Here is a 72,089-nt window from a genome sequence, read left to right as displayed (position 1 = left end):
TCTGCACGTGCAACTATGACTAGGATCTKACTTAGCAAAGCCTGTAATCAGATACTTTATTTTGAGCAAAGGAGTAGTCTGGCCAGTGCGCTAATTGACAGTTAAATAGTCTCTGCTGGTGTGAGGAACCCTCACTGACCAACATCTCTTAAAGAGCTGTGAGGTTTCAGCTTTCCAGGTTTTAAGTAATTCCTAAGAAGTGCCAAACATCAGACCTTCACAGCACTCCCAGTTCTGCTTTCAGTGGTGTTCATAGGCCTTGGTTTATCATAGGGAATCAGATATTAATTTTACTAAAAGCCCAATGGATTGTAAGCAGCCTTCCCTGCCCCTTCCATTGCTTCTCCTTTGGCCTCCAGCTGTTTGTTCCAGTCTGCTGCTGGCCCGCAGTACTGCTGATGCCACTGTCATATGGCATGGCAAATGAGGTCATGGACCTGCTCTGACTTAAAATAGCCCTTTTTATTTTTATTTGTGTAAGATTATTTTTGTAAATATTTTTGCATAGCTGTATTTGTGTAAGATTAATTCCTTCAGATGAATTTACACATGGTCCTACAGACCACTTCAGATGCAAGGAGGCACAGGAAGAGGAGAGTGAGAGGAGAGAGTTGCCTAAATTGACTCAGCTGCTAACGAAAGAAAGGCCTTGCAATTGGAGCGTTGCTGTATAGGTCTCCAGCACATTGGCTTTGGTGGCAAAGCCGATTTCTTTTTCTGCTTTGTCCCACCGACTTTCAGTGACTTCCTCTATCTCATTTGCAATCTGGGGTTGTTTCCTAGTGTTAATAATGACATTTACTACTGTGCTTGGAGACTCTCAAAGCAGAGCATGTGAAGCACATAAAATTGGTCTTCAGCCTTATTACTCTTTCTATATATGTGAATTTTCTGTCTTAAATCAAGCTCTCATAAATACTGGAGTTCAAGGGGGAAGACCATGGAGCTTCCTGAATATTATGTGTCTAGCAGTCATCTTTATAGTTCTATTTATTTTACATATCARTAATTTTACTGAAGAAGTTAGAAAACAAAAGTGTGCTTTGTTTGCACTAAAGAGAGCAGCAGATCATACCTGAGCTACAGGAAGTGGTCTAACCATTGCATCATGGAGTCCTTCATGAGCTGATTTACCTTGGACTGGCCCAGGAAATTTGCACTCTCCTGCCTACTCCCCATGCTTAGTTTGTAGCAAAGCACTAACGGTTGACCTTATCCATTTCCGCTCTTTGTCAGGCTTTGTTTATGGCTCAGAAGCAGCATATGGAGGGTGGAGGAGCTTGCATTTCTTCATGCTTGTATTAACCATTGGCTTCAGATCAAGAAATATGTGAGCAACATTTATTAAATATGATCAATTGCAGACCTGTAAATTCATGTCACTTCCACTAACATTTTTCCATTTAAACTCTTAATTCTCTCTTTTGTGACCTCAAAATAGTAATTTATCACAGTCTGCTGGAATGTGTACGTTTCTGATGTTACAGGCAGAGATTTGCGAATGTTCAAGGCCTAGATGATCTCAAGCCAGGGCAGCAAATCCCAGTCTCCCAGATCTTTATACATGAACTTAGGGACTATTTTTGTAAAAGGGATCATTCAGTTCAACAAAAGGAAACTCTGTTTTCAGGATTACAGACTGGAATTTGYTTCTTTATTGAATTGCATTGCAAGCAGAACATGTGGAAACTCCTGCTGAATGAGCCAGAGCAAAGGGGGAGAGAGGCTTTGGTTCTCTTCCACAGGATGCCAATCTGGCAAAGTCCTTTCTCTCTCCTATGCCTGCTTTATAATAAACTGGACCATATTATGTCTGGTGATTTGTTAAAATTGTATTTGAATTTGARTCCAAAGCTGAAATTGTGGCCATGCTAAAGTCATCTGGAGTGTTGCCTTGCACTTCAAAAGGTTACTCTTTTTATCCAGATCTACAATTGYATAACAGGCTTGAAGGAACATTTTCTTCAGCTCATCTGCAGACAGTTGCATTTGATGTAGAGCTTCTGCCATGGCAAGAGAATCTTCTCTCTCTAATACTTCTGTGTTCCTCCTGCTTATTCCTTCTCCTGAAGGTATAAATCTCTGTTTAGGGCAAGAAAATTCTCTTCCACAACAGCTGCTGTTGATTTCAAAGATGCTCCAGGTAAAGAAAAAGGTCAGTGGAAGAAATATAATTCCTGTTGGCAGGCATTTTTATCTAGATATTAAAAAAAAAAAATGAAATATATCTAAAAAAGGAAAATGTGTCTTTTCTCTGTCGTACTTGTTTTTAAGTGAAAAATACATGCAAGAAATCTCTCCTCCAYGTCCAGAGCAGTGACCAGAGATAATTGCCATCACTATTGCACCTTGCAGTGCAAAAGACCGCTCTGGGGAACCTAGCAGGGGTAGGATAATTGCAGAATAAGGTAGTGGGAGGGAGGTGCTGACCTACCTTAGGAAATGGTAGAGGAGGATCTCTTTCTTTGTAAATAAATAAATTAAAAAATCACAGTAGCTTTAGAACAATGTGATTCCCCTGAAGTCTTTGTGGCTAAAATACCTAACTCTGCAAATAGGCAGGATACTAAACTATGTTCCCTCTTCCTCCTTCAACTCCCAAAATTGTCCTAGAGGCCCTGGCTGTTCTCCTAGCTCAAATAATGTTTGACAGTTCAGTAATAAGACAAAAGACAATCTTCTTTTTTTTTGTCTTCTAATCCAGATAATTTAATGCAGTAAAAAAGCAGAGATATCAAAGCAAAGAAACTATATACATTGTACAAAGCATCAAGAATCTGTTCTCTTTTCAGAATTTTGACATGTGCTATGTAGTGTGGTTACAGCTATCAAGAAAATACAGACATCTTTCYATACAGACCTCTTACTATTTAAAACAATGGTGTGAAATCTGTTTTGAAGCTGCACAGAGATGCGTACAGCTTTATTGCTGGCTTTCAGTGAAGGTAGGTAGAATGTACTCTGTGCTTTGACAGAGTAAGAGTAGGGCAGCTAGTTCTGTRTGTGAGTATAGATGAGATTTATGACAGAGTGCAGTTTTTGTGTATGTAGACTGCTTTCTTGTTCTGTCTTCAGAACTCTGCTTAACCTTTCTTGGAACACGTTTGATTATCCTTTTTCGCCTGGAAGGGTGTTTTCAGAGGCATTTGTGTCTTGCACCATAAGACTTTGGTAAGGTGGTTATGATGTCCTAATATAGAGACACGCAGCACATATTTTTATGATCTCTCAGAAGGCAGTGAGTGAGCTTGTGCCAGTGTCATCACTAAACCTCTAAGCAGCAAAACAAATTCTGGAAGAGCTAGAGGATGAGGGCAAAGGTTCTAACATTGCTCTTAATTTTTAATCTTTACAGGARGATGTATCTATTATTATGAACCAGGTGATTTGAAACTAAACCCCTATCTGCCTTCAGGCAGTTAAAATACATATAAAGGCTAAATCAAATGCAGAGGGCAATATAATATAATCATTGCAGAATGAGAAGATAAACTTTAAGTTCTTTCTTCTCACTGTGACTCCAAATGTAACCCTAACTCAGGTTTACCTTTATGCCGATGATGCCAAGCTGGGAGGAGTGGCTGACACACCAGAGGGCTGTGCTGCCATGCAGAGAGACCTGGACAGGCTGGRGAGYTGGGCRGAGAGGAACCTCMTGAGGTTCAACAAGRGCAAGTGCAGAGTCCTGCATCTAGGGAGAGATAACCCTAGGTACCAGTACAAGCTGGGGGCTGACCTGCTGGAGAGCAGCTCTGCAGAGAAGGACCTGGGAGTGCTGGTGAATGACAGATTGACCATGAGCCACCAATGTGCCCTTGTGGCCAAGAAAGCCAATGGTCTCCTGGGGTGCATTAGGAAGAGTGTTGCCAGCAGGTTGAGGGAGGTGATCGTGCCCCTCTACTCAGCCCTGGGGAGGCCTCATCTTGAGTACTGCGTCCAGTTCTGGGTTCCCCAGGACAAGAGAAACCTGGAGCTACTGGAGAGAGTCCAGCGTAGGGCTATGAGGATGATCAGAGGGCTGGAGCACCTGCCCTATGAGGAACGGCTGTGAGAGCTGGGCCTCTTCAGCCTGGGGAAGAGAAGACTGAGGGGGGATCTTATCAATGTSTACAAGTACCTGAAGGGAGGGTGTCAAGGGGACAGGGMCAAACTCTTTTCAGTTGTCCCRTGTGACAGGACAAGAGGCAATGGGCAGAAATTGAAGTGTGCTTCAGAGGAAGTTCTGCCTGAATGTGAGGGGGAATTTCTTCCCTGTGAGAGTGACRGAGCACTGGMACAGGTTGCCCAGAGAGGTTGTGGAGTCTCCTCTGGAGATCTTCAAGGTCCGCCTGGATGCAACCCTGTCTAACATGCTCTAGGTGACCCTGCTTGATCAGGGAGGTTGGACTAGATGGTCTCCAGAGGTCCCTTCCAGCCTTACTGATTCTATGATTGCTCTCCTCAAATGTGTTGATTATCAGAGCAATGGAACGACACTCTATAAGGTAGAGTGAATTGCAGAGATGCTTTAAACTAGGCACAGAGAAACAAAAAGAACAAACAAAAACCATGGTCATTCAGAGAAAAGTGTCTAACTTGTTTTTTGGAAGTTGAGATTGAGTTAATTTAGTTATCAAGATGATAATGCTTGCCTGGCTCAGGGTATTCTGACACCTCGTTATTGCTATCTCTAAAAGTGTTTTAAAGCAGCAGGTAAAAGGTGCCAGCAGGTTACCAGGAATCATTAAAGCAGTGATTTTCTCTCACTAAAAGTGTAAWTTTTTTTTCTTTTAATGGAAGAATTTTAATGATACATTAATGAGAAGTGATGGAGTACAAGGTTTTATATGGCAGAGAGGTGAACAGTAGCTGCTGTGCCTTTTTATTTAATGATTTATAAAAGAATTATTCTGATGTATTATGTTACTTGATTACATGTTTAGGTGAGATTATAATCATGAGTAAAGCCTCAAGAGCATGGAAAGAACAGTTTCACAGTGGGAGGCTGATCAGACAATAAGGAATTTCAGAGCTCTGCTTCTTGCTGAAGGTAAGGGAAGATAAGACATTAGGTCTCATTTTAAAAATAAATACATATTTGTAAAAGTCATGTGTGCACATACCAGCTGTTAGGGCTACATTGGCAAGATTTCCAAAAGTAGGGTGATAAGCTTTTTGATTTGACAAGAATACCTGTCAAAAATTCTGTAGACCATTGTCAATAGATAAGAGATGGTGTTCTTTCCCCATAAGTTATACTACTTCTTTCAAGTATAAGCATAGTTGTACCTCCCCACACATGTCCTGATCTCTACTTCTGATTAAAGTTCTGGAAATAAAAATCTGCCTGTTATTACAACTTCTAATATGAATAGTAAAACTTCATGGGATTTTTCCTTTGGGTATGACAGACTATGCATAGGAAGGGGACCATATTTGCTAAGARTAGGACTTTATTGCTACCATATGCATTTTATTGATATAAATAATGTATTTGGTTGATATAAGGTATTGGCTAAAGAGACAGGCATCAACCAAAGACAAAGCTGTGAACCACAGCGAGAGGATATAAACAAGAGGATGGGGTTGTTTTCCTCTTGAGTCTTCAGATGGATTCCTGAGATTATTTAGTGCTCTTTTAGCCACTAAAGTTTCCACTAGAGTCTGATTTGTCTTGATCTGCTCCAGTCCAGACATTATTACTTAATCTTTTGCATATTCTGAAATGTCACTTGGATTACTAACCAGACTGTGTCATGCTGTCAGTTGTAATTTCCTCTGGAATAGCTACCTTGCTGAGTCCAGATAACTGTCTCTGTGTGAAGACTGTTAGTTGTTGCCCAACAGGGAGAAATTCCAACTCCTACTCCGGTTTGGATGGCGAGTTTTTCACACAGCAGTTGTAGCTCCTACGTGAGCTCCTACGCAGAGGAGGTCGATTTACATTAAAMCCATATTTACAATCCAGCAGCTATTCCCTATGGAAAAGGGGATCTGGGGACTGATGCATCTCTTAATTAGGTGAGCCCGTATAAGCAGACTGAAATGTGTTTAAGCTACCAGCTAAGCTTGTAGCTGAGGCTTGCATAGCTGAAGAAGGACTTTGTGTAAGTGTGTGGGTTAAGGCTTACTGTCTGGAAGTTGTGCCAAAGTCTAGAGATTGGAAAATACATTTGATCTGCTGTTTTTGGTTTTAAATTTGGTAGTATSGCAAAGTAATGAATGACAATCACTTGTTCTGCGTAGCTTGGATACAACCATTCCTTATTTGTCACAAAAAATTCAATTAACATTTCAAGAGGCATTTTACACTCTTCAGATGAGACTGACATTCCAAATGTAATATTTAATCTGTATGTCAGCAGCTAATTTGTCTGATATATTATGTCATTTTCTGTGCATATCTACAGAAACAGGATTAATACTTCTTTGCATCTTTTTTGTTGTTGCTTTCACTGTAATTATAGTGCAATTTTTATTAATTATGGAGAATGATAATCATTATGATAAAATCAGAATCACATGTTCTGTGCATCTGTGACTTACGCAAAGTGAATAGGACCCATTATTGTATACCATTCATAATAACAACAGTAATTATTTTTCTTTTTGTACGAATCAGGCTTTATTAGTATCATGTAATACATTATGTATTATAACAAAGTAAGTCACTTCAAGGATGTGGGTAATGATGCATTAGAGAGGCACAAATGAGCAAAAAGGAACTGTGGGAAACTCTGAATAATCCGGCATTTGAATATGATCCTGTAAAGCTTCAGGTGTSTGCTGAACTTTACTCATATGAACAGTGGAGCTGCTGACTGAAACCTGAGTTACCTAGCCAGAATAAGAGCATCATTTAAAAGYGGGAGCTGCCAGCCTGTAGCACATAAGCTACATGTGACTCTTGAAATATCTTGATATATTTTATGGGAGCCCACTGAAGATGAAGGTTAAATATCCATCAGCCAAGYATTAGCATGGTATAAGCCTGCAGTGAGCACTGTTTCCTCAGCAGATGTGGTATTTGTTCACCCTGCAGGGCTCAGATGATCCAGTCTTGAAAGGCATGATAGAGAAGATCCTTGCCCAGATTCTCATCGCAGGAAACATCCACAGATGTGCAGATATCCTTCACAAGGAATGTACCTGAGTGTGCTTCAGTAAGTGGCACATGGGTACTGTGAATGTATTTCCAAAAAACAGAAAAGSAAATCCAAAAGTCATAGCAAGACTGTGCATATTAATATAATTATTACAGCTTCTGAATCAATAACATGTGCATTTATTTCTCAAGTGAAGAAATTTTTTTCCAAGTCACATGAGAACTCTTATAAAAATTCTTGAAACTGTGAGCTGTGCCTTTGATATTTAGCTGGAGCAACAGKATTCATGTAGTTCCAAAGTTTATCTTTGCTTTAAATGTTGCTCACTGGACTAGATACTTGTTTTCCCCGATTCAGGACATTAGATTATTTCATTTCCTGTCCTCAAAATAGAGATCCACTGGGAATTACATGACTTAGAAGGCTTGAGCTCAAAACACATCAAGTACTTTTGAGAGAGGAAAAAAATAGTGCATGGGAGTGTAAAGAAGCATATCTTGGACTTAAAATGAGATCATGACTCTCCAAGCAGCAAGATGCAGTTGCTAGGTGGCTCACTAGAGGGCAYGTGGCTGTATTGTATATATTTGAAGATAGGGAAATTAAAACTTAAGAGAATGTAATGGATTAAACCAGGTAGTGCTGCACTGCAGATAGGAAATGTTATAATTGCAGCCAGTTTATTTCAATTACTGATTCAAGTACCTTGTTTGGAAAGGAAGTTTAGATTAGTCTTGTAGTCTGTGTATTGTTCCTTTCCTTTACTCAGGAACTCAGGCAGAGGTRTGGTTTGCAATTTACTCCGAATTCATTTTATCCAATTCTTTGTTCTTACTGCGTTTCCTTAAAGTTTCTCCTGAAAGAAAAACAGATGCCATATTGATCCCCTTTCTTATGGAAGCTGCCAGAATAAGCAACTCAAGTATTCCTTATAAATATTTCAGAATACCTATCATTTCTATTTGTAACAACTTAATCTTGTACACATGTTAAAGGAAATCAATTTTTAAAAGCAATTATTTTGGATTTCAATTTTTTGAAGGCAAAAGGACCCTAGAGGACCTGTTTATTTTTAATWCAGAAAACATTCTTCTACCTTGGAGTTTTAAAATGTAGAGGCATTTTGATCAGTTGTTTTCATCTGCTGTATAAACAATCCCATACATCTCCTGAATTTTCTAAATATTTTCAGTTGCTTTAATTGGACAGAGGGGTGTGTTAGAAAAAGGCATTATCCAAATAAGTATAAGCAAAGCTGTTTTCCCCCCTCTGTTTTTCTGTTGCATCTCTTATTATGTTTGAATATAGAAACATACCTCATTTTTAATTGTAACAGTTTGATGTTGTCTCCAACAAGAGGACTTGAGTATTGTACCAACTGGTTGGGAACAACATAAGTCAAATATYTCAGAAGCCATTTGTTTAGAAGCCCTGAGCTACCTCACTTAGCCTTTTTATTTTTGGTCAAACCCTCACTGGTGCAAGTGGAGCTTGGCCGGGCAGTAGCCCGTACCTTTCCAAAGYATCGTTCTTCGTTATCTTCCATCACCAAGCGATGCTGGTACCAGCATCCAGCCCTAGCTGACCTTGCAGAGCCCTTCGCCTTGCTCCTCTTACGTCTCTGCTCTTGCTTCTCTGGGCTTGCTCCTCTGCTTGGCCACTGTGCTTGGCATGGCTGTTGTGCTTGTGCAGCTCATGCTGCTCTGCTTTTCCTGCAGTGAAATGATAACCAGTGGTATGCCTGACTGGGGAAAAACTGCAGTGCATCTCTGCAGATGATGTTAAGAACAGAAAGGAGAGAAATAGCTGCACTTTGGACATGCAATAGTAAGAATTAGAAAAAATTATCCCTTAAATTATTCCTCAAGGTTCCCTTTGCCACAGTGCCTGTGAAAAGCTTCTGAAAGATGATACAACTTAGGGACAAAATAGACTAGATAACACTATGGTTTTAATTTTAGTGCAGAAGTCGTAAAACATTAAGTATATGAAAAGAAAAAAAAACAGACTATTCTCCTTTCTTACCCTTTGTACGTAGTTTTAAGCTGTATTCTGTTTGGAGCAGAAGCTCCGTGATTTTGTCTGTGCTGCAGACTGCAGGATGGCGTACAGGGCTGGCTTTGAAATGGGGAGAAGGGGAGAGCTGGCTTGGTTCTGGTAGCAATCTGGGGGGAGCAGCTGTCAGCCCAGGGTAAACCACAAAACCACTTAGCCGGGCAGACTAACYTGCTGTCTGCAGCAGCTAGCTCCCCGGCTATCTGGCTTAAAAATAGCTTTCAGGTCTTGATATGACACTATTGTGCATTCACTTAGTTATATATCCGCTGTCTAGGGAGGGATCTAATCCTGGCTGGCGCTGCTAGGTGACACAGCAATAGTAACATTAAATAAAACGTGCTCATGGAGATGGACATTTCAGGGGCTTCATGAAGCTCATTCGTCATGCGACAAAATTTCCTGRGTACGTTCTCCCTCTTGTCCGTATTCAGACGGGATACGGCCGGGTTTAAGCTGACGCATTTCAAAATCATATTACAAGGCCAATAGTTACATTAATGAGGACCTTCTTCCTAAATTACTTTACGTTCTACTTCAGTAAACACAACAAGCTTAACTCTGTTCAGTTTTAATAATAATAAAAAAAAGCAGCTGGCTCTTTGCTGAAGAAAAACATGATGTATCAAACTAGCAAGAAACATTTTTTCCAATATTGTTTCCTTTATTAAAAAAAAAAAAACACGACACTAATCTGCATCTGCCATTAAGATTTGGATGGTGGATTGAGATCACAATGAGAGTCAGGGTGGCCTACATCAGAAAAGTTGCATTTCACAGAACATTTGCTATTGATATGTTGGGAAAGTGTCAGACTTGCGGGAGGACTGGAGAGTATTTGCATGATACATTAATAAGAAACAGTTTAGTATACTAGATTACTAAAGCATGGCTAATTTTCAAGCCAAAACCCACACATTCTTAACTTTGTTTCCCAGCTTAAGAGCCAGTATATTCATTATTCTTTGAAAGCAAACCCAGTGTTTGGAAAATCCAAAATTGAGCTAACAGCACAGTATATAGGCATCGCACAGGATGTTATTTTAAGCTGTAATGCCGAAATGTCAGTACACTTGATATCTTTATTTGTAGCATGTGTGTTTTGAGAAAACAGGTTACATACATTCTTGCTTTACAAGTACTGTGCAACTGAGATGGTTTCATTTGTCCAGGGAAGCTCCGTGTCTGTCAAACTRGCAGGAGGTCTTTCAAACACTTTGGAGAGTTTTTAAAAGATGCAGGGGCATTCCCTGTTCTCTTTCAGTTTTGAGAAAGAACTGTTTRTTGAGAATGCTCTTCTTATCTCAGGAGCATTTGGGGAAAAAAAAGGAAGAAATTAATTTCAGAACTACATGCAGTTAAACTGAAATTGCTGTACAACATACCCAGCTATCATACTTGTCTTCTGGAAACATTAATCATCATCCATCACCTTAAAAAGAACAATGGGGCTATACAAAAGCAGGTGTGAATGCTGTCTACAACTAATTACAAACTTCTTATTGACAAATTATTCCTATTTCCTGTGATCGTCTGAAGAATTACAACTAGAGTAGATTTATTCTCTGAGTTATTTAAGTCAGTGGACTCAAAAAATAATGCAACCTTCAATGCAAAACCAGGCATGGCATCTGTGTTACTGAAGGAAAAAAGAAAAAAAAAAGACAACTATCAGATGATGCTGTAATTGATAGGTTTGATTTTCCTAATGACGTTCTCTAAATCAAATGTATAGGAACTGAGCAGTAGTTTTTATGATATTAAAGTCAATTTGGGGAAGGAGGTGGTGAGGAGGAGAGCTTTCAATCATCTTGATCTTTTTTCTGGGGGGAAGTTTTCCCCTTTGGTAACGGGTGTGTGGTAACACGCAGCCGCTCTCAGTGATGCAGTGGAGCTCAACCACCACTTTGCACCGGGCAGTTGCCTTAGAATTAGTTTCACTATTGCTGCAGTGAGAAACTTTGAATTGGGGATGGTTTCTTCTGATAAACACCTAGCTCTGATAGGAGCCATCTGGACTGCTTTGATGGTTTGTTACTGACAGTGTGGGTTGTCYATGGCAGCAAAGAAAATGAGCAGTCTCTTAGCCTTCAGTTGGGTCACAGAATAGCACCCCACAAATTGGGGCTGGGGGGAGGGGGGGAAAGGTCTTCTCTACTTCCACAGAGCTGCTCCCCACCCCTCCCCCAGTGATGCTTAGTTGATGATCATCTGTAAACCACTGGGGGTGGGGGTAATGAGAGAGAAGTGTAGCTAAAAAATATTTCAAGTTTAAAAAATAATTAAAAAGCAGGTATTGTAGCAGTAAATTCATGTTAACTTACTTTTGGTTGCATACAGAACCCCTACACAGAAACCTCTCTCACTTATAATTTCAGGTAAAATAATATGTTTTTTTCAGAATAGTATGTTTGTGATGCTTAGAGACATGGATATGAATGATTCCWTATTACATTTATGTAGAACTAGAAAATTATCATGAGAAATTATGCTTAGCTTTAGTAAGAAACCATATGCGGAAGCTAGTGTTTTATTTTTCTTTCTTTCCTTTCCCCTCTGCCCCATTTCAGTACTGCAAACAATTGCTGACCAAGAAAGGTTAAGAACTTTCTAATACAATTTCAGTAACAACTTATTTTAATACCGTATATAGAAATAGGAAGATTGTGTAGTGCAGACATAAAATATGGGGTAAAAGAAGTGAGGTGTTCCTCAGGTACTGGYAATCAGAGTCAAATCTGAGCAGACATTTAAAAGTCAAAAATTTGAGATTTTAAAATAAAAATGAAATTATCAGACTGAGGATGAAAWGAGATGATATATAATAAGTTGTAGGTTTGAAACCTTGGGTTAAAACCTATGAAAGAACTAACCATAAAAAAAAAATTCCCAGGTTACTCTAATTTACTTTTTTCTTCTGACTCTGTCTTGGCACCTTTTTCCTTTTTCTTTTCCTTTTATTTTCCTCCTTTGTCTTCCTCGTTATCTGAATTCTCCTGTTTTTTACATTCATTCATTCACTCTCTAATTATTAGGATTTTTGTAAAATTTTGAGGTGGATAGTTGTACATTTGGTTGCAGTCAAATACTTCTGGGGAGAGTCAAAATCCGTTGCTGTTGAATTGATGAGTGATTACAGTACCTACCATGTCAGGATGCAAGTTAATATTCTGGAGTATGAACTAATGCTTCAAGCCCCTAGGGAAGCCGAAAGATCTAGCCTGGGTAGAAAGAATCAGAAACATGAAATGAGAGTCATCTGAAAACCTAACATTTTCAATGTTTCCATTAATTCATTATGTTTTTCTTTGAAAAAACGGGAAATCAAATTCAAAGATCAAAGTCCTCATAGCTTTCTACGCACAAACTAGCATTTCATCTAGATTATACATGTAAATAAAGTTGCAGCTTGCTCCTAAGACATAAAAAGCAAAGGTCAGATGATGGAAATAAAGGGAAAAACATGTAAGTCTGTTTGTTCTGCGTTTCTTGGCAGCCAATACGTTCAGCATTCTGGTACTTGTTATGCAGAAAAATAGAATTGCCTTTTGTGGATAACAGCAGGAGAGGCAAAGGACCAGGCCGATTCCTCTTGCAGCTCCACTGGTGCCAACAGAATTACCCCAGGATCTGGCCTGGCAGCGCCCTTCTGCCGAGGCTCCGCTCGAGCCTCAGGTGCGATGTTCTCTTCATACGATTCATACGAATTTTGCTGCTGCTTCGTTTGCCAGCCTTACGGAGTGTCTTTGAAACGACATGGGTTGAAGCTCGCTTTCAGTCCCTCTCAACCGCAGCCTGAACAAACAGGCTGAGGAGCTTTGGACCTAGCCTGAGGTTCGCCGTCTCCGCTCTGGGTGAGCGGGATACTTGCTTGTTCTCGCACTTTTGTAGACGTTGCATATAGGATGTTATTTCTCTTCAGTCACTTCAAGCAGCATGTCCCCTTCAAAGTTATGAACAGATCTTTGTAGGTGACTGGAAGGCAGCCATCRAAATGGCATATCAGTGGAAAAACACTGTTTCAGTTAAGAAAAATGAATGGAGAAAAACATTTCCAGATTTGAAATCCGTTTACAAAACGAAAGGTTCTGATTCTTTTTATTGAAAAATGAATTCTTATTTATACATTTATTTTATTTATATATTGTCAATTATAGCAAGCATTACAGGATATAAGAACTTAAATTGATCAGAAAAGACCTTTAAAACATTATTTAATTTAAAAAACAATAATAGAGATATTGTCTCTTATTTTGGGCAGTTATTTCTAAAGTTTTATTTCATTTTATTTTGATTTATATTATTTATTTTATTTTGGAAAATGGCCCTACTTGAGCTCATAAATAATTTTAATTAATAATTTTAGGAAATAGTCATACTATCTTGTCAGTTGGACAGATTTTGAATCTATTTAATGAACGGATCACTTAGCCTAAATTCTTCTGTCACTGATAAGGAATTCCTCACTGTGTCATACTAGCTCTTGATTACATAGCAATATATGCTAAAAACTGTGTGTGTGTCGGGGGGAGGTTAAGTTCTAGAAGACTTTTAAAACTCTATAGTTTACATTTCAGTCATTTTCTTAAATAGGGTGAGAAATAAATGTGAGCAATCACAGAGAGAAGGAAGCAAAAAAGACCCCACTCTAACTCCCATTTTTGCTAAACAGAGACACTGCTCTTGCCCTAAAATTGAGATTTTTGCAGTCTGATGGACTCTCTGGGTGCAATGTCCTAGCTCTAGAAACATTTATTTAAGACAGGTTTGCAAACCGAAGCAAATGATTGAAAGTATTTTTACATTTACTGTTTTCAGCTTTTCCGTGATTGCTGCAGAGTAGTCAGATGTGACTGCGTTTATCAGCAAACGCGAAAGGAATGCAATAAATACAATAAGCTTTTTCACTGCTGATTATAGTGGAGGTTGCGTAATGGTTTCCATTCTAGCTCCCTTTTCAGCCTCCTGATTTTTTGTTACTTTCATTCTTGGGAAGAGAATTTTCCCTTAAAGTTATTTTTCTTCGGAAAGTTTGAGTAATTTGGCTCCGATATTGCCAAGAATACTGTACAGAAAATGGGTGTATGTAGACTTGTTGCTTACAAGTATTTTTATTGTTTTAACAACTCTTYGACAGATGCGGCTGGGGGAGGGAAGCTGAAGTTTCAGCCATTTCCGTATGGGCTCGGTCGGCTTCGCGCGCCGCTGCGGATTCGCGAGCTGTCGAAGGCGGCGTGCTGCGCGCGCCCAGCGCAGCGGGCGCCCGCCTTCCCCGCGCGGTTTCGGAGGGCTSCCGGGGTTTCGCCGCGTGGCCGATCCCGCCCCCCTCGCTCCGCGCCGCTGGCTCGCGCACGTCTCTTCGTGTCGGGGAGGTGAGAGAGTTTGGCCTGCGGTGTCCCAAGCCCGAGGTGCACCTCTTCCCTGAGCTTTGCTGAAATCTTCCTGGTTGGGTCGTCTTTCTCTCTGGCTGATGCTCAGACGCTGTTTTGCAAGCGTGGTCAGACTTGGTTCTGTTCTGCTCTTATTTCAGTGACGCRGTGAAGATGTGGTTGACAAAATAATGGAGTAACTTGATTTAAATTAACTGGATATTATATTTTGCCTTTGAAGTGAAGTTTTCAATCACTATCATCTTGTGTGGGATAGGAGTGCTTCCCTTCGCTTCACCTTTCTTCTAAGAAACCTGTGATTTCCCACTCTGAAGGGTTAATAGTTGTCAGGCGGACCGATCCAAATCTTGAACTGTGAACAACCAAGCCAATTGCCCACTGGGTCATTTATTGTGACACTATTCTGAATTATTTTAATCAAGAAAAAGAGTKTGTTTATGCAAAATAACAATAACAGTGCTCATCTTTTTGGAAAAAACAGCAGGAGAAAAATCATAAATATGGACTCCAAAGCCATTGCGTCGCATCACTTGCCATCTTGCTCACGAACAGTGTGGTATTAGGAGCTGGACCCCAGAAATCAAAGGATGTGATCTATGCTCTTCCCCTGTGCCCGGGGTTGCCGCTGTGCGTCTGCCTCTCTCGAGGCTGCGGTTACGCTTCCTGCTCCGGCTGCAGCCGGGGCCGCGCTGAGCCGTGCAGCGACGGCACCGGCGGCCGTGCCGACRGCTTTGGGGAGAGGAGTTTGCCACGGGTTGTGGTGGTGACCCACACAAGGCGCAGAGTGGGCTGGTTTGCCCTAATCGCCAGGCACGCCGGCGGCCCTGAGGAGCGACGGCGCGGCTAAGTGCTGCAGCCGGGAGAGCGCTGTCCCTCTACGCCGAGCTTGCGGCATTCGCTGCGGCAGAGGTGATGCAGTGCAAGCAGAGTGATTGGGGATGAGGGTAAGAAGATGGTAGCTCTACACCACTTTCCGAGTCTTTGCAGAAGGTGATCCCTAGGATTTTCAAATTCACAAGTTTTCTTGCCCACCTTTCTGTGTGATTTTGTGGTAGTGCAAAGGAGGAAAAGGGGAGTGGGCCAGCTCTTGTGGCTGCAAATCGTGCGTGGGGACACAAAATGCTCYGGCAGCACGGCCCGGACGCTAACAAGCAGTTCCCCTGATGTTCATGTAGGAATATTACGTGTGGAGAAGAGGCAGCCGAGAGAAAGACAGCAGAGACTTCTGAGGGGGCCGCGCATCTGTTGTGCTTTCAGCTGTCGTCTGCCTCCCGCCTTCCCCCAGGCTCAGCGCTGGGGCACGGTCCCAGCGTAGAGAATATTTGGGGGCAATTCCAGGGCGAGGGGCTCTCCTCGTCGCACCCGGGGGCGGCTCGCGCCTGCCCTCGTGCTGCTGTGCAACGCCTCTTCCGGCTGATGGTCCTGACTGCGTTCTTCAATAAGAAATTAAATAAAGCACAGAGTAGGTCCCAAAGGCAGTGCTAGGGGAGATCTGGCCGTATCCAGGTTGCGAGAGTTGCTCTAAGGGGTGATGGAAATTCAGTGCAGCTGGTGAATTGAAAAAATAATAACAAAAACCAATACACCTCTATGTTATAGAATATCTTTTGTACAAGTATCCCAAAATGCTTTATATACGATTAAAAACAGATCTAATTTGAAGAACAGGTAATTTTGTTTAAGGGAAACAAAAACATAGGACTGACTTTAGACTGAACTAAAGCTGGTATAAATCAAGGACAGTTCAATTGAAGTCAAGTGGCTTGCAATATAAATGCTGTAAAATACACAGGGTTATAATCTGACTTAATATTTTTCATTTATGGCTTGTCACTTTGGCCCTTTGGAGGAGGTCAGGTAAAGGATCTCCCCGTTTTTATTGCGTTTCCTTTTTTGTTCTTAAACTTACTATAATAATTTCTTGCATTCCTTTTATTGCAAGGTGGAACTATGATTTTTTTTTTTTAATCTTGATTTCTTCTAGATGGTGACTTTCCCAAATGTTTTATCTTTTTAAAAATTTCAGAGACAAAAGAAAAAAGCAATGAGAGGGAAAAAAAGAAAAACAAAAGTTAATCTTGTTTTCGATGCTTTCCCTCTCGCCTCTAGCCCTCCCCTCCTCAGAAAAGAAATGAGAAAGTGGTTATAATGAATGTATTTGAACTCCCTGGCAAAAAAAATGAGAGATGGGGAATTTTATACAAAAAAAAAAAAAAAGAGAGAGAGAGAGAGAGAGAGAGAAAGCAGAAAAGTAAATAAAATATTGATACTTTTCAATTAAAAACATCAACACTTTTTTGCCTTTTTTAGTTTTGGCAAAAATAAGTAGTGAAATTAGAAAAATTTTACAAAAAGTTCTGTTTGCTTTATGGATACTCAAGTTTTTCATTAAATTTAGAAGGAAATGTAATTAAAAGAAACGCCAAAGCATTTCTAAAACCAAAATATGTGCATGGAACATAACCTCCAATATAAAATCGGGTATGAATACCTGATCTAGAAATAAGTGCAAGTTTTACTCTGAATTTTTCCTCTTTACATACAAGTAAGGATACAAGCAAGACAGAACGGATAACCCACTTTTCTGGTACAAAGCAAACTGGTTTAGCCTCAGAGAGAKATAAATGCACATGTTCGTACTGAAATACATTTTAGTCGTTAATTGAGGATCCAGTGGTTGTGGCTCAGTGATGCAGTTGTCGATACAGCGCACGTGTGTCCTCCTGCCTCGTGGGGTGACTGCACGTGGGTTGTACCGGGCTGCTTGCTTTGAAACCTGGATTTGTTTGTGTTTGACAGACTTGATGGAGCTGACTGTTCACTGAAGAGCTAAAAGGCAATTCATACCAGCCCTGTTAGCCCTACAACTTCCAAAGGATTTCTGGAGAGAGGAGCAAACCCACCCTAGCTCAGCGGGGCAGGACGGGGTTCAAGCCTCACTCCCAAGGTAGCTCCGACACAATGAGATCGAGCGTCGTCAGGCAAAGCTAGTTTTGGGRCTGCCTTGAAACCTGCAGGAGGAATTAGCCGTTTCAGCGTGGGAACCTCCAAATAACCTGCCTCCAGGGTCAGGGTGACCGTSTGTCCCCTCGAGCGCGCTGCCTCGTCACCTCCTGGCACGCTGCGAGCTCCCTTAGGAAGGGCTGGAAGTGACGGTTTCTCGCTGGCTGCAGATCAGAGGAAGATTTGTGGTAACGTATGCTGCGGTCAGGAACAGGTTCGGTCTCAGTGATGCACTACTTTATGAGAGATTTGCAGTGATCATCTCCTGTGTTTCATGGCATTTGCTGCTTACTGTGGTTTGCAGGGAAATGCTTTTTCTGTTATTCTGTACCACTAGTTGCAAAACGTGGTTTGGAGCAGAAGACTATATTGCTCAAAGTTGTTTATCTGATCCCTAACAAAATACGTGAGCTTTAGTCCATCCAAACTGGGGACACAAACTCCGTGGTTACTTTTTAACCTTTCTCTTTCTCTCTGCCTGATCCTCAGTAGTATAGTGGCCTTTGGGTAAAATAGTGAGTTGACCTTTAAAAAGCATTTAATGCACACTGTGCACTTAGTGCCCATGGCGTTTGGTAGCTGGTTTCTTTGGTAGCTTCCACTTGGCACTTAGACGTTTTTAAAATTCACATCACTGAAAATCTAGATTGTAGTAGCATGATCACAAATCTGAAAAACAGGGGTGCCTCTTGATATTTTTGCCTCAGTACTGTTTTGTTCAAGTATGTTTTGTGAAATAACTTTGTCTTTAAAGCACGTAGGAATTTTTACAATGAGTAGCACAGAAAATCCATGACGAAATTTGCCCAGTTTGGAGTATTCAAGGGATGGGCTGAATGCTGGTTAAAAGTGGAAAGAACAGAATACCAAATAGTTTGTTTCTCAGCAGTATTGTCTATCCTCTACACAACGTTTTTTGTAGTAGCACAAGATCTCGTGGTTACCTTCGTGCTCTGGTTAGAAAAAAGGAAGAGCTTCCCCCTCGGTCCCCCCAACATCAAAGCATGACTTCAGTGTCTTCTCCATCCACTTCTGACCTGTCCTCTAGCCTGGAGCAGGACGCTGCTCTCGCGGCCGTTACCTTGCAGTGAAGTGGGTTGTTATTTCCACAGGAAGGATCTGGTCCGTCAGGGGTAGCGAAGCGAAACCTACCTGCATTTCCTCAGAGGTGCTGCAAGCTATCTGCGGTGCACAGAAGTGAGTTATCAAAGAGGTCTTGCCCTTTTGGGTGGACACCTAGCTCCATTCCCAGCAAATTTTAGATTAATATCTTGAAACTTAGGTGAATCCAACCAACTGATTAACTTCGTTTTTAGCTGAATCTGATTACAAGAATGMGTTTGGACATCTGTCCTTAAGTATCTGAAAATCTTTGAGCGCTACTCCTTAGGTTTTTTTCAGATTTATAGAGGGGATGACTTTATGGGGACTCTTGTTTACATCAAGGAATTTGGCTTGCTGTTTACAGTTATTAATTTAATTATATTTAGTTATTTTAAAAAAGTAATTTAAACATAGTTGACTTACAGCCCAGTCCTTTTAGAGGTGGTATGTGCCTTCTCTGTAACACCACACATCTATTTATTTCAAGTAGACCTGAATGATACTTGCATGAGATCATCGTATTGTATTTTTTTATTGTTGTGGATTCTGTCTGTGTGTCTCGTCTGTTTATTTTCTTCTCTTTATAATCCTCCCTTATTCAAACTGAGTTTAGTGGAGGCATCACTGCCTCATATATTTCTATTGCTTCCTGTGTAAAAGAAAAACAAGGTGTTGTTCTTGGTGTGGTTTTTCTCTTTGCTTCTTCTTTGAGATTATCTGTAGTAGTGAAATACTAACACAATATATGGTCTTATAGTCCTCAGTGAAGAGAAGACAAGTGAGTGGAGACATTTGTTGAGTGCGCACAAGAGGATAACATCCAAAAAAGTTATAATTTGCGAGGTTTGCTATTGCTGTCACCAAAGTTAACAAACAGTCAGCAGATTCAGAGCGCAGCTGGACGTGGACCACAGTGTTCTGCCCCGCATAAAGCATTTTGGAGACGGTSACAGTTTTAAATGTGAATTAACGCGACCTCCCGTATATTTTAATCAATAGTCCAGATCCACTCAGAGTTCAAACACTGGTCTTAGCRGAGGGAAGATGGCATTTTGCTTGTCCGATTTTGTGATAAGCTAGCAAAAATTTGCCACTTTATATTTTTAAAAATTTGATTAAGCTAAGGCAGCTTGTGGTTTGTGATTGTGGTTTGCATGGAGAATATCAGTATCAGATATGAATTATAGCATAAGTGTTCTCCACAGTATCTTTATCCTCGGGAAGAAAAYGGAGTTTGTTTTCGTTTCGTACTCCCTGTGAAGCTGAGTAAGGGGAAAAGTGAAATTTTAATTCTGCATCTAATTTTCTGAACTCAAGTAAAATTGTTTTCAATTTTAAAACCATGACGTGAGCTCATCTGAAGCTTGAGTCACAGCAGATGCCATGCTAGATCAGTTTAAAATCCAGTCTTGGAGTCTGATTTGTCTTTTTAGTTGTTACTTTAAATAAATAAATAAATAAAGATCTCCTAAGAAAAGAGATCATTAGATAAAAAAAGATCCTAAAAAAAAAAAAAAAATTCTCCCTTGTGAGATGGGGTTAAGTGCCTACAGGCAGACCTCAGGTTTGAGCTGTGGAAAAAGATAAAAATTAATCTCTTTAGAAGATGCTTTTTTGTTGTTGTTGYTTCATAGGAATGCTGAAATAGGGCACGCTGCTAGCAAACATGTGATAGACAATATTTTAAAAATCTCACYGAAGCCGCGCTGCAGAGAGCTGCTGCCCCCGCTCGCAGAGAGCCGGAGCGCTGGCGGCCGGCGACGCCGCAGCGCGGGTGCTCCGCACCTCCCCTCCGGTGTCTCTGCCGTAGCAATGTCCCGACGYAGCTACCAACTGAAAAGTAGGAAGGGAAATGACATTTAAATTGCTATTAATATTGTTRTTATTATTTTACCTACTCTGCCATTTACAGAGATGCAAGTGAGAAGGATTGATAGSTTTCAGGAGCAGCAGTCCATCAGGAGAGGGAAAAACAAGAAAACTCTCATTCCTGTCCCCAGGTACGTTCCTGCCCGTATATGAATGTTTGAGATAGCAGGAGAGCTGCTCCTCTCCCTGTTTTTTCCCTCCTTTCACTTACCCAGGGGAAGGAGAAGGGTTGTAGCTGCTCCGCCACGGTRCGCAGCTGCCCCAGGGTGCTCTCTTTCGCAGAGCAGAAAGCGGAGAGGTGGCTGCAGCCGAGTCCTGCCGGTTGCGCGCCCCGTCCCCGCTCCTCGACGCAGGGCGGTTCGGTGCGGTGGCCGCGACGCGGGTGCCCGCGGCGTGCGGGCGCAGCCGGTGGCGCCCGGGTGTACCGCCGCCGTGGGATGCGGTCTCGTGCCAAAGCCGTGGAGGAGACGGGTGCAAAATAARCCGCTGGGGCTGTTAGTGGCACCGAGACAAGCCACGTTTAGGAGCGCTGCGGCGCACCGTCAGCGGCTGCACCTCTTTACGCGTTTTGGAGTTCACAGGTTCGGGCATCAGACGCGGCAGGAGGTAGCGTGCCAGCCCCGTGCTTTCGCAGCATTGCGGGACCGGCGCGTTTTGTACGTCCCCGTGTTTCGGGGAGCTGGCGCGCTTTGATGCGCGCTTTGCTCAGGCAGCGGCRTCCGTGCCTGGGGAGGACGGCAGAGGGGCTGTGCGGGCCGGGAGCACGGCGCGCTGCGCCCCGCGGCCCGGCCTGCTCCCGCGCGCCCGGCGCCGTGCCGGGAGCACCGGGACAGGGGCGCCGGCGTCCGCCTCCCCGCCGAGGCGGGATGGGAGCAGCGCGGAGGGGCTGGAGGAGCGTGGCGCGCAGCGTGTCACTCCTCCGAGCTGGGGGCGGAGGGAGGGAAGGGAGACCCTCGGCCGGAGGCTATAAAATAGAGGGGGCAGCGAGAGAGGGGAGCAGCGAGAGACCGCYGGAGCCCCCCGTGCGAGCGCGCGGGGCAGCGYGGGAAGCCGCCCGGGGCTCTGCCGTCGCCCCCGAGCCTGGCCGGGGCGCCCGGCCCCAGGACGTGGCCTGCCCCGCCGCTGGATGCCCCCCGTGGCCCCTCGCCCAGCACCGGCCAYGCCGCAGGAGGAGGCGACGAGGGACGGGGCGCGCTGGCTCCCGCCGGCTGCAGAGGCTGAGGCAAAAGAAAGAAAAAGGAGGAGGAGAATAAAAAGTAAAGAGAGAGGCGGGGGGGGGGGGGGAGAGGGAGAGAGAGAGAGAGAAAGAAAGCTAAGCCCAGCTTTTGCCGGTGCTGCTTGGATTGGATCTGGTTTGAGTTTCCTCTCTGCTGGCTTGTGCAGCGAGAGAGGAGGAGTGGGGGGCAGTAACTAACTCGCTCTTCCTCCGAAGCTTAAGCAAACGTGCTGGGTGACTGCGCTGGTGGGGAGCTGCCCTGGGTGCAGTTGCCTCATAGTTTATTGCTCTCAGTTACTAAAGAATTTCCTGGACTTCTCAAGAACCTGGAGGAAAAAGCCATCATTGCACAGACCTGATAGTTGCTCAGTGCCTATAGACTTGACACATTTTTTTTTCCTAGGGGATTCTTTTTTTCTTTTTTTCTTTTTTTTTCCTCCCCTCCCCTCTGTCTCTCAGAACAGCAGTTCCTTGAGTGTGTGGCATTGAAACCTATTGCTTTATTAACAGCTCTGGGAGATCTTTTTAAAATCTTTTTTTTTTGGCCTCTTTTTCTCATTACCTTAAAAAGAAAAAAAAAAGAGAGAAAAGAAAAGAAAAAAAAGATAGAATCCTTTTGGGGGGAGGGGAGATGATCGTGCTGATGTGGAATAAGTGCTCCTGCTGTCTCCTCTTACTAGCCGCGGTCCTGATCGTGGAGAGCTCCCAGCTAGACAGCTCCAGCTCCAAGGTGAACTCCATCAAGTCCACCCTGATGGGGGAGGCTCCAACTCAGGCAACCAACAGATCTGCAGCCATCCACCAGGGACTAACGCTTGTTAGCAGTAAGAAGGGCAAAATGCTAGAACAGATGGGAAAACCTCCAAAGCACTATCACCGGCAAGGAGAGGTAGGACATCACTTAATTGCATGAGTCTCTGTCTGTTGCTAAACACAATTAATTGCTAGTCCTCTTCTCCTGTTCTTTTTTGAGTCTTATTAATTAAATTAATTTACTTCATCAGAGTTGTCTAGAACAATATCATTTTAAAACAGGTACTAAGAGCTGTGCAAGTGGAAGTAAGGAGGTTTTAAACCTTCTGTTTTTCTCTGTAGGATTAATAATTGATAAAAGAAATAGTAATCTAAAAGAAATGATCTTTAGCATTTCTCCTTGGAATCCTTCAAAGGACTGCTGGAAATAGAGGAAGAAATTGCTTGTTAACTCTTTCAGCACTAAGTCAATTAAATTTGAATAGGCAAGAAAAATTTGAGCCTAAAATGAAAACTGTGTTTCCAGTGGTAAAACAAGTTTGCTTTTAAAAATCACACCTAGAAAGCTGATCTCTGATACCTTCTTCTGTGAAAGACTAATGGTGAGAATGAAAAGACATGCTGTCCCAGAGGTATGGYTTAGGACATTTTTATCTGATTAATATGACAGAAAACAAATTCCAGGCTTCTTGTCCAGTGTACGCTCTTGTGGTTCTGGAAGTTTTGCTTSGTTATGTCCAGTTGAGATAAGCAGAGAATGATAGTCTTTAATATGTGGGAAGAAAGTWGGAATGGAAGTAAAAAAGATAAGGTTATAGAAACCTTATGAGAAAAAGACCGTAACTTACTTGTGAATTATGCTGCCTTCTTTCCCTTTTACCCTGCTTGGATTCTTGGGGGTCTGAAGAAAACGTTCTTCTTTCAACTATCTTTGTAGTAAAATATAAACCAGTATTTGAAGCCATCAGTCTTCTACTTCCCTATCAAGTCTCAACTTGGATGAGGTGAATGCTGTGCGTTATGGTGTTGAAGAGGTGTATTCTGATATCTTCAGAAAATACTGATTTTATACTATGGGGCACCTCCAAATACAGCTGCTTTTCATAAACAACAGACAGTGTGGCAGCAAGGGAGCTGCTAACATTCAGCACTAAAATGGCAAAAAAATTCTGAATGCCTGAAGGCATTGCCTAGATTTTCCTTAAAACAGCGAAGAAGCTGCAGATTTGAGCAATGCACTGAATTCACTAAAGGATTTCACATTAGCCTTCTGGTAATTGGATATTACCATTTGGTTTTGTGTGCATGCATAACAATAATGGTGGTAGTTTTGGTTTTTATGTGTGAAAACATTTGGTTTTAAACTCCTCTAAGCTTTCTTTCCCTAGCCACTCAATTGTTTTATAATTCATAGAAAATTTGGTCTCCCCTCCTTACCTCTGAGCAAAGTTTAGTAACAGATGCTGTGGCAAAGTTTCATATTTCTAAAGTATTGTGCTTCTTCCTAGTACACATTGTAGTGATTACTAGGCTAAATCACCGTGAGGAAATACAGGAGCATGGTAGGCTTTCTCAAACATTCTTCTTGGGTTTTCTTTTGTTTTCTGTATGTTCCCAAAAAGCCRGAGTGTAGTACCCGTTTTCCCATTTGTGTTATCTCAGTCTCATGAGTTTCAGCACAGGTCCTYGTGGGGTAGTGCGTTGCCCAGCCCCAGTCATGCTGTATAACATTTGTTCTGCGGGGAACTGTTGCCACCTTACCCTACGTCAACATCCGTGTCGCTTCAGCGTGTATTAAGTACATCGAGAATGAGCGATCATAATTCACCTAGTTCCTGGAAAGGAAGTTGTGCTGCCCRTGAGTTGCATGTGGAAGATTTGCCCCTTTCTTGCCGATCCGCGCTATGTGCAGTGAAGTTCTCAGTTACTGGTACAAAGGCGCAAGGTGTCTTCTGGTCAGAGATAACACTRCTAGCATCCGTATGGTGGAAGAGCTGTCGCAGGCTTTGAGATGCCCTACTTGTAGCGTGTTGTACAATTCTCCCCGTGGGAGCCTCTTTTTGCCTCACCCCTCCTTCCTCAAGCAAAGACTCCCCAGGACAATCAGTGACTTTTGCACCCGAGGAGCAAACCTCTCCTCCTGTCAGWGGCTCTCGGGGCTGATTTTGCCCTCCCTCGCTGCGACTCCATCCCTGCTTGTTGCTCAGCCTCATGCCAGTGTAGCCTGTGAAAATGTCTCGCATTTGCAACCAAGAATTGTGGCTGTAGATGTGACTGTCCCCTTGAACCAAGACAATTAACACAGAACTGCAGTAAAATGAAGAAAAAAATTTTACTCTTCTGATGATGCTTTATCTTTGGTAACAAGGTAACATCCTAGTTGAAGGGTTGGTAAGCTTCTCCATTTTTTATCAGTGAGGGTCACACCTCAACTAGTTAAGATGTGGCATTTTAAATTTTTTTTWWAAAAAWTATGCTCTTATTAGATTAGCACTTGCTTGTTTAGGCTGTAGGACTTTGATCTGAAATCTTGTATGTCATTTGTTATAAGAATAGAGCTACCTACGTTTTTCTTTCTAAAACAATCTTCTGCCTTAGTGTGATTTGTGTGTGAAAAATGGGAATACCTTTTGTTTTTTTTGTAATATTTAGTTTTTTAATTTTGTAATACTAAGTTTAGTGTCTTCTTTACAGATAGGAAATATTTTTATTAAGATCTGAGGACGTATAGCTTAAAGGGAAATTAATAGAATTTTGCTGCTATGACAGCTCTAAGGTGTGCRTTCAATGCTCTGCTCATGTACGTAGTGTAAATCAGAGCACTCTCACCAAAACTGATGAAATGGCCATTAGCCGGCAATTTATTTACTTACTTTGTCTAATAGACTAACATGCTTTCAGAATGTTTCATCGATACATTAATATAACATTTTCAATTGTGMAAATTATCAGGACTAGAAGCAAGTTGGAAATCTTCAATCAGCAATAAATCAACAGATAAAGTGGTTCATGGTTTATCTGAAGTGTTGATGTATTTCAGCTGGTAGTTATAGCGCTTCTGCCCAGAAATGATAGATCCTGTGCTCCTTTGTCAGGCAAAGTTCCAGTTCAGATTCATGAAAATATTCATACGAGCAAAGCAAGCTGATCCAGCTTGCTAGAGGGACAGYCAGGGTAAATGTGAGTTTGAGTAAGACTTATATTTTTATGTCTTTCAGAGGAATATTCTTTATTTTCTGTTCTTACTCCCTTTACTGCCTTGGATCAACGGAGAATGAGCAGCACTGATGTGCTAAATCAGTGAGATTCTAGCTGTGCTTTCATGGTCACTCCTGTTTTCCACTTCCCACAAACACTTAATGTTTTGCCATTTTCACAAAGAATCATAAAGTGTCTGCAGCGTTTTCATAAGGGAAAATAATGTAGATCTACGGAGAGAYGTGTTCCTCCCTTCATCTTTAAGGGGCTCTAGCTGCTTTAGGATCTTGCTATGGGTTTATCAGCTCTCCAGATAAATGAAATATGGYGAATAGAATCATAAATGAAAATAAATGAAAAATGCCAGATGAGCAACAACAGTGAATTTTCTGTGTGTTGGATACTTCTTCCACTGTGCGGGGACAAGCTCTCCTGTACGCTCTCTCACCTATAGGGATTCAATGGGAAAGGGAAAATCCCCCACACTGTAACTGCGATTGGCAGTCGTGGCCATCTGACAGCGTGTAGCACTGCTGACTCGCTGCACCACCTTTTTCATTTTGTTGCCTCTGGATTTTAGTCTTCTCTATCGCTGCAAATATGCCCCCTTCCTCAGTGCCAAGGTCACCTCTCCCTCAATTGCCTTTAATGACCTAGTAGGTTGAGACCTACCAAAATTTATTTCCAACCATCTCCCTTCTTTAATCCATGGGCCCTCTCCTCTTCTAGCCTTCCCAAATCCTGGATAAGCACCATTCTTTTGACTCTCTTCTCCCAGTGAGTCCTATTTCTCTTTCCTTTCACTGCTGAGTAGCTGACTGGGTCTGTGCTTCGCACTGGGACTGTCCCTCCCACCTCTCCYACAAGTGCCACGAGGAGATAGCCACGGCAAAGGGAAGAACTGGGGTGGCCAGGAGAGGGGGATCGGCAGGACTGCGTGCCTGAATAGCAGATAACGAGCTATGGGAAAGGAGGAGAGGAGTGAAGAGCTGGGAAAAATTACAGCACTGGAAAGTCATGCCAGGCAGATATCAGCTAAGCCTTAGTGTTTCAAATGCATTTGGTTTACTTTTAAAAATGCGTTTTTTATTTCTATTGCACCTTGAGTGAGAAGGCTTAAGCCCATCGGAACCAAACTGAAAAAGCAGTTGGCACAGGTCTCCTACCTATCAGTGCATGGACATGCATGTGTTTCTTGAACAGGACATAGCTATCCACAAGGACTTGCTAGAAAATGCTTGGATGATACTTTGCAGCAAATAAAACAGCATGATATGTAGTAATTGACTGCAGTGGCCTGAGAATGTTACAATAAAATGTTCCAAAGATACCAAAAATTTAACCACAATATCTCAAATAGCTAGCGACCAAGATGGTATAAATTATTTCTTCAYGAGATTAAAAATAATTTAATTATAATACCTAGAAACTATATCCAGCAACAGCATTTTAAAAAGAAAAACAGAATTGCTAAATCTGCAGAGGTCACCAGAGAATGCGTTCTTTGCTCCTGTTGTTTGCTGTTAGGAATGTGGGAGACATGCTGGTTTACTGGCAGCAGTCTTGCTAAAAAGCTGAGTGGCCTGTCTCTGGTTGCAAAAATGGGGTGGAGAGTGTTATCACCTTCCTTGTGTTTTGCTTGGTGTCCCCTTCATAACTGTTGTTACTATTTGACTTGTGTTATAGAGCAAAAGCTCCTCCTATAAAATGGCTTTACCACAATTATTTCCTATTAACATTGCAATAATACCTAGAAAATAACAAGGACTCTAGRGTGCTACTGGGAGTGCAAATGCTCAGGGACAGTTGTTTTCTGCCTGGGAAGTCTGACAGCGGCGTCTATGGAAAGCACAAAAGATGGCGAAGCATGTTACTATTTTGCCCTCAAAAAAGGAGGTCTGATTAACACATTAAGTTTGGTTAATTAATGCTTTGCAGATGCAAGTATAGCACAGGTTTAATTTTGATTTTAATTAATCTCCAGATGTATCTTGCAAGCATTTAATATCTCACTGTTTTGTCAGTCAAGCCTCGGTCCTTTTAGAGTTGTACTTACAAATGCTCCACCCTGGAAATGTAGGACGAATTTAATCTTGTGAAGGAAGAGTCCCATAAAGCTTCTTGGGTTTTTTTTTTTTTTTTTTTTTTTTTCCATGAGTTCCTTTGCTCTTTGGGTTTGGTGTATCTGGGCTTTTGTACAATATATCCAGACAAGTTTTTGTATGTACATAAAAATGATGATTTGGATAATACCATAGGAGGAGAGACTTCCTCCTCCTGCTCGGGCTTGCTGCCGAAGCCCCTGCTGAGCTTGTGCTTCCCCTACACGTTTGCAGTGGTGGTGGCCATCCAGGAGCCATGGTGCGGTGGGCAAGACCTGGCATAGTCACSTCTGCTCGGCTGCTGCCCAGAGCTTCATCGCGGTAGCTGTGCTCTGGCCATAAGACACCTGTGGCATGAGGATGTGTAGGTGTGCGTGATGCTACGGGGAAAGGAGAAGAGCAACTGACTTTCTACTTTTGCTCCACCAGTAAAGGACCATGTGCATTTAGGTTTTTGTTTTGTTTTGTTTAAGAACCCAGGACAATTCTTTGAAAATTCTTCTTTTTCAGTACTATGTACTGGTGCCATTAGGTTGAAACTAGCTTCTAAGAGCTTCACATCCATGGATGTGAAAGGCCTGCATAAAAGACAAGCTCAAAAAGTTTTGYTTGCTTGTTTTTACATGAATTTTGGCTGCAAAAGTCTTATTTTCATTGGAGGACATGAATATTCATCTCTTCATTGCACAGCCTGTACTTGACCAAAAAAGATCTTGTGTGTCCCCCAACTGCCACTTTTCTTCAGTGTAACTTTTCTCTTTTTGACTGAAGTGTGCAGGTTTATTATTATGTAAAATCTCATGAAATCAAATCAATTTTCAAATTATAATGAAATATGGAAATAAGTGAATTTGCGGGGGTTTCAAATTTATTGCAAAAATCTCTGCTCCAGAATGAGCTATATAATGTTGTATTGCAGATGGAAGAAATATCTGTACATCATGCCTTAGAGGAAAAAAAAAAAAGAGTATGAATGACTACATGCAGTCATACCAAATGACCAAARAGCAGCAGTTTTCAGATAAAATAATTGATTTGTTCATCTTAGTTACAGTTTTCTTGGGWTTGACCTTATCTCCAATTTATAAACTTGAGTCCACATAGAAACAGAACTATTGATACAGAAATGAGTGGATATAAACATGTAGTAGGAACACAGAGTTTACTCATTTAGCAACTATTTTATTCTTACTGCAAGTAAAGTCCAGAGTGATGCTACAAAAAAAAAAAAAAAAAAAAAAAAAAAGAAAAAAGAAAGAAAGAAAAAGAAAGAAAAAAAAGTTGTTCATTCTTCCCCCTCAAAGTGCATAAGCACAAGGTTCAACTCCTTGGGACCTTCTTAAAGCTTAAGCTTTGATATGATTGAATTTTCATATGCACAGTAATGAATCTTGGAGACTTGCGTGCTGCACATATGTAGCCCAAACGGCCCTCTYGCAGCGTTTCCAGCAGCCAGCGAAGGTGGACTGCTCTGCACACGCTCGAGAATGAGGTGTTGCTTCGCTCTGCAAGCCCTCTGCTTCATTCCCTGTGCATCATGTAAGTGTGAACCACGCTTTTAAAAGTATACTCACCAGTCCAATGAATGAGAGGGCAGGGTTCACTTCTGTGCATTTTGGCAGCTTGCAATGAATGAAGTAGAGACTTGCCGTCAGTGTGATCTCTTCCCTGCAGGTCTTAAATGTCTAAAGCGGAGATCATTTAACTGGAATTGCAAACCAAATATGTTTACGTTGCAGCAGGAAACTTTTATGCACGGAATCTCATCTCTGAAAATAACGTATCTTATGGGGAAAAAACTCACTCATTTATCTTCTTTTCAAGAGCAGGACAGTCTCCAGAATCATTTCTTTTACTAAGTACTCCTTCACAAAATGGGGTACCTGTCAGGACAGCCTGCAAAGATCCTAAAGCTAGGTAATTTGCTGTAAAGCAAGCTCTCTGTAAGGAGGCAGATGGGAAATCATATGTAAATAACACTAACAGAAATGCAAAATGCAAAACCTAATCCAATTTTACTTAACTTAGGTCAATATGTTTTCAAAAGCATCAGAACAAATTAGGCTGTATCAAAAAAAAAGGGGGGGGGGGAGGCAATGACAGATGTAGTATTTTCCAGAATACAGGTATGGTGCTTTGGGTGGCCAGTGGCAAGTATTCCGGTCAACTTAGAGGGAGTCATAGAAATCTAGGTCCTGTCCTCATTTAAAGCAGAAGTCCTATCTCAGATAACTTAGACTGTTTCTGAAGTTGCTACTACAAATAGGATTTGGGCTTCCAAATGCTGCAAGCTCTAATGAGAACCGTTTCTACCACCCTCTCTTGACTCCAGATGTACTGGCATGTCTCAAGGCTTTCTGTGAGCTGCTTACCAGGTCTGCATTGATGTGGAGTATAATGCAAAGGGTGCTTTTTGCTTATATGGTCTGTATTGAAGGTGGGTTTTTACAGAGCATAGGTTTAAAAGGAGAAGAATTGTCCACTGCAATGTGCAGTGGCAAGCAAGGGATGGTGTTAGGAAGGTTGGGCTCAGGAGCCCTCTGGTCTCTCCACTGAGTCTTCAGCAGCAGCTGACTCAGAAATGGCTACGCGAAGTTTCTGTTGGCCTGACCTGGCAGKGTATCACAGACTGGGCAGGACTTGCCATTTTCGTTGTTTCACCTCTTTTGTCTTGAGAGCTAGAGAGGAAAGCCTGCTCCCGTCCTGTTCGTCGTCAGCTTGCGTGGGAGGTTCTCCTGTTTCCTGTCTTAAGAAAGGAAAGGTTTGACATGGAAGTSTCTCTCTATTAGGGCCTTAGGTTACCCAAGACGCAGAGGCTGAGCTGTGAGCTTCCTACTTCTGCTCTTCGATACGATGAGGAGCAGATGGAAAGTCTTTCTTCCCTTTTGTGTGTTGTCTCCCCTGTCATTCTTCAGGGGCASGTGGAAGAGGAGACCACAAATGGAAGGTGCCTGGGACAACTCCAGTGTTTTCCAAGGGGGTAAGAAAGACTGCAGAAGTGTGAGAATTCGTTCTTTTCCAAAGTTTTCTGCATGAGAGTGTAAACGGTTAAATAAAGGCTTTTGGTTTGTTCCTAATACTGAATGAAAACTTGTGTTTGAAGGTTTTCTTCTTCTTCACTAGAAGAAGTCAAACGAGAGAGAGAGAGTTCACATACCTATCTAATGGGTAGCCAAATGAGCAGACAAGCAAGTGAATTGCCATTTGGAGAGAAATCTCCAAAAATGGCTATTTCCTCTCTCAGAAGTAGACAGGACAGTGGTATTCCTTACTGAAGAAAGTGCTGCAAATTGTGATTAGGTAGCTGACATACTGCACTCACAAGGGGAGCAGGGAGCCTATGGTGAATAACATGAGGGGATAACAACAATAATGGCAGGAGGGAAGCTGGCCTCTCTCCTGTGTTTAGCTCAGAGGAAAAGGGGACCGTCTGGCAGGCTGGAGGTGGTGGTGCAGCTGTTGTGTTACCTAGTGATAAATTCATGAATGTTTAGAGGTAGACAGCCTGGCATCATTATTCTTCTCCTTGGGGGGGGGGGGGTGGTCATTTTATTAATTCCCTGGGATGATGGAAGCCATCAAACAAATGTGAAGACATCCTGGACCCCTGATGTTTCATGTATTTAGCAGTCTGAAAGTTTTACCAGACTTGTCATTCTTAAATGTCAGTTCATCATCCACTCAGGTAGTAATAGCGATACCATATGACATATAAGCAATTGCATGCCGTAACTGGTGAGGTGAACATTATGSGATCAGCCAGCGAGAATGCAAATTGTTCTTCTAGACCCTTGGTTGCTGTACGTTAACAGCACCCAGCAAAGCTTAATTTGCAATTGCATGTTACTCGTAAGAAAACAGTTCAACTAACTCCTATGGCAGGGAAAGACAGTGAGTGTCAGGCACTRCTGAGCAATGGGAAGTCACTACTGGAAGCAGCGGAAGGGCCAGGAAAACCAGGAGGTTGCCAGCCTTTCTCTGTACTCCCCATGGGGCACCTAGTGCTGATGCTCCCTCAGGTGTCGTCTTAGGGGCAGTGTGCTCTGAGGAGAAACATCTATCAAAAGCTTGGTTTAAACTTTGGTGGAAGAGCTAAACTGCTGAGCTAGATTGAATGTGTTTSTAATTGTTTGAATAAATACAGGGCTTTTAAAATGCTCTTCAGGAAATGCTTGCAAACTTCTGTGCTTGGTTTTGGTCCCTGTTGCTATCTTCAGGTACCCCTCACCTCCACCCTGTGCCAAGGAAATGGCTTTTTAACAAAAATCCTCTAAAAATTACTTTCCAAGGGGGTCCTTTGAAACAGCAGCTGCAACAGATCGCAAGTGAACTTCCGTCTCAATTGTTTTCTACTGCTAAAAGGATAAGTGACTGAGTAAAGACTTGTACTACGGTGTTATGACAATTCATTATTGTCATATAACTACAATAAATTGTAGTTTGTGGCATTRTCTAGCTGGATGGTAGAGCTTTCTGTGCAGAAGGAAATCTCTCTTAAGATTTTGTACCAGTGCTGAAAGACCAGGCAAACCTTACTGCCCCCAAACTACTCTGTGATATTGACTGAGGGCTTCTTTGGGGACCTGTTGATTTTGGTGGGACTGCCAGARGAGCACAGTATAACCCAACAGCAGGAAGAAACAGTGCAATCTTTCCAGACAGGAAATCACTCCGGGGAAGTTTAATGTATGTCACTCCACTCCTTGCAGTAGAAACAAGTCTCCTGGGGGGCATTTTCTGAACAAGGGGAGGCACAAGGAAGGATGGAACAAAAGCCTGGGGTGATCCAGGATGCTGCCATGCACCTCTGAGCAAGATTTGCCATTTGGTAAGGAATCCCAGGTCGACTTTCCCTCCCYACAGCCTCTCAGCTCCCACTGTGGGGCCAGCACGAGGGATAAGGAAGGTATTGTCCCATCACTGTCCCTACAGAAGTGGCAATAATTGTAGAGGGAGCAGAAGGAGGAATGGGAAAGAGTATCTTTTGCTACATGGGGGAATATGAGCTTTGGTTGTTGGCACTGCMTGAATGTATAACACATGCTAGGTCGTGCAAAATTTTGTAAGGATGTCAGATATAGGAGCCTGGGCTTTCTCAGCCTTTATGTTTATTTGTCTATAAGCATATGAAAATCTTGGTCAAAGTATTACCTCGGCATAAGTAGTAGAGATAGGAATAGATCATAAATGAAAAGAAAATATTACCATTTTTGTTAGTGCAAAAAAGCACAAGAGTGTTCTTTATCTTTGGATTTCATTCAGTGTAGGAGAAAAATCTGGTTAGAGTGGTGAAGGGGGAACAGTTCTCTGGCAGTTGGAAGAATGAATTTGAAAGTCAAAACTTTAGGTGTCTTTATTATTTTTTTTTTTCGTTTGCCAAACTGGGAAGCATATATTTGCCCCTCTGCTTGCCAAGGATTTTGGATGGCTTCATTAATAAATAACTGCAAAATGTTTAAGAACATGGGGAGAGATGTCCAATCAGTAGATATTAATTTGAAATGCAAGCAGGGATTTCTCTTCTTGGTGCATTTTGATGTATTTAGGTTATGGAGAGTTCAAATATCAGAGTGCAAAATTAAGAGACACCCCACAATTTCTGGGCAGGTCGATGAGCATAGTGGCTTGGGTTTCCCCCTTCCCCAAATACGCTGATCCTCCTATCACAARTATCGATCTTGGGCTTGGGTTTTTTGTTTATTCCAGTGGCAAGGATGGTGCCTTTTCATAAACAGTGTCCTCCTAAGTTACCAGCGAAGGACAGCTGAGAGAGGCGATTACAGGCACACATGTGCATCGCAGGTGTGAAGGGAACTCAAACTGTTTATGAGCGCACAAAGCCCCACGAACAAAGAGGGCAGAAAAGAATGTTGTCATTTTAAGGAAAAATATGTTTTAAGGCCCTGTTAAAAATAAAGCCAGAAAGGAATAGCAAATGGGCTGCAGATTGTCTTGCGTAACGGGGATTAGCACTGTGCAAATCCTTCATCCTTCAGAAAGGACAGGTACCAGAGACAGTCAGGACTAGCGAAGATACCGYTGGACACTGGGGAATCCACTTTTGGGCTGATGTCTCATGAGTTACCTGTGAAATCCCCCTTCAATCGCAGCAAACAGAGGGAAGAGTAAAATAACACCATCTTGACTGATTTAAAGGTTTTAGATAAACAGAAATCAGTATTGCCTTGTACAAAGAAGTATGCGGTGCACTGTAGCCTAGTTCATGGTTAAAGAGTCAGAACTGATGGGTCAAGGATGGGGAAAGTAWGACAGAACAGGTTATGTTCCATAACAGCTACATGATGATTTTTTCATTTGTTCAGGAATAGCTTTTGGGTCCACTGAGGGGAATGTCCTTAATGGTGACAATTCAGCACCAGCTGAAGTGATGTAACTCGCTTCCCTCCAGCACTGTTTCCCAGCAGATGCACCAAAAAAATGTAGCCACAGATGCAAGYTCACACAGCCCAGAAACGCCTCACTTGGCTTTCTTGCTCTGCAAAAGGTGCTGTCTCATTGCCTGCCTTATCCAAGAAGGGAAATGCACTTCTGTGCAGAAAGCCATCTCAAAGGTTATGCCCCAATTACTTGTACAGATAGACATAAAAAACCTTTGAAAAGTTTCTCCCAACTCTGCTGAGTGATTTCCATGGGAATTCAGTTCTACAGGCCTTTAGGGATCTGGGACATTGCCTTTTCCAARCAGGAGGGAATTTCAGCTAAAAGGAAATGACTAGGCTGAGGCTCCGCTACTGTTGTCTTTCATTGCCTATGTAAAATAATCAGAAGTTGGTCATTGGAATAATTTGTTACTATTAYATGAAAACTTAAATCGGAGTAATTTACGTTATTCCTCAATAACGATTTAATGATGTGAAAAATCTGTAACATATCTGCATTTATTGTACCATATACAGCTCATCTGGGCCTTTTGTACTGATTTCAATCTCCATCCAAAAAAACCCTTTTCTTAAAACAATGTAATTTTCTTCAGTATAAAACTAGACAAGGATGCGGAGCTGTTGCAAGCTGAGCTGTAACGTTTCTCTTTAATGAGCCTCTTCCTGACCCACCCTATGTAAAGCAGTTGACACATCATGTGTTGTGCAGCTGGGGCGGCTACACTGGCACATGCATCCGACACATGAACGCAYTGACTTCGGCTTTTTGGAAGCACTGGACCCATGCTGTTCTCCAGAGATGCGTCCAAGYCATTTCCCAGATACCATGGCTAGAGCAGTGGTCGGAGCAAAAGCCGAACTGGAATTCTCTAATTCAGGTTTAGCTGATTCTGTGAAAACAGATTGTGCAACAGAGACTGACACTCGGTTTCTGGATTTGATTTCCTCTCTTTCCCTGTTCAACCTCCAGTGCTCCTTCGGGCTGTTGGTCAGTATTCAGCTCCGAAGCTGCAGCGTTTCTGTTCGTTTAGCGCACAGGGCTTCTAAGGTGCTCGAGTTTCACCCCGAGCTGAAGGGCAGAAGKGTTGCGTGAGGTACCAGCCGGAGGGGCTCGAAGGGCTCCCGGGGTGGCGCAGGGCTGCCCCTCCGTCGGCCTGACTCGTGCGGCCCACGGGATGTCGGTGGGACGCCCCATGGCTGTGGTAGCRCGGCACGGGGAGCTCTGCTGCTCCGGGTGCTGTCCCCTTTGCTGGAAGTCTTTGTGCTTGGATGCTGGGAAAACTTGGACTGTTAGTGAAATTTCATGCTGCTTTTACTTTTTATCTTCTTCTGTCCTAAATGACCCCACTGTCAGGAAACTAATTTAAATCATAGCTACTAGAAGACATTTTGTGAACATTTGCTTCTTCTAAAGTTTATTTTCACAGCATGTTTCACCTGAATATTTTCCAGAACAAAAAACCTCAAACATTCAGCTGTCCTGATAACATGTGGTAGGCTGAAGTTTCCTCCTTCCTTCCAGTCCACCTCACACACACACACACACACAAATTCTTTAATATTCAGCTCTGATCATATTTATAAAGATAACATTCATGTGTCAAATTATTTATCTAACTACAGATCAAGATCAAACAACATTTGCCAGAGTTTCTGGCAAGCAATTAGCCACTGCCCTTCAAATACTTGGGTGAGTGGAGCAATAGCTCACGTAAAAAAAAGCTTTAAAGAAACTAAATTTCATGGAGATGATGCATTTCAGGTCAATAGTTAGAAGACAGCAAAAAATAAGCAGGAATAGATGGCCAGCTCCCCGACACTGGTGCTGCTCAATGTATTGGTAAGTTGTCTGGAAAATGGGGGATTAGTGAGGCACGTAAGTTTTTAATGAAACAGAGATACTCAGAACAGCAAGAACTAAATTGGTCCTCCTCAGCTTTCGTGCTGGCACGGTTGGTTCTAGCTCGTCTGTCTTTTCATGACACTGTATCATTCACTTTAGCAAATCTTAAGTGTAGAGAAATCCAAGTTCCCTGAAGTCTGAATTAGACTGGAATTCAACTCATCTGAGACCTCTGAAACTGGGGCAGCGATTCCCACTTCATTTAGATACTTAAGATCACTTTTACCTGGTGTTTGTATTTGCGAGACGGGCATGCTTGCTGACCGGGGGCTTCTCCTGCAGCAGGAATCAGTCACTTCAGAAGCACGTGGAGCCCCTGTAGCAGACAAACATTTTCCACCAACATTTTGAAATGAAATAGAAATATAAATAAATAACCTGAGGTTGAAAAAAGCCTATCCGCCGAACTTTGGTAAAGTAATTCCACAGTAAAAAATAAATGTTCAGCAAATGATCTTTCATTTGAAAACTGGATCCAGATTTTACAAACGGAGAAGGGTGTGCTGCGGTGCCCAACGTAGGGCAGCGCAGTCTGTTTACAAACTGTGCTGCCGCAAGGTGATACCCAGTGTTCTGCGCGTGGAGAAACGCAATTCAGCCAAAAAGTAAACTGCTTCTTTATCAGCAGGTTTTTCAAATCAGAGCACCGCACACTCTCTGCTTCGTGTAATACGTAGGTATTAATGTAGGGTCTCGGAGCCAGTTCAGAGCAATGCAGTTCAGGCCGGGTTCGCGTGGCAATGCACGGTTTCGAAACTGAAGGTTTCTTTGAAGGAAGATGGGGAAATCATTATGCACTGACTGCAACAAAAAATCAAGCACAAAATGAGATTTTCACTAAAAGCAAGTGTTCTGTTCCCTGCGTATCTTTTGTCCTAGTGTAGCTGTTACTTTAAGTGCACCATTGCGGCCGAATGGTCTCCCTCCGTGAGGAAAAGCATTTGCGTCTGCCATGCAGCTGAACACGTTATTTATTATGCTTGATATTTTATTCTAGTCTAAGAGGAAAGAAAGAAGCGTACAGCATTCCCTTCCATTTCTAAAAACAAGTGTAATGGATATTTGTCCCATTAAAAAGCAATGGTATATCTCTGCTATCTCTTCAGGCGGCCACATATATTTGAAAGCTAAGGTTTTTTTTTGTTTGTTTGTTTGCTTGTTTTTACTAAAAATAAACATCAATATAAACTATTTTAACTCAGAAAAACTCATTSTCCCTGAATTGCATTTATTTTATTTTGTTCCACCCGTGTAAGTTTCTGAATTCAAAGGAATAGCTAATTTATAGCATGTTTATTTAAAAAGCTAAACCTAGGTAAGACAATATTTGTAAATTTGTAGAATTTATTAAGAGCTAAATCCAATATCTTTGTGCTCTGGTCTAAGGTGAATTTATGTTGCAGTAGACTCTGTTGCTAACAGACTTAGCAAATGATMAGTCAGACTGTGGAAAATGATTTACAAAAAGTGACTGAAGTATTTTTAGCTGTAAAATTATTTAAGTATTATAACCAGGGAACAAATAATTCTAGTGATGGTACTATAGGGAGAATATCTATGGCTTTTCCACTGTAATAACTTGCCTTATTTTGCAACAGTATGACTTTTGGGTTTTGTTTTGTTTTTTTAAATATTTTATCTGACTTAAAATTACGATCATAGGTATGTGCACGTATACATATACTAATGCTATTGTGGTATGTGGATTAAACAGGATAGTTATAATTTAGTTTCTGGTTGTTACCAATAGTCTCTGGTACTCTTTGGAACTTTGCTTTTGCAATTTCTATTGCCAGGAAAAAGGAGAAGTGTTCTAAAAGAATATATACCCAAGAAGTTTGATAAAGACATTAAATATTCAATTCTATCTGGAAAAAAAGACTTCTAGAAATTAGGTTCCTTCCTACCYAAATTGTTCTATGATTCTAAATTTCATTATTAAATCTTATTCACTGATAAAAGCACAATAATTTTCTAAATATCTTTGGAAGATAAGTTTGAAATTTGGAATTAAAGTAAAATTATTCTGAATCAGGTTTCTTTTCAAATGGCATAATGTGCTTTTATGTGTATTGTTTCTCAATGATTAAAGTTGGTCAGTTCACACGTAGGACGATGATGAGGATTCTGTGTGCTGGAGAGGAATCCTGTCCTGGGACCAAGCTGTGTGCTTTCTCTGGATCGCTCCTCGTCACCAGAAAAAAAAAAATCAGGGTTTGTCGTTTGGTCAACGATTTTGCTGGTGAGGTGCAAGTAGGAAGATATTTCAGTTACTTTAGATGTACTGAGGTAACAGGAGGCTTAAGCGGGGAAATAGTTACRCTATGAAGAAAATTCTGAATGCGGCCGATTGTAAGTATAGTTAGGAGCTGACTAAGTCTGGATGGGACATTTTAACATAAGCACTTACTTCAGCAGCCTGATTGCAGGTAGACAGACTACTTAGCACTAAGACTTTTTTGTAGCAGATAGCTAGTGCTTATTAGGTTAAAAAGAACTGTGACAACAGTTGCATTTTTCATCCCCGGGGCGGTGGGGGAAAGTTCAGAGATAAAAACGTTGTAGTTATATCATGATGCCTTTCAAAACCAAGAGGAAAAAAATTTTTGACTTCTTTTTTTCCCCTAATACTTTTGTCTTTTGCTATCTGTTCCAGTTTTGTTGGCTGGGTTTTTCTTGCTTCTGTTCCTTCTGCAGTATCTTGAAAACTACGGGCACCTTTTAACTGTCTTCTGTTGCAGCCGCAGGGCTTCGAGTGCAGAGCCCCTTACAGGGAGAACTGGGCGTTCCCTCTGCAAGCAGACTTTGAGAAAAAAACAGAAGCAGTAAAAGGATTTCATGAGCACTACTGAATCACAATATGATTTCTACAGAACTGGAGCTCATCACGCTGGCTCCTACAGAGGCTATTTTAGAATAAAGCTAACGCAGATAGGAGCTGGCAATGGCTAAAGTACCTATATCCCAGTCCAAAGCCTGTTGAAGTCAGCCTAGCTTCAGCTGATTCCAACTTTTAGTGACCACTTTGATCAAGATTTCTCAAAAGAAATAACGATGGTAAAAAAATCGCTATACATATGTATTGCATAGCTATACAAAGAGTCTGGAATGCAAAGTACAGGCTAACTGCTTGGGTAACTTGACATATTCCTGTTGAAATCAATGGAACATTGCCAATTTCCACCAGCAGAAAATCTGGCCCTGCAAATAGCTTTATCTTAATTCCTATCATTCCTGAACTACAATGCCACATAACAAACCTGTGTTAACTGTTTCTTGTGTTAAGTATTTATCAYGGCAAATCCAGTGTAGAATAATAATTAGAGATCTCAGCCAGATTTTAATGACCATTCCTGTAAAATTCTACATTAGTTGAAATTGCCCTGCAAAGGTGTGTTGTTTTCCTCTTAATCCTCAGCTTTGGAGCCAAATTTTAAAACRTGGCTGTAATGCTTGCTTGCTTGTCTACAGCACATGAGACCACACTGGAAAATGCAGTCATTGCTTAAGTAGAACTCTTCCTAAGCATCTTCCTGCTTGGGAAGATAAAGAAGGGGATTGATAAAATAAAGACATGTTCAGTTATCATGCAGTGTTGTGACCCGCAGGGTAAATCTATTTGTGCRATGTGACAAAAACTAAAACTAAATCAAGGAGATACTAATCTACATAGTTGTTTTCGTGGCACTGAGAAAAGGATAAATAAGTTTAAAGGAACTTTTTTTTAATATCCTTCTAGGAGAATCTAAATCACATATTTTCCAACAATGTGAATGCAGCAGCATTTGAACACTAAACCAGAGAGGTTTATCGTGCATATGGTACCTATTTGAATTTTTTAAATGTCTAATTTCTGCTGTGGAAATGGAGGCCAGCTTGAGTTATTTATTGTGGGATGCAGAAGGAAATCGTGACCCTTTACAGGGACACGTTAGAATCCCTGCGCCGCTCAGCCAGTTTTCTCCTGTCACACCTACTTAAATTTTCAAAAAGAAGCTTTAATGTATTGAGTGTGCTCTGGATCATACTAGTTCCTGAGCGCTTATGACAGCTTTCAGAGATTGCTGGTGGCTCCCAGTAGATTGTAATTCTAGAAACAGGAGCCTGATGCTAAGCATCACCACCTGTTCTCTATTATTTTCCTTCAGAAGAAAACAATGCAGGGATAAGATTACATACTAATGGAACCCATTTTCACTAAATAGGTACATTTGGTCACATGTAATTTGGTGGACCATAAAAGAAAAAAAGAAAATGGTAAGCTGTTTTCAGAAGAGAGAAATAAATAAAATTTAAATGAAGAGTTTCCTAACTATGTTAACTAAACCCAATTCTGATGTGGCAGGTATACAAATATGCACTATATAAGTACATAGAGATCCCTCGTTGGAATAGCAGTGTTTTAAATTTGATTTGTTGACATACACTAAAAGACTTTGGGCCTCATTCAGCTCTTTGTAAATCCACTACAGAGCTAGATTTGAACCTTTCTGGTATTTTTGCTGGAAGTCCTATTTCTGCTTTGCTTAGAGAAGTGCAGGTCTCGTCTGTAACTGGTTTTGCTGCTTCCTCTCAGTAGAAATTGTAAGTATAACAATATTTGCAAATTATGTAGTTGTTTATTTTGCTGTTATTTGTCATACACCAGTTCTGTCCTGTGTTATATCCTTGCTCTATATTCATGTGCATATATCTAGATATGTGAAGAAATTTTAAAAATTTTATCATCAATAAATACATGCATAGGTTTCAAAGTATACATGTGGAATAGAYGGTACACCTTTTAAGCATGAAAGCACACATGCATCATCTTCCGTTGAAATACCAGGYATGGTAACATTCATATAGAATCTGTGCATGGTAGTTTGATTCATACTAAGCAGTATTTTTTGGAACAAACTGTCCCTAGAAGCCAGCAGTCCTTTTTATGGATTTAGACCAGTCGCCAGTGAGGTACCAGAATGTGGTTTTTACCTTTTCTTGTTGTYGTCGTCATTGTTGTTCCTTTTGCTGATATGTTATTCCCAGAGCTGTTAGAAAAAAGCAAATTTTTGAATATTTTTTTCTTTCTGCTTATGCTGCTTGTTGACTCTGCTTTGAGAGCCTTTATAGACTACTTTCAGTAGTACAGTTTCTTGCAAACTCTGGGATAAGGTTTTAACTTCCTTAACAAAGTTTTGGGGGGTTTTTTGTTTGTTTTTTTAATAATGCACTTTAGAATATGAATTCCTTGAGTCTTGAAGACGTTTCCTACATAACCTTGTTAAACTGCTCCTTTCCTCACCTCCTCGCCTCGAATTCAGCAGCTCTCTGAAAGAGAGCAAGTGAAGCTCTCGCCACGGCTTTGCATTCCGAGGGCGCTGCTCCCGGCGGCCTTGCTTCGGGGCGYGCGCGCTGGCAGGCTGCGAGCCCTGCCGCTGCGGCCTGCAGCGAGCTCAACTTCAGTTCCTCCCAGTAACGCCCACAGTCGCAGCGGTCGCTTTGGGCCTCTGTTCTGGCCTAAGCTCGGGCAGAGCGCGGGGAGCCGAGGGGCGCGCGGTTGCTGCGCCAGCCGTGCACGGCGCCCAGCAGCAACCTGCGGAGGCGTCGCGCGGCGCCCTGGCTGCGCGGGCGAAAACCTGAGGGGCTTCGCTGCTCTGCAGCTAGCAGCCCGATGTTCACAGCACAGAGCTCCTGTGGTCCCTCCTTTAGGGCAAACCTACAACCGATAAACCCATCAGGATCCGTGCACTGAACTTAAATGTACTTAGGTCATTTACTAGAACRGGTTTGGTGGCTGCACGGAGCAGCTGAAACGTAAGCGCTGGCGTAGCTGTAATTACAGAGCGAAGGCGGCTCAGGAGCRGTAAGTGATCTCAGTTATTCTCTCGGCGGTTTCGTTCTGTTGTGTCCTCTTCTGCAGTTGCTTCTGCACTGCAGACCTAACTCTGAAATGGAAACTGGTTTTGCTCCTCACACACAGAAAAYGCAGATTTATGGAGTTTTGTACCGCTGCCTTTCCTGCAGGCAGTAATGGTTTTTACAATCTTTTTACGCTTGCAAATATGCCTAATGACTTTAAATGCTTATGAACTTGGTTAAACTACAGAAGCAGATTATTTGAGCTTTGGAAGCGTTTCATTTTGGATGCATAAGATGGACTTTTTCACACCATCACTTTTGTCTATGCAGAGATGAGTAGATGTGATGTCTCAAAAAACTGACATACACTCTAGATTTTCCCTGCACAAAAGTTTCTAAGAATTTTTCAACAATTTCTGAGTTGCTGTGAAGTAACTTAAAAGTCAGTGCTTCAAACTAATTTGTAAGTTTACATTTCATAATATTTTTACGCTGAAATATATGAGCTGCTCTGCAAATACTTGTGTGATAAATCTCTAATGGGTAAATCCATTGTGAATCCGGTGAAATCATGGTTTGCATGATACAGTAAGGCCTACTTGCAATAGGGAGAGATGGAAAGATCAGGTCTTTTCAGCCTTTTGATTTCCTAAGTAAATTAAAACCGTTGTTCTGATTTTGGCTGGGAAAGCCCCTTTGGTGGCCAGCCACGAAATTTCCATTAATTTGCATCAGGTTTTCTTTTCTTTAGAGAAGAGATAACAGCAGTGCTGGACTGAACATCTAACAGAAAGCACTCTTGCAGAGCGGAACACGTACCCAACCAAGGAGCACTGCACAGATAACTCTGCTGTTACCCCTGCAGCCTGCTAATGAAAACAGTGACCTGGGAGGGTTACGAACAGAGCTCTGCTTAATGGATTCTCATTAAAACAACAGTTTGCAGCTTTTCTTTTGAACTTTTCAAAAGCCTTTCTTGAGTTACATCCGATAAGAACGATAAGGGTACTACTGCACGTCTCGCACAGTTATTTTCTATTCAGACATGTGTACACGTGTGTGTGTGTGTGTGTGTTTAAATGAAAGACAGGCCTAAGACCATATGTACATTGGGGACTTCAAGATAATTAACTGGATATTTTTGGTATATGGTAAACAACTGTGGTTTAGCCATAAGTAAAAAGAAGATGACACTGAAAAAAAAAACACACAGGAAGATAGAAAGAAAACAGAATTTGGGTAACATAGATAGCAACACCCTTTGAAAAGAAACAGGAGAGAAGGGTGAAACACTAATTGTATTGAAGTCAGTGGTACATTTCCCTTTCGTCTGCCTCAGCGAGATCAGGATGGGTTTGTATACGAGGCACTAAGGTGCATCTGGTTGTTCTTACTTTGCTCCTAGCACTTGGTCTCTATTGTGCCATCACCCTGCAAACAAACAGCTGGTTATTCTGGGTGTTGCACATTGTAGCACTGCTAATAGTGACGATTACCAGTGCTTTCACTCACTCTTTGCCAGGTTTTATAACCAGGACTTAAAAATACAGGAGAAAAACATAGAGGTGAATGACTATGAATGGAGGTGTGTGGGAAGACTTTGTTTTATTTATTTATTTWTTTTTAGAAAAAGGTCACTGCAAATCACTGCATTACTATGTGTTTCTTCCTGTATTTTTCCAGATCTTATGGTCAAGCATGCTAAATCTCATTAACACAAAATGAGGAAAAATGAGAAAAATATTTGGAGAGGGATATTCTGAGGCAGGATATTTATGCTCTCTGATATCCTAGAAAAATGCTGAAATAGCAGTGTAGCTGTATATGTGTTTAGTTTATATATGATATGATTTGTGTTTAGTTTTATGTGGTGTTTAAGGAAACTATGGCTATGTGATTATGATGAAGGAACATAYGCATAGTATAAGAAATGTTTGTGAATCGTTAAATAGGCTGAGTTCACATATAAAAATACTATAAGCTCTATTTCCATGTGTAAGATTAGAAAGTAGGTCTACATTTTTTTCATACTTGGCTAATAAATGTGGTCACCTTGATTCATATTTGTATCCCTCTGTAAAGGGTGTAATTGTCAAAGGTACAGAGTCACATCTATTTAGCACATCTGAAAAGAAGGGTACAAGTTTTGAAGAGGAAAAGAATCATACAGTTAACTGGGCAGGGGCTGGAGAAAATTACTTGTGCTGTGGACTTTATGCCTTGGTATAGTCAAGCTATTTAATCTCTTCTTGGTGCTATCTGTGTTTAAAAGGGGGGGGAGGGGGGGAAGGGAAAGAAAAAACCTTACCCCCAAAACATACAAAATTTTTTCTGCCCATGTTCGTCTTGCTTATGTAGGCTACATAGTATCTGAAGTAGTGATAAAACAGCATTGCAGGTAAATACAGCACCTAGACACTGCCTCTGGGCATGGTTATAATGCAAATAATACCAACAAGAGGAGTTCAGATATGGGTTGAACGTTCTGCTTGCCTACTGAGGCATCTAAATGTGAAAAATACTTGTTAATGAAGCCTGCGGTACCCTGGAGAATCCAACAAATGCAGAATAAGAGTTGTCAAGAAGGTGGTGCAATATTACCATGGTTCCTGTTTCTTTGGCTTTCCTAATGAGTATCAGATATACATGGAAGTTTTGTTAAAATAAAGTTGTGTGAACTAAAAACTAGTATCAGGTTGCTGCATCTGGCTTAGCTTCAGAGGTGGAAATATAGCAATGGGACAGACAAAAGGGCCACCCACTATAAAATGTGGGTGACCAGTATAAGGAGAAAACAAATCTTTAATGGATATTTATTCCAAAGGCTGTTACAAAGAAACTGTGCTCAGACTGATGTTGTGCCAAGCAGAAAGGATTAAACTTTTTAACGACTTATGTTGATTAACGTCCAAGACATCCAGGAACAAAGACTAGACTCCGTTACTCCACATAAAGAATATTATTTTTCAAACAAGAAAAGAGCGCTTGCAAGCACAAGTCCAGAATAGATCTTGAAATGTAGCAGGGAAGAGGATAAACACAAGTCTCAGCTGCAGAATCAGCTTATTGTAAGGATGGAGAACAGAGTTACAGCTAATTCCGTGTTAACTGCCAGAATCCTAGGTAATTGTATGCTGACAGCTACTAGAATAGGACAATGTTCTTTTTGGCTTCATCTGGAAACTGCATAGGGTTAGTCCTGTCTCTCTGGACATTTTTCTGTTTTTGTACTTTCATCAAGAGGTGACCATCATGTGTTTTCTCTAGRTAGAGAACCTGGCTCTGGTTTAGTATTTATATATTTTTTCCTCTTTCTACTACTTCTATGGCATGAAGGGAATTAAAAATTTTTGAGATCTACTGTCCTGTCCCCCCTGTCAGTCTGGCCTGAGCATGGAAAAGGGCCTGTAAGAGCGAGAAGAGGGTGTAGCCGGAGCAGGAGGTCTGCTCTGGAATGAAAGGCGGTCCCTCGGTGGCTATTGCGGACTGAAGCTAAGAGCAGTCCCTACTAACTCTGGGGCTGCAGGCTGAAATGTTGTCTGAAGCCACCCTCCTCTTGCCTCCTGGACTGCATGTGCTCAGCGCGCTCTTCTGAGAACTGGGGCCTGGGTTTGTTTGAATTAGTAGTGAAGTCATTACACTRCGTAAATATGTTAGTGTTCATCTGGTTTTACTCATAAGTTATTCTTGCCTTGCTGTGTTGCTCATGTTTTCTTGTTTGTGCAAAATTAGCTAGGAACATTTTAAAAGAAAAAAGGGTAAACAGTGTTGCAACCTTGATTGCTAGGCTGTTTACCACAGGGTGAAGTTGGGTAGGCAGCTCCACTTAATCGTATAATAAGAGCATGATGTTTTTTTAATGACACAGTTAGGGTCCCTTCCCCAAAGGAAGCCTTCAAGTAAAGTGTGATAATTTTCCTTAATAGCCTAGTATTATAATTTTGCTTTTACTGTCACCGAGGAATCAGCTGAGCAGGAAGCSGTATGACTCTAACCACTCTGCAGAGGCTGCCTGTGCCCTCCAGGGGCTGTTTCCTGTGCCCTGCCCCCAGGACGGCGTCTTTTGCAGGAGGTCCCTGCAAAAGATGAGCAGATCGCTCCGACAGTGAGTCAGGGTTACGTGCAGTGATTCTGTATCGCAGCTCTTCCCGTCGTTATGCAGATGAAAGCTCCACGCTGCGTTATCGAGCATTATTGATTTGTCTTGTTTTTCAGGCTCACTCATGCAGACCTAAATGTAAGAAGTGAAGAAACTTCACCCTATTATTTTTCTTCTTCTTTTTTCTTTAAAACTGAGCATCTGTGGCTAGGTCTCTGAATTCTGGGGTTCACGTGACTGGAGAGTGAGCGAGCCTGTGCAAGTGCGAGCAGTGTTTGCGTGCCCAGATACTAAAGCTAGACAGACTGATTACTGCCGTGTGATTCCAATTCTCCAAGGTGCTTTGGAGCTTGAGACCCAGGACTTGTCCCTCTTAATTGGACAGCAACGTAACAACTGCGCACGTTAGGTCGCAGAGAGTGTCRTGTAGAGCAGGAGGTGACGGAGGGCAAGGTGTTTTGAATCAGAGATGACAGTGGTGGTTTCTTATGCCTGGAAAAGAACTGGGGAGCGAGAGATGCCTATTGACCAGGTGTTCTCACATAAATGACCATCAGGGAGATAAACCATGATGCTGACATTCAGTAACAACGTAAGACTGCAGTCAGCAGTCTGCTGAGGTAGAGAGCAGTTCATACCTCTCAGACATACTGTATCTGGCTGTCTGCAACTAACATTAATTCATGTTTTCAGGGCTATCCTTTAAAAAACAAGGGCCAGATAAACTGCATTTTGAAAAATGATTTCTTGTAGGCTGTGTATTCTGTAATGCAAAGTATATTCTGTGAGGAATAGCAAGGAGTCGTTTCCAGGGTGAGGACTGCAAACGCTGCACAAATTCTTATAACCTGATAGCGTTCTYGGTGTGTGAAATCCAGGCGCCGTAGTACACAAAGGGAGTCTCTGCACTGACTTCAAGAGGGCAGGGTTTCACCCAGCTGGTTTGCTTTCCCTAGGTTTTGTGAAAGTTTGAGAGCAAAGGAGGATTGTTTCTTTGGTAGCTGTATTACAGAAGGTGAGGCTGTCATCTCATCTTTCTTTCTGAATGGATGCTTGCAGAGATCATTCCAAATAAAAGCTACGTATTGAAAAGGCATCGTGATTTGGGGATGTGCACACCCAGGTGCTAGGGCAGTGAGTTATTGCCAGTTCCCAGCAATGTTACTGAACGTCTAACCACAACGCGTGAGTATCTACCTGTGGTTTAATGTCTGGTGCTTTGTGTGCCGTAGGATCTGTTAGTTTTTTCCATCTGGATAATATTCTTAGATGAATTAAAAAAAAGACATACTTCTAGAATTAATAGATCCAGAGGGAAAACTGTTTTTGGCAATCCACTGTTCATCCATAGCAGTAAACATGCTAATCAAAAAGCCAGAAGGCTCTTACTCTTGAACAGATGACAAATAGCCAATYAGAGGCAAAACTAAAAAGCAAAACCTGATGGTTTTGCAAAGGGATGAGGAAAATACAGAGATAAAAGGACAAGAGCAGTCTGCTGAAAAGGCTGGACATAGAACAAAGTATGTGTTAACAAACCTTTATCCTTCAATTAGTCTTCAGTGACGCATTCGAAAATGACATAAAATCAAGACCTGAAGGCTTCCTGTCACATTGCTTTAGTACTACATTGCTGACTTCAAAGATAACCTAGCATTGTTTTGACACACTCTCTTGTAACGCTGCTGCTGATAGATCAGCAGACAATGTGAATCATACATTATGGACAAAGCCTTGTAAAATCTGGGGTCAAAATGACTGTTCCCCAAACTTTTGAACCTTCTTTAATAATAACGTCTTTTTTAAGGTGTTCAGTTTTAYGGAGAAGGAAGTAGTCTCCTTCAAAATCAAGGTTGGTGTTTGGAGTGCAGGAGGCTCAYGGTCTCTCCAAGCATTGGATAGGAAGCACTGCTACGTAATCCCGCGGTCGTGACGCAAAGGGGCACCGATGTAAGCAGAACATGCGCAGTGCAGGGAGTGCTATGTTGGAAACGGCAGGATTCAGCAGAGTGATGCCAGTATGAATCTAAGGTTGATAATTTGCCATAAAGGTGTGATGTAAAAAAGGAAGACCTGTAGCTGTGCTGCCTGGAAGCTATGATACACATGCTATCACATCCTGGTGATGGTTTTATGCTCTTCCATGGTATAAGCAATACATGACCGCCTGTATTTTGGGTATAGTGTCCTGGCCTTTGAGTCATTTCGAAATATAACTCATTCTGGGCTTTATGTGGATGGGGAGGTAGAGAGAATTAATCTGAGTTAACTTCTAAAGTGCATTAATTTAGGTGTCTTATACTTGTGAGTGAACACTTCGTAACTGATGTAAAATGCATTAAGGCTAAATTAATTAATATGTAATTGCATGGGAATGTAATTGATCCACTTTAAATGAATATTTCTGTAAATTTAGAGTAATTTAAGTTAGACTTGCAATCTTTCAGATTACCTTCTGCAAAGTGTCCTCTAGAAGCCAGGCTCTGTTCAAAAAACACTATTTACCTCCTTCCAATAGGACACAAAGTGGAGGTAGTTCTGTAAAAAAAAGAAGAAGAAAAAAAAAGTATTGAATTACAAGCTACTGAGTAAGAGAAGATACAGTTGTGCTAGAAACCTAAAGTACTAGTCAAAATCCACAGTGTGGCCAGGAGATCACACTGGGTCAGAGTATGAGTGAGTATTTGTAAGGGTAAAAAGCATTTGGAGGTCATCCCTTCACACTGGATGGGGCACTGACCACGCTGGCTAGCTCTGTGCGTAACCAATGCTGCTCTTGGGTTTGCTCTATGGCATTTGAGTCTTCTTCCTCCCTTGGACCCTGTGGAGGCTCTATGCATCCAGCAGCTCCTCCAGGCACGGCAGCCACGTGCTCCCTTCGAGTTGAAGGCACCCAGAGCCAAGGCCCCGTCATCTGGAGGATGGGAAGTTGTTTTTCGTGACATTTTTGTTAGGACAAGGAAAGCCTGAGTCAGTACCCGTGTGGTTCCTGCAGGCTGTCGGCTCAGAGAGACCTCAGTAAGATTTGTTTTTTGGTTGTTAAGATCTGAGTTTTCTTTGGCTCTAGCAAACCATGAAAGCGGGACTACTGCATGTTTTAAAAATGTTCTTCCCCTGGTGGTCTAGGAGTGGATTGAGTATTTCTTTCAAACATGAGTATTTATTGTCTTAATAATGCAGGCATCTGGGGCTGTTAGCCACACAGTTTGGAGGAATATTCTKTGGAGGTTACAATATACATATCCACAATGTAGCGCTATGTGAATCTGTGGATCTGACCTCATGAACAGCAGTATTGTTTTAAGCTGAAGAGCTAAAAATAAGTTACTGCTAGAAGAAAGTACCTGTGCCTAATCTAGTGGCAGAAAATGATGCTTTTTTCATTGAGTCTTGCAGTGAAGTTGGTCAGAGATGTTGTATTATCTTTATAACGAGGAGGCTCAATAAGAAAAACTAAATTGTTAGGTTTGATATGGCAACTGAGTGGAGTAAATCTGCTTTGTTGTAACTACTGTGAGTTATGCTTTCAGGAACGGTCTGTGCCGCAGCAGTCGCTGAGAGTCGAGAGTTTCTGGTGAGATCAGGCTGAGACAGAATCCGTGTCTGGAGCTGTCTGGGAGCACAGCATGACTTCCTCAGTGGGATAAATTAACTAGGGCTTTCTGCTTGCGCACTGTGAGCGCCTTCGCGATCATCTATGCTTGTGTTGAGCTAAGAATAGAAAAAAGCAACATCAGCAGTGCTGTGGGAAAATTGCATTGCTCCAGATGGCTTCTGATAAGCTCTTTTCTCATTTGGGATTAAAAACAAAATAGTAGTAAATGAGAGTCATTTCCCATTCACATCTTATTTTACGTGCTTACTTAACAGCTGAAATAAAGCTAGGCAAAGTTTGTCAGTTAGATATAGGTTTGTCTGAAAACATTTGGGAAACTTAAGAGAAATTGGCCTAAGCTTTAACTACCTTGCAGGAAAAAARCAGTATCTTTTACAGAAACAGTTGGGGGGGTTGCCCTTTTTTTCCTTTTTGTTTGCCTTTTTTTTTTTTTGTCTAATTCCTGTGGTACTGAATGAAGGGCTCTTATTTCCACTGTTGCAACAATCTGTGTCCTGCGAGGTCACATTAGGGCTTCTCACTGAGCTTCACAGACAGCATCTTCATTCTGTCTGTCTCCGAAGGAGGTAAGCAGGACAAATCCCATGTGTGATATAGTCATCTAGCTCTACAGGCCACACGTTGCATGCAACTGTCCCATCAATGCTGCTCTGCTAAAGACCAAAACAATTTTGAGGTCCCAGCTCAGAATCAGGCCCCACTGAGGAGTCAAACAACGACTTCCATTCTTTGTAACTATTCTTGACATCAGGCTATTTGGTTAAAGCATATGTTTGCATTTCCTAATTTGTTGGTRTGCTTTTACTTTGGCTTAACTGATTCTTCAGAGAGAGAGAGAAAAGCAAAAACAGAGCTGGCACCCCTGTGGCTATTTCATATGTTTGCCCTACAGGAACTAAGTCCTTGCTCAGAACGACAGCTCTCTCCTGTCCACGGCAGGACGGGAAGTAGAAGCTCTCACCATGGTCAAGGCAGTTGGTTGCTTCATTTGGCCTGGCAGCTGTGAACTATTAAGCATCCTGCACAGTCCTAAGACTAAAGGCTAGTAAGTTCTGCTATTCACCTCGTCCGTGGAGGGTGGCAACTCTGTCCTCTTGCCTACGGTTAGGTTGGAGTACTGGCTGTAAAGGGGTCAGTTTCCACCTCCTTTACAGCCATTATTTTTAAATACATAAATGTAGAATTAATTGAAATAGGGAAAGTAACTTTTTTCCTTAAGTAACAAACAAGTAATTGCAGTATCAACTCATTTGTTATAAGTTGTCTCGCAGGTATAATCTGGATATAGGTGACATAAAAGTGAAGTCCTCTGACAGCAGAAAAAATCTGTTCTGTTAGATGTGATAGTATAACCTAGACCACTAGGTTATGGGTACTGGTATTTCCGTAGGCTGTTAATAATTAAGGATTCAGCATGTACAAGCTTGTGTGTGAGTAGTTGCCTAGATTTGATTGTTTGATTTCTTATACAGCAGGAAGTATGACTTTTCCTGGGATCATGTCCTTTTTTTTTTTCCCCTCTCACTTGTCTCACCTTTGCAACAACTACTATCACTTTGTCAGCTGAGAAAGAGATGAAAGATTGACCTAGTAGCTCTCTAGTGCTCCTGCTTTCAGCTGTAYGGCAGACCAAGGTTTTGTCCTGTTCTTCAGCTCAGTCCCCAGTAACCGTGAGATCAGACAATCTGCAGGTGGTTCCCTCTGTCGAGGGTGGGACAACTGTTTCATCTGATCCCAAGAACGGTTGCTTTGCATTTATATCATGAACTGTGGAGAGAAGGTGAGCTATAGCCTCAAAGAGCTCCACATCCCCTTATTATCAATATTCAGTATAAACCGGCTCTGAGCAGGAGAGCTACACAACAAAACCAGTAATGATACTCGCATAGTTAGTTCAGCTTCCCAGTTAGGAATTAAGCTGAAGCCAATTCACAGATTGGATAAATATGTTGCTCAATAGCCCTCTGTTTCTCTGGTCTTTTTACCTCTGATAACGGGCTTTTAGGTAAGAGCGCTTACTCACAGGCTGTGAGACAACCTTAACTGCCCACTCCTAATCAAGTTTGAGATAAGAATCAAATGAAGATTCTCTTCATCTTGGCCACTTRTTCCTACTACCTAGCTATGAGTTATTTAGGGGAATATGTGCACTTTCTTCCTCTCTTGTGTGGTTTTTTTTTTGTTTGTTTTTTGTAGTTTCAGTTTGCAATAAGAAATGTGCTTGTAAGCTAGAGAGCAGTGAAACAGTTCACTTAGTAAATAAGTGCAGCCCTGATGGCACTTGGGTCACTTTTTGCTGTTGCCATCCTTCTTCTGGAGCACTGGAGACTAGGATATAAGCTGAAGAGACTGTTGGTGCCCAGTAGTTACAKGAACTAGTGCAAGGCAGCCCCAGGCAGCTGCTTCATCTCCTGCAGTTCTGTGCAGCGTATAATAATTCTGGGAGGCCTCTGCGTGAGGGTATCCCATATCCTCAGCTTTTGTAGGGCCATAGATTAATCTTTTATGTAAAGAGAGAGAGTCCTAACGGAGAACGTAAAACCAACAATTCCTCTGAACAAATGGTTGGGATGYGAGGGAAGAGGCAGGAGAAGTAGCTGCTCTTAGCTGAGGGCGAGGAACAGACCAGCGCTCGCTTCCTAGCGTGCTTCCAAAGGTCACTGCACCGAGCTAAACGGCCAGCCCGGCACTCTGGCAAACCCGCCGGAGAGAGGCCTCTTCTAGGGGCAAAAGCAAGGAGGGGAGGGCACACCAGATCAGCCTGGGGCTCCGCTAGCACTGATGCTGCTCTGTGTCCCACCGTGACGGCTTCGGCGCAGGCGACTGTAACAAAGACCATCGGAGCAAATGAACTGCTGCCTCAGACYGCGTGTGCTGGATGAGTGCTCGCACAGCTTAGCTAAAAATGCTCCTCCTGCTTTTCCCTGGCAGAGTTAGCTAGTACGGTGTGGAACAGCTCTATGGTGTATGTAGGAAACGTTCTCTGCAGTTCTCTAAAYGTAAAGACTGTGTTTTAGGTGCTCCGTGGTGCAGGAGGTTCCGAACACCTTAAGTCATGCATAGGCAATCGCTAGAAAATACAGTCTAGCCTTACTAACTATGTGGATATTGTACATTATTATACATGTCGTCTTTTTTCCTGTATTTTAACATATGTATATATGGTTTGGTTCAGCTACTGCTGACATCAGGACATTACATACTCATTTTTTTCCCTTCTGTTAGTTGAAGCTAGGTACATGCTAACCCTTTTTTTTTTTTCCCCTTCTGTTTTAATACTGAATAGTGTGCAGASATAAAATTAATTTGTTGGAGGCAGGAGTTGTTCCAATGAATATCTTGTGATTTGGAGACAGATAGAAGGATACACACACATTTTTGCTTCAAACTACCTGTAACTGATAACTGGGGGATCAGGTGGATGGTGGTTTTAGAAGAAAGATCAAGGCAACTGATGGCATCTGGTATTCACAAGAGGCTTTTCATGTAACTGGCTGGCACCTGTGGTCTTTTGGGGTTTCAGATTGACTTGCCAGTTCTTGCCTGAGCAAGACAAACTGATTCGTGATGTACCACAGTCATTTGTCTGAGGTAGCTRAATGTTTTGGCTTTTTTTGCATTTCAAAAGCATAATCTCTGTTTGGGATGGGGCTCTAGAGTAGGAACATAGACTGAGTTATGTTGCTTCCCTTGGTGATTTTTAATGTCAAAAAGTCTTTTCACCATTTGTAAAGAAAGGTGAGAGCTGCCAAATAGCTGGTGAATAGATGTATATCTTTTAAATATCACTCAGCCTAAAAAAACAAAAATAAATGGACACCACATATGATATGCAAGAGTATTCATTAGTACCATTYAGGATCAGAGAACTCTTTTAAGAAAAAAAAMAGGCTATTTGCAAGACTGGAAGAAAACTGCAARTAGGCTTCTTCTGATGAGTTGCAGGTATATACTACATTGGAAAAAAGATGTGGTTGAGAAGGCGTTGATGATAGACAAGGGCCTAAAATTCCTTCAGCTCCAGGTTTTAGCTAGTTCATCTGATTTTTATTTGCATTTCTCCTTCCTAGCAGTGTTAGAATTTTCCAAACTCAGCATAAATATGTACAGGTCTATTTAAAGTCCTTTTCTCTGTTGTAAGGTACCTAGTTGAGTGAGGTCCCATTTAAGTCAGGGAAAACTTACCCTTTATAATTCTATCATATTTTGTAACTCGGTATTTTATTTCTTGCTGTAAAGAATGAGTGAAAGCARTGATGAAGTTGAGGGAGAGCAGCTTATCTAGTTCTGATGTGCCAGAATATACTTATTCCTTAAAAGTACCACACAGGTGAGTGTTTGCATTTTCCTCTAATTACTGCTCCTACGTAAAAGATCTGGCTCCCTTTCATGATTGAGAATGAAGTTGAGATAAAATGTTTATGTTTAAGAAAGAAAGCTCTWTACATGTATCAAGTTTCTCCAAACAGCTGCACTAGGGAATCATTCTTCAAAGACACTCAGAAGTAACTGAGCAGCAGCACTGTGGACCTACCCAGCCAGTACCTTTCCTACTTTAAACTGACCTTTGACAAAGTAAAARGTTGATGAAATTGCATGGAAAATAGCATGGTTCTAGAGCCACTAAAGGCACTAGAGAAACTTGCTTGTTTTTATTAGCAGCTCTCTTGCTTCTTCTGCAATTCTCAACAGAATGGCAGAAAAACAAGTTCTTCGTCTAAAACATTTTCCACAACAAATTCTCAACTCTAAGTGTTTCCTTTCTGAGAACAACATAATCAAGGCTTGATTTGAAGATATTAAAATAGCAATCATTCTAAATTGAAAATTCGTCCATTGAGTTTTTTGTCTGTGGTAAGCAAATAATTGTAAAAATTGCTTTGAAAACAGCAAAAGCAATGCTTCAATTCATTAAAATTGCTGGATATAATTAGTTGAGAAAGTGTAAACATCATTTTCCAGAAAGTGCTCCAAATTTTCATCTTTTTATCTAAACAAATTCCTCAAGTATAATTTTGATGAATGGAAAAAATCTATGATTAATTTAATAGGCACTAAAATTAGATGCAGACAGGGAACATAGCTCTAACTGTGTGAAAGTCAGCAAAAGGATCCTGGAATGTGGTGGTGTCATTATGTTGCTTCAAACTATCATGCCTTTTTGTATTTAAAAATGAACTCCTCTTTCTCTCTCCTTAGAGGGGAGAGTAAAGTGTTTTCACTCAATGCCTCCCCCTTCTTTTTTTTTTTTTTTTTTTAAGTTGGTTTTCCTGTAAGGTCATGCTGAGTTTAATTACTACAGGAGAACTGTACGTGTGTCTCTTTGCTTGCAGGGAGCTAAATATGCAGGAGAGTTTGTGCTGTACAATATGCTCTGGGCTACCTATCATGGGAATGTTATTCAGCAGGTGGCAAATTATGCTAAGGCTGTAAGTGAGGTGAAGGTTATTCAAGGGAAATGCTGATCAGTGATGTTTGTTTGCTCTCAAAGAGTCCAACTGGTGTGGGCCAGAAGGGAGTGGTGTAATTGCAAAGGAGCTTGTTACAGTAAGGTATAAATAAATGTTCACTATATGACCAGAACTTGCTATCCATCAATATGTTAGACAACTCTCAAAGAAAAATGCCTGCCTGAAGTTCGGACCCAAATTTAAATACTACCTACTGCAGCGTGTGTTCAGGACTTTTATGGACTGAAACTTTCTGCCTCCATTTCTTCTTCACTTCATACTTTCAAGTTCTTGTCTGTGAACCAGAGGCCTGTGTATCTTGGAGCCCCCAAAAATACMAGTTCTCTTGTGCCAAAATATGTTTAAGGCAAAGAAAGATAAAACCACGAAAGAGCTGGTTGTAGCCATCTCCCTGATTCTTTAGGCTGATACAGCACTGCCAGCAACTTGAGCCAAGGGGCTGCTCTATGGCATCAGAAGTGGCTCCAGTTACCGACCTGTCAGCTCTGAAGCGCTGTGAGGCRCCTTTACCTGTGTCCCCTGGCCTCAGGGAATGGTATCTCAGCTGTAGGTTTTCTTTGTTTGGTTTCTTGGAAATAKGTGTACAAAGGCGTGCTTCACTGTAACCCTCTCCTTTCACCCGCTAGGCCTATCCTTGCACCAACGACAAAGAGTGTGAAGTTGGGCGATACTGTCACAGTCCTCATCAAGCAGCATCTGCGTGCATGATATGCAGGAGGAAGAAGAAGCGGTGCCACAGAGATGGCATGTGCTGCCCTGGGAATCGCTGCAACAACGGTACTCCAGCCTTTTCATGTTTTCCCTCCATAAAATGAGCAATTTAATAATATCTACTTTTCACTAGATATGCTGCAATATACAGCATATATGTATAGCTATGCAGTAGTTCTATTTCTCTGTGTGTTCTTAGCRAAAGTATTTCTTTCTGGGTGACCGTACTTCCTTTTCTAAACCAAGAGAAAAACTGTTCAAATACTGAAAACARTATTAGCTATATGTGTCACCTGGCCTTGCACTTTTCCTTGGATTAGAAAAGACTCTGGATGATCTTATACTCCTAGAAGAAGATAAAGCCTGGTTTTCAAAACTGCATAGGAAACCAGTGTAATCTGTGAYTCCATTTTAGATTGGATGTACCTATGTAGGTGAAAATAGGGAGCTGTATGCTGACCTAGCCAAACAGAAATACAAACCATTTGATAGTAAAATAGACTGAATGGATTCATGGTTGTATTAACACAGGATTGGAGGGTACCATGCTTGGCATGGGATAGCAGGGGAGGAAAGGTGAGGAGAGAAAAGAGGGGAAAAGGAAAGAAAGAGCTGCAACAGTGCCACAGAAGTCAAAATCTGAAAGCCATGCCAGGCAAAAGGCTATTGAATCTCCTCTGTTCCTCCCTCCCTCTCCCTTTTCTCCCTAAAGTAATCCYGTGCCTGAAGACATTAAGTTATGGTTTAAACTACTCCAGTATCTTGCACTGTAGGGARTGTTTTCTTATGCATCTTTAACACATTTCCCCACTTCATTTTTTTAATAGTGTTACCGTCTAAGGCACATGTATCACCTTCTTCTTCCTCTTCTGCTGGGACTGGGATGCATCTGATGGTCCTTAACTGAAATCACAGTATCTTTTCAAGCACTAGATTAAGTATTGTTTGATCTGTGGATAGACTGCAGAGAACCCAGAAGAAGCAAGAGAGACTTAATGAATCCTTGAACTACTAAAATCACTCCTTGATGGTTTATAACGTTACTGTTGGTATTCTCATGTAAAGAAGTCTCATGTGGAGACTGGAGTGAAACATCTCAGAGGCAGTCTCCAGCTGCTTMGACCACAACGGCAGCACGACAGGGCATCTGAGCAGAAGTGCAGTTATAGTGCAGTTAGGTGTCTGGGATCAGCAACTGAGCTGTAATTAGAAATGAGACGGCCTGAGGGCTGATTCCAGCACCCTCACACTTTCACGGTCCCCATCCTCATCTGACTACGTCTTTCAGCTGCTTTTCCTCTTGTTCAAATCTATGACTGACTGATTCTTCCTTGCAGGTATTTGCATACCGGTAACTGAAAGCATCCTTACGCCTCACATCCCTGCTCTAGAAGGGCCACGCAACAAGAAGAATGGTCATTACAGCAGCAAGGATTTGGGATGGCAAAATTTAGGGAGGCCACAGTCCAAGCTGCCGCACATAAAAGGTAAGATCGCATTTGCAGTATAGTGCTTTGTTCCTTCATATTATGAAGCCGAAATACAGCAACGCAAACCAGAAATACAGTTAAATAATAAATTCAAGGGAACTTASAGAGGTTGTGAATGGTTGGACTCACGAATCTGTCTTGAGAATTCAGAGCATGGCTCAAAACTGGTGTAACATCTGCCAACAACTCCTCTGCTTGAACTAGTGTTTGCTCACTTTTCTGTATCAGAAGTGGAATGAAAATTTAGTTTCCAGTTGTGCAAAATTACACCCATCTTCCTCTTGTAGCAATCATGTAGTTAAGCACTTGTCATTTTACTTACAAACCTGTAATTGAAATGCTCCTTATCAAGTCTTATGACAGGTCTCATAAATTACCCTCTTGAACCTTCCYAAATTCATCTCTTCCATTGTGTTTACATCCTTAAAATAGCTACAGATGGGTACGTCATCTCCCTTTTTTCTGARCTTCATTTGCATCCCTTTGCACTGAATCTGTGCTTTCACTCTTACTCATGAACTAAAATAGTTTGGTTGCTCTTTTTAGGACATGAAGGAGACCCCTGCCTACGGTCATCAGATTGTATTGAGGGACACTGCTGTGCTCGCCATTTCTGGACCAAAATTTGCAAGCCTGTATTGCATCAGGGAGAGGTATGCACCAAACAGCGCAAGAAAGGCTCCCATGGACTGGAGATTTTCCAACGATGTGACTGTGCTAAAGGGCTGTCTTGCAAAGTATGGAAGGATGCAACCTCCTCTTCTAAATCAAGACTTCAYGTGTGTCAAAAAATCTGAATGAGGATTGGGAAGATGTTATTAAGCGACTGTGGTTTTATGTGTTTAAGGCATTACAGCATGGTGGGAAAYGAGGACTGCAAATTAAAACAATGCTAAAGTAACAATTAGGTAGGAGTAGAAGTCGCAACAAATGCATTTCCTTTTGAGCCTGTGGTAAACACAAGTGCAGCTGAAGTTTTCCCATTATGTAGCTCTTCTGTAAATAATGTCAGCAGTTTGTGGGAAATGCTAGTATGCAAACAGGTACYGTGGAAATTGGTGCCACTCACCTTGCCATATTGTCCCATGATGTTTCAGGGGTTTAGCGTTAGGGCTACAGTGGGTTTCCAGCATGGTAATGACTGCACAATAAATTGTATACATTGCTATGTTGTACTCCCAAATGAAACAGTGCTTGCCAGGAAGACTTGTCTGTCAACACATTATTGGTTACTAAAATATTACACGTTTCAGGTGTGAGAGATGGAAATAAAGCTACTGTGAATGTCCACACACCCTTGTTATTCAGGGCTGACGCTTCAGTAAGAGAACATTCCTGCAGGACAAGAGTGCTAAATTTTGCRGGCCCTCATGGAAGAGGTGAAAAGTTGCCATCTCCTGATTTCAAGAGAGCAGTTTCTCTAATCAATCAGAAGCATTTAAACAGGGTTTTGTCTCCTATATATATATATGGGTAAACTGAAATGCTTTATGTAGTTCAATGTCATAGTATGACACTTAATCGCTTGTATTTGTCTTGGTTTACTGCTAGCATACATTGGCTTGAACAGATGAAGCAAATACATGCATGCTGAATCCAGAATTCTATACTGGCTCATTAGTCCTACATATACTTTCTTTGTCAAAACATACTTGCATTATAGATATTTCCAAAGGAGAGAGTGGAGTGCTGAAGAAGTACTTGAAGAGCTATAAAGTGGTACCACTGTTGCTCTTATAACAGGTGATGTAGGCACCCGTTGGGGGGCTTAGACTGTATTGCTACAAACGCAAAAGTTTTACCTTCTAATAGTAGCCATGGGCTAGCATTCGTTGATAGTGCTAAATACGATTGCACTTCACAGAAGCATAAATGGATTTGTCCTGTACAGGAAGCAAAGAAAGAGGCGTTGGCTCTTGTGAGCACCACCTCTCCTGCAGAAATGTGTGCAAGGTGGTACAACCACAAACAACGTGGTGTAAACATCCTGTGATGTCGCAGCGTACCAGCCTCCCGCATGTATTCAACCTGAACTTGATCTCTTCTCAGACTGGGCAATTCTGCCAGGAATTATTATGGAGTTACAGTGACTACAAAACAGCTAACGAATCTACATCATTCATGTACTGATTTAAGAAAAAAAAAAAAAAAGGAAAGAAAAAAGAGAAAAAGGGACAGTTTCCATCCTTTGACTTCTCACACAGGTCTTTCTTTTATAATTAATTTTTTTCACTTTACATATTTGCAAATATTCCTTTGTATAGASATTGGTAAAAAGATTGATATTTCTTTAAAGAAGTCTGATTCTATAGCTGACCTCCTGCTAAGCTGTAATTACCCATTTATAATTACCCATTTTCATATTTTGTAATACAAGAGACTTTTCTGTTTAATCAGTTCTGAGTAAGCTGAGTACAGCCGTATGTAGTTTAAAGGCCATATCACTCATACCTAAGACACCTTTTCCTACTGATAATACATGTCTCCCATCAACCATATGGTTGTTTAAAACCGTAAGTTATATATACCAGCTGACTCAGATTTCCTAAGTACAATGCAGACCTGAGCTATACTGGCTTTACCTTTTGTGAGTGTCTAAATAAGAGAAATTCATAAGCTTTTTTTCCCTGTTGGAGTTAGTTGTTACTGTTTTAAAGGGACTGCTCAGATAGGGTCCTGTGTTCTTCAATGGTCTCAGTCAGACCTTAATCTCACAGTCCTATCAGTGCAACTCTGGTTATTTCTGAGGAGCTTTTCCTGCTTAACTGGAGCAAGAATAAGGCTCAGAAGTGGCATAACTGAAGATTCTTAAATAATAATAATTAAAAAAAAGCACACACAGGAGTCAATTCTGCAAGTGTTATTACTTACATTGACAGAGCACGTACTCAGCAGAGGAGCCTTCATTGTGACTCTGTGTGCAAGTAAATGATACCCAGCGTGAGCGGGCTGGGGAGGGGAAGGGGAGACAGAAATGGGCTCTCTGCAATTTTTATCTCTTCCTAGCCTCAACCTACCTGCCTCTTCCTCTCACAAAGCTTAGTTATTTGGGATAATTTATTTACAGGAAATGTTTAACAAGATGTATTTTCTTATAGAGATGTTATTTCTTACAAAAAGCTTTGTAGCAGAATATATTTGCAGCCTGTTGACTTTAATGTAGAAAAATGTATAATAAGATTAACTATATTAAATGTCCTTTCCTATTCCTCCTTAAATATTTTACCCATATTTCTTACCTGCTACTTAGAAGTAAGTTTTTCCTGGAAGGATATGCACATATATGGAAAGAAAAAAAAAATACTTTAGCTGTACAAGAAAAAGCATATGATCCTACTTACTTACTTATGTTTCAAAGAACTATGTAAGCTGAGTTTTAGTAAAATCTCAAAATCTCAATGTGTCATTTCTACAAAGGTGACTTAAGTAAGTGGCAACTTACTTATGCATCTCTATGCATCTCTTGGGGGAATTTACATCTAAGCTTTCACAAGTAAGTAAGTTTTGAAAATAATGCATCTGGATGCTTAATGTTCAATCCAGAAACTTACTTACTTAAGAAAGGAATTCGGACACATTCCCTGGATACTGATATACAACACTGGGCAAAGATGATATTTAAATTGCATGGCATTTTGTTATATGTTGCAGCATACAAATGCATTGTTACAAGACACAAAACTAGCGATTCTGAAATGGYAGGTTACTTCCTACAAAGTTCAGCTCTGAATCCATATGACACAACTAAACTATGGCCACTAAAAAGTGCTAATAAAAACAGCCAAGTTCTGATCCCAATAAAACCCATGAAGATCTCAACGAATATTGCAAAACAATATCTGTGGTTACTGAGCGATGGTCTSAGTGTGTTTGTTGCTTCTCTCTGGGAAGCCTTTGCTCAGCCAGATGCACAGTTGGAGAAGGGAACGGTTCCCCCCCCCCCTTAGCACAAGCATTTGTACAAAACGAAAAGGTTTTGCTACTGTTATTTACAGCATCTGGTGTGTAGTCTTTTGAAAACTAAACTATAACACTTTTACATGATATAGTAATAAATTTGCAAGCACTTCAGCTCTCAATGACTTCAGCAGGGCTTAAGCCTGCCAAAGTCTTCAGAGATTTAATCCAGGGAAAAAAAACCTATACACACAGACAACTCTTTATGCACCACAAATACCAAGCAACATAGCTGAATTGAATAACATGCAAGCAGTTCACAAGGCTGAATTCTGATTGTATAGACACCATCCAGTTAATATGTTGAAGAAATATACATTAGTTTGTGAATATCTGAAGATAAAGAACAGCTACGTTTAGGGATAACTGCTTTTACTCACTGTTTCATTCATCAAAGGAATGAATAAGTGATTTTTGGCTCATGACATTTCAGAAATTTGCTGTCATTGCAGAAGTACTAAAGAGACGATTGCTAAGCAATTAAAATACTCTTGCTATTAACCTACAATAGCCTCCAGCAATGCAACACCTCTTTCTTTGGAAATACTTATCACCTTTCACAAAAGTAGTAGCTTTCTACTCCATAACAGCATATATTTGATTTACAGTATATATGGATATGTATCTATTACTCTGCTATTTCCTTTGTCCTATTTGTTTGCTATCTATCTACAGTATTTATGATTTTAAACATTTTTAATGAGAGCAATTAAAATAGATCTGTGCCCTTACTCGTGCAACTATACTTCCAACAGCCTACACCCTGTACCAGACTCCTAAAACCCAGTTCACTGGAATCCTGACTATCATCTATCATCTACTGCATTTTCTGTCTTTCCTGCTCTTTGTCTCAATGCAAAAACTATGACCCTTCTTGAGCAGAAACCCGGGGGTGGGGGGGTGGGGGGTGAGAAGAGGTGTCCCTAACCTGTTCCTTGTCACCAACAGATCAGCTCTCTTTACTTTAGCTTTACAGGCCTGTATCCTTACCTCCAATTGAAAAGTTACATTTATCAAAGCAAATCTGTGTTCTTCATCAAGTTTTCTTCCCTTTTAGGTAAGCCATTTTAAAAATGATTTTTTTCAAAATAATAAGATATGCACCAGGTCAAAGGCAGCAGAAACTTGTGCAGCAAATACTCTTAAGCCGGCTCTCTGGGCTAGATGACTACATGGCTTTCAGGAGTCTTGAAAACTAGCCTCTAACCTCCAAAGAGATTTATCTGATCTCTAAGAGAATTATGTAGAAGAAAAGATTGCGTTAAAAAATAAAAATCCTAGCCAAGTGTTCTGAAAATAACTGTCCACAATGAAAAAGAAACAACCTCACCAGTAGTCCCATGAAAAGTGAATACAGTTATTCTTGCTTTGGACACAGTTTCACTCCACACAGAGCCTTCATTAATAAAACTATTTTAATTTGTTTCTAAATCATACTAATAAAAAAAGTTACAGTTTCTTACCTGGTCCATCAGTCTGACATCTTCTTCCAGAATCTGCAGTAGACAAAAGACCAGAGTTAGTCTGGCAGTCTGTGCGCCCTCATTTAAGTCATTAGATGTCACTTACTTACTTAACGTAGAACTGAGTTAACAGAACCCTTCTGCTCAGGTACCTTACTGCCTAACACCGTGTTTAACAGGCCGACAGAGCCTTCGCTCGCTCTTACCTTGTGGTCAGTGGTTCTGCCTCCAGCCTCAGTGTGACTTGCTGAAATGGGGCAAACGCCTGCTGTGGCCCTTCTGCTGCGGAGCTGCTTAAGTGCAGGCGTTAAGCAGCAAGCAGAGAAAAAGAAGCTTGAAACGGGAGAGGGGAAAGGCTGGGGGGAAATGCTCTACTGCAAAACTTATCTACAAAGGCCCGAGATGGYGGTGTGAAGCCCCGCGGTCTTTTCTTGCCATACCGCACGTGACCGCCGAGCCCGAGCCAGGGAGCCCGCGGTCGTGCCATTCCCAACCCTCGCGCTCACCCGAAACGGGGAGGCCGGGCCGCCTGCGGCCGGCCACGCAAAAACCGAAGAGCGGTGTWAAGCCCACGGCCCGACAACCGCGCGCACCTTACAGCGCGCTCYCGCTGGGCGCGTGTGCGCGCACACATCAGTACGGCTCTCTGCGTACCCCAAGCTCAGCGTGCCCGGAGCTATCACCGCCCCCCCCAGAAGCGCCGCTCAGCCAACAGCGCCAGAGCGAGCAGCCGCCCAGGACTAAGCGTCCTCCCGGGAGACGGCGGCGAAGGGCAGAAGCGAAGCAGCCGGGGTGGCTGCTGCAGCGCTCCAGCTGGCCCCAGGGCCAGCGTTCTGATCGCCACCGATCCGACTGACCACGATGGATACACAGCATGGGATGCAGCACGGCAAACTTACTTATTTTGGCAGCTCCCTGTTTTTTTTGGAACTGCTCGTGGTTATAGCATAAGTGTCAATTGCTTATTTACAAAGGTCTGTTGCCAAAAAACTCTGTTTTTTTTTTTACAGTCCTGGCTTGCAAGTTGATTTAGAGGTGGCTTCCTGAAGCAGAGGAAATAATCGTTTCAAGGAAATCAATATTTTAAAAAGCATTGACATTTTTTCCTTTTTTTTTTTTTTTTTTTTTTAGGAAAAAAGCTATTTAAAAATAGAGCAGGAAGGAACACATAAATAACACAAAAAGACTTTCTGACACAAATCTTAGTCTTTGCATCTTTGGCAGAGCTCATACTGTAATTCTCCACTGCTCTTACCAAAGTTGGTCAAACAGTAGTCAGCAAATCAGGAAAGCAAACCTGTCTGATTGCACATGCATTCCTGTTTTCTATTCCTTATAAACTGCTCCTGTTCTGAGAATATGTGTTATTATTTATCAATATTCACTCAATAGTTTGCATAAGGGATTTTTAAACAACAGCTAGTTTGTGAACCTTTTTTTTTTATATCAACTATTGATCATCCAATAATTCAATATAGTTGTAAGCCTAGAGCTCACAAATACTGKTTTTTTTCCTTAATGGAAAGTAAAATATACATATGTATACCTATATATCAAATAATGAATAATGTGGTTCTAGAAGCAACTTGCCAAGTATTTTGGATTGCACCATGTTAATGAATCCAATAACTGCACAAAGCTTTACAAAAATCCCCCTCGGAATGATCTGGTGACCCCCCTCTGTCCCACTCTGTGAGCAGTTACAGTTGTTTATAGCAACGACTCCTCAGAACTATGGATGGTAAAAAAAAGTCTGTGTGTACGTGCTCTTAAAGATCGTCTGGTCTATGGAGATGTGTTCAGAAGAGGGTGATATTGCCTTTCTCAGCGCAGCACACTGTTAAGTGTCAGTATCACGTTAAATTCGAAGCACTGTTGGATTAAGCTATTAAAATTTTAGAACTGCTTGGAAGCCAGTGCTGTTTATCCTTCTAAGCAGTGCGGAGATCAGTGTTTATATGAGCAATAGTCTGCAAGTCAAAAATGATCTCCATTAGACATATGTCAGGATAACTATAAATAACTATTAAATGTTTTTAGCATAAAATTGTGAAGACTAAACTGTGCCCTATCCCACCTATTTCCACAGTGCATATATGCAGAAAATTTAAGGCCTTCCCTCTGCTACCACAGAGCCCAGTAGGACCTCAGTGTACCACAACCRATGGATTTGTCAGATTATTTTTCTTTTTTCTGCACCTCTGGACTTTCAGTTCTAGCATAGTCAGAYGTGGAAATGCCAAATACAGTCCTCATAGCATTTCCAGCCTGACAATGAGCAGAATCTTAGATCAGTAATTCCCATTACAGAGACTGTTTTCAAGAAATTCATAATTCAAAACCTATACTCAAAGGTTCAGTCACTTCAGAGCAGAATCCAGAATTCTCCGTTTATCCAAATACCAGTCTTCAAACATTTTGAGATTCACTTACCAAAGCCTCTTGTAGAAAAGTATCATTAAATGACTGCAATTATGTACCACATTACACAATGCACAGAGCTGTGCAACTTCAAAAAGCAGAAAAAAAAATCAAAGAAAATTTCCCTCTGAAGTTTAATGCTAATTATTTCTTAAAAATAAGTAGCTCGAAATGCACAGTTCCCACCACAGGACCATAAATCTGAGCTTGTGGTCATATAGCTTCTGTACTGAGGGTCATTATCACCATTGGTGAACCACTTTGAATAAGCAAACAGGAAGCTGCTCACGTGAAAAAATCCTGTTTTGCATGCAAACATTTTAACCAAAGATTGAATTATTTAAATCGCTCCTTACCTTTAAGGACTACCATCTTCTCTTGTGTTCTCTTCCTCTCTCTGAGCAAAGAGGTTCTCTTATATTTGACCAATCCTGTATTTACTGTGATCCTCAGCTGGAAAATGCGAGAGTTGTCACAGTAATTTTACATGTCCTAGAAACAACACAGGAACATGTTTTTCATCCAGCTGTTCAAATCTAACATAGATTAGCTACCAAATCACTTTTTTTGCCCTCCCTCCCATTTTTAGTAATTCATCCTGCTAGAATTTTCAAATCTTTCAGGAATTTTAATCAAAGTAATTGCAGAAAATGTAGTAGAAAGCAGTACTGGTTAGTTGTTTCTATTACCCACTGATCACTGACAAATTAAGTAGCCCAATTGTCAAGGGAATGTGTGATGAATTTTAGAATAGGTTGAGATAAATGTTAAAATTCCTGTTCGGTTCAATACAGTCTGAATATTTCGTAAAATACCTGTCTGAAATGCAAACACTTTGGATACATGGAGCCTGATTTACTGAAGATCCAACAGACAGAAGGTCCGATAGAAGTCAGCGGGAGCAGCTGAGGCACAGACCTCCTGTAACACTGCCGAACGTCCTTGCTTCACCATGTAGCACAAGTCACCTCTCCTAAAATATAAAAGCGAAACTAGAAAACACTACAGAGTTGGGAACAATTCAGAGATCAAAAGTAAGAATACAATAGAAGTGGAAAACAGTAGCAGGAAAAAAGATTCATGGTGAAGACATTTGGGCTTGGGGCGGATGTCCCCTAGCTGTTTTAGAAAGAAAATTAYTGTGAAGATGATGATGAAGTGCTGTAAAATAATGAGAGGCTGAGGAAAGGTAACCTAATAGAAGAACTTAAGAGATCTTCACGTCGTGACAAAACATTAGGTCATCAGGTTACTCCTGTCTGTGGTACGCTGCTATATTTCACCCAGTTATGCATTTTAAAAAGTAATAAACATTTTACTAGAGCACACCTTATGCATGACCTCAAATAATATTTTCCTCAAAGTCATCTCAATTTGAAGTCACCCAGAGAAGAYGGAGGAGATGCCTTATTCTTCATTYAAATACATCTGGCTTTTCCYATTGATTTTTATCTGGATTTTTCTCTGCCAGATGTAAGAGATATCTAGWACCCACTATTTTCTCCTCGTCAAGGTATTTTACATTGTAAACCACTCACTTTTCAATCTTCTCAACAGTCTTTGTGTCATGGTACTTTTTGCTGAAAGCACATATTAGCATTAAAGAATAGCTGAAGAGAGGTGGCAGAAGCTTTTTGACAGCTGTACTGAGGATATTTGAGGCTTTGGGCCTCTAGGGAAATCAGTGAGATGGTATGGGGTTTTGGAACATGCATGTTAAATGCTAAAGTGATTAACAGTTAAAAACTCATATCAACATTGCTGACATTTAAATTAGCATTTCTGGAGACACTCAGATAAACRCTRTAGTTTAGACTCATCAGAGAGAACCTGTGCAAAAGWTTTTTTAATTTTTTTTTCTTTCACTGTTTCCATTTGGCAATAGAAGAYATTTTTGATTGTCAAATTGTATGTTTTGTCACCTTTAGATAAAAATATATTTTCTACTAAAAATGTTAATTCTCTGTGCTGCATCTTCTTTATCTTCCCCCCTCAAAAAACAAACAAACATACAACTTGCAACCTCAACATTTATAGAAGCAACTTTGGCAATGGGAAATGGAGTGTAACTCGTCTTCTTGTATCTGGTTCAAGAAGCAGAAAATACCCAAAACTGCTATTTCAAGAGGGAATGTATCTCTAGGAACCTGAATCTTTACTACATTTTAAAAGATGTTATTTTTAATGCTTCACGAATGCAGAGGTACTTGATGAGGGATTTAGTTAAAGAGGAGACCTGGCCCAGGATTCCTTTCAGCTAATTTGAGCTATCTGAAAGTTAGACGTCTTGACAAAATTAGTCATCTAGACAAGATATTTTGAGAAAATAATTCTCTGAGGCCTCCTGACTTTCTGCTCGGCATTGGCACAGCTCTTAGCACAACGGCATCCTAATTCACAGCCAGAGCTCTATTATCTTTACTGTTTTTACTACCATACATAACTGGAAACACAAGCATCAGATGGGATCATTCTGCTTATGTTAATTCCTAAAACAAAATGAGAACACAGCTCCACCCTGCCTCACACTACAACAGCTTCAACTCGTGGTCCATGAAACCCCCGTGCTTGGAGAGCTCTGCTCAGCRGTTGGCAAAAGTGAAAAAGCCCAAGCCTGTTGTCAGCAAGCTGAAATTTGTAACAGAAGGGTCAGCAGTTTCCCAGCAAAATTTTTTAGGAGTTTGCAAATCAAGAAGAGGCTAAGAAAATATTGTGCTAAAGCAAAAGTGAAAAATCTCATATTCTTTGTAAAAGTGAGCCTGTTACAGGCTCTGGAAAGTTTTTCCTTCTTGTCAGTGAGAATATGAATCAAGCTGTGAGTATCCTCGTAGGAAAGCACCCCACAAATGCAAGCAAGCTGATGACAGGCCTTCAGCATCTTCCCCCACAAAGGCAGACCTGCTATTTCTGTGGCTGTATGTTCCCACCCATAACAATAATACTTCAAAGTGCATCTTGCCATCACACTTGACATCGTACTTACTGCAGAAACTCTTATTATCTGCTGTTCCCACCCCATGAAAAACTGATGATTTCAGTATACTGGGATTACAAGCCATTCCTAAAGCGATGCAGTAATTTAAATTCCATTTCCTAGATAGACAAGGCAAACAAGCAGTAGATGGAGCTTCCAGTCAGCTTTTTTTTTTCTTTCTTTCTTTCTTTCTTTCTTTTTTTTTTTTGTTAAATAAATGATGCGTGACAGTCATATGCTGGAATCATTTTACAATCTCATTTTTTAATCCATTGCCTGCAAAATGCAGCAACCCCAGCCCGGGCCTGTGGAAGGGAGACCCGCAGGGCTGTGAATTAAAAACAGSCTGCGAGAAGGGAGTGAGGACAGGTGCAGGCTTTGGCCAGCTAAGAAGGTGGAGGAGTTGATTGGGGAAAGGGTCTAGACAGCCCCATTAATTAGGAAGTGGGAAAGAAYAGGGCATTTTGTCAAGCTAGTTTAAAAATCCCTGAACTTTCACCTGAAGCACCCTGGTCCGAGGCCAGCCGCGAACAAGCGGCGTCCAGCTCGTTCTGATGATGTGATGGTAAAACGCTCCGCGCGCACGGTGGTTGGTGGTCTTGGATCTACTCCCAGAGAAGTAGTGTTCCCAGCACAGATCAACTCTGGTCCAACTGGCAATCCTCGTTTCGTTCTAACGAGGCCCAAGGTGGAAAAGAGCTGGAGAGGCGGGTTCTTCCCCTCCTCCGGACAGGTAGGCTCTCCAAGGAGCTGGTCGCGCACCGGCGTGCCGCCTTGCCCCCCGACCACAGCCTGCTGCCCAAGCTGCGTTGCGCCCGGCGAGGTGGCACAGCTCACCGAGGGCAAGGCGCGCACCGAGCTGTCGCCCTGCGGAGCGAAGCGGCCTTGCGCGCCGACGCTTACCAAAACCACCGCTCGGTGCTCCGGAGCGCAACGTGTCCCGCTTGGAAAAGCAGAGCGATTTCAGTAACAGCCAAAGCAACGCAGCCCACAAAGAGATGTGATGAATAAGCTGAGACATTTGGTCCAGCAGACCCGTTGCCTTCTCCTGAGGGATACGGAGCGAACGCTTGCAACGTTTAGCAGAAACCACGCACGTGTCTCACCAGTCAGAGGCAACTGCAACCACGTCAAATGCAGACGGGTCTCAGTTCTGGGCACACAGGTCCTTACTAACCTGCACCGTGACAGCTATTAATCCATGCCATGACACCTATTTGGTGCCCTTCAAGCCAGGCTGACCTRTATGGTTATTAAGAGCCACAAGAAACAGAAATTGATACAAGTACGTTTTGTAATATGRGAACTCATTAAATTATAATAAATACACTGAGGTCTCAAAGAAGCCAATACTTGCCACYCACAAATTCAGTGAATTTGATACTGCTTTGGAGCATAAACTGGGAAATCAGACAGACACACCYTTTGCACATGACCATTTAGCTTTTGGTCTGTAGAAACAGCAGCTCTCCTCTCTCCCTCCTAATGGCACCACTTGCTCTGGTGCTACTGAACACAAATAGTGAAGTCTCGCAGAATTACCGCTTCATTTCTTTCCTTTACAGGGCAAGATTTCTGCTTAGGATAAGCTTTTTGGATCTTTCTACTTGAATTTGCTTTATTCTTAGTTATTCTCTCATTATTTCCTTCTCCAAGGAGACGTCTTAAGGACCATGTTCCTAAATCATTAATACAACTTTCAACAGATTTGAATGTTGTCAAAGATTGACATCATCTTCCTAACACAAAAGTACAGTAATACTTGTGAGAGTGTCACCTGTCAGAACATACGACACTGTCTTTTTCAAATTTATCCTAGGAAAATCAAAAAAAAGTTTCAAAAATCTGTAATGACACAAAGTGTGAAACATTATTTTGGAATCGGTTCTGGCTGCTGAAGGGAGTGAAGGGAATGATGGCCACTTTAATATATTTTTAAAATTCTGGAATACGCTAGACAACATGGAGGATTTTTACAGTATTTAGAAGTTTTCAGGAAAGGCATGTTCTTAGCTAGAACCTAAGAATACAGATATAAGAATCTAATAATATCTGTATTTTGAACTTACTAAAAAAATCTTAAACATTTAAGTGAATTAGAAGTTGCATATAAAATATCAAGGACTAGACATCTCCTCTACTTTTTCCAATAAAGTAAACTAATCTTGAATCYGAATGAGATCACATTAAGGTGACTGTAACAATCTATTTGAAATTACAATTCTAGAAAAATAAACTTCCCTGTCTTCTTTTCTACACAATAAGTGTTTGGCAGAGACAAAACACTTCAGCTGGGGATATGCATGCAGAAGTGCTTAGTCCTGAAACGTCCGGGACTTTTGATCTGCCGTTTGACTGAAACGTCCGAGGACGCATCAGATGTGAGCGTTCCAGGGGAGCTGACCTCTTAGCTTTTTGTTCTCCCTTGTCCTCTTCGTTAAACTTTTCAACAGTTTTCGTTAAATAAATTCTTCTTGTGACTGTTGTAGCAGTTACGCTGCTGTTGTGGCATTTGTACCTGTTGTGTCATTAACAGACGTACAGTCCAYTTCCTTTCTGGATGCTCATAGATCCTCCATGCCGCGCTACACCATTTCTCAAGAGCAAGGTACTTCCACCTGCTTAAGAGCAAGGTGCTCGAGCTATCAGAACAGCTCCTCCAGGGCTGCCGGCCTGGCGAACGGCAGCGTAAGTGGCGCAGATGCAGCCAGCCCTTTCCCTGCCCCGCGCACGCCAGAGCCGGGCGACCCGCTGCCGAGGCAATGCGGGACCCCGCAGAGGATTTCTTCTCTGGCTTTAGCCCCACAAGCTTTGGAAAAGAAACTGCAAGGAGGCAACAGCCAGACGCTGAAGCCAGCAGAGCAGCTGTAAAAAAAAACTAAAATAGGGACTGCTGATACCAAAAAGATTTTTCTCGATTCTGACTCGACTTCAGCTGCCCTTGACAATTGGCTGCTTGATCCAAGCTTGTTCCAGTCTCATCTCAAAGTCCCTTCACCTCTGCTCTGCTCCACATCTGCCCTTCTTATCTTCTTCTCCTCGCCTGCTCTGCTTCCCACAAACCTCCCCTTTTCCTTCTTTCTAATCCCCGCAGTAATATTCCCCTGCCAAAAATGTAGAATTAACATGTCATTTATCATCACAACATTGATTGCTATGTTCTACCCCGTCCCCTTTCCTTTCCATGTTGTCTATTTATATAATCTCTCTTCAAGGCGGGGAAATTGTCTCTTACTGTATCGTTTGTACACTGTCCAGGATATTGGGCCTGGCTCTGGTTGGTCTCTCATAAATAACGCCAACAGCAAAATCTCTGCAAGAAGAAAAGCAGGGAAACTTCCTCTCTAAGGGCATTTGACAGTGATGAGATATTTTCTCGAGCTGAATTCCAACAGAAAGTACCATGGCGTCAACTAGTAGAAACACTGTTATCAGGCATTTGACTTAAATGGGACAGATGTCTACACTAGCACAGTCTTCATTCACGGCCTAATCAGCTGCTTCTACTTCTAAAGTTTCTCTTTACTACTTGGGAAGTACAGCTACAATAATTACTTTCTTATAACCTGAGAAAACAGAAGACAACACAGATTTCCATTTGTCCCAAACTCCCAAATTTCAATGCTCAGAAGCATTTAAAACGAATAATTACACCAAGATACAGATAATCCTTGTAACATAATTATAGCAACCCAGCAGATGATCTCAGTTGTGCCAGGGATGCACTCATCCACATACTCTTCTACTATAGAAACTTTAAAATAACCTATTTTTTAGAGCTATGTGGGGTAAAGTCAAAGATAATTAGAATGCTACAGAGCTTTTGTCCCCTCCCCCCCCAGCAGAGTTTGCAGATTGTTGGATAGATCTTTGCTTTATGTTCAGTTGCTTATAAGTTAAAAAAGAAAGATACATGATGAAAATTTAGAAAGTTTTGAGAAGAGCACAACATTTTGGAAGCCTGGGA

At 41.5% G+C, this 72,089-nt stretch overlaps 1 protein-coding gene and 1 long non-coding RNA gene across 2 annotated transcripts; one reads left to right on the top strand and one right to left on the bottom strand.

Moving 5' to 3' along the window:
* Positions 1 to 22,300: 22,300 nt before the first annotated feature.
* On the top strand, positions 22,301 to 60,659 carry DKK2 (dickkopf Wnt signaling pathway inhibitor 2). Its single transcript, XM_085325608.1, has 4 exons — positions 22,301 to 22,611; positions 55,733 to 55,883; positions 57,155 to 57,304; positions 57,854 to 60,659. The coding sequence occupies exons 1-4, from the start codon at positions 22,354 to 22,356 to the stop codon at positions 58,102 to 58,104; spliced, it is 810 nt and encodes a 269-aa protein (XP_085181734.1). The 5' UTR covers positions 22,301 to 22,353; the 3' UTR covers positions 58,105 to 60,659.
* On the bottom strand, positions 41,063 to 66,085 carry LOC146583997 (uncharacterized). Its single transcript, XR_014898292.1, has 6 exons — positions 65,964 to 66,085; positions 65,505 to 65,640; positions 62,728 to 62,760; positions 60,547 to 60,570; positions 48,472 to 48,557; positions 41,063 to 41,109 (listed from the first exon to the last, which is right to left on the bottom strand). It is a non-coding gene; the product is annotated as an uncharacterized LOC146583997 (long non-coding RNA).
* Positions 66,086 to 72,089: the final 6,004 nt, after the last annotated feature.

The sequence above is a fragment of the Rhea americana genome, unplaced genomic scaffold, assembly GCF_003343005.1.
Source record: "Rhea americana isolate MKP2758 unplaced genomic scaffold, rheAme1 scaffold_99, whole genome shotgun sequence".
In the NCBI taxonomy this organism is placed as follows: Eukaryota; Metazoa; Chordata; class Aves; order Rheiformes; family Rheidae; genus Rhea; species Rhea americana.
The sequence above is the reverse complement of the archived record's forward strand: the minus strand, read 5'-3'. Positions and strand labels throughout refer to the sequence as shown.